Source organism: Caloenas nicobarica, chromosome 10 (assembly GCF_036013445.1).
Source record: "Caloenas nicobarica isolate bCalNic1 chromosome 10, bCalNic1.hap1, whole genome shotgun sequence".
Classification (NCBI taxonomy): domain Eukaryota; kingdom Metazoa; phylum Chordata; class Aves; order Columbiformes; family Columbidae; genus Caloenas; species Caloenas nicobarica.
The window spans coordinates 8,503,479-8,558,459 of record NC_088254.1 but is presented as its reverse complement, the minus strand read 5'-3'; the positions used below and the strand labels follow the sequence as shown (position 1 = coordinate 8,558,459).

The 54,981-nt window shown below is 39.8% G+C and overlaps 1 protein-coding gene across 2 annotated transcripts; it reads left to right on the top strand.

The window, feature by feature from the left end:
- The first annotated feature begins 14,182 nt into the window (after positions 1 to 14,182).
- On the top strand, positions 14,183 to 53,993 carry CHRFAM7A (CHRNA7 (exons 5-10) and FAM7A (exons A-E) fusion). Of its 2 annotated transcripts, XM_065641504.1 has the most exons (10): positions 14,183 to 14,600; positions 15,620 to 15,759; positions 34,749 to 34,793; positions 38,770 to 38,879; positions 44,085 to 44,164; positions 45,356 to 45,523; positions 45,916 to 46,110; positions 47,445 to 47,531; positions 48,207 to 48,316; positions 50,374 to 53,993. In XM_065641504.1, the coding sequence occupies exons 1-10, from the start codon at positions 14,546 to 14,548 to the stop codon at positions 50,890 to 50,892; spliced, it is 1,509 nt and encodes a 502-aa protein (XP_065497576.1). In that variant the 5' UTR covers positions 14,183 to 14,545; the 3' UTR covers positions 50,893 to 53,993. The 2 variants fall into 2 exon arrangements, with proteins under 2 accessions (XP_065497576.1, XP_065497577.1); XM_065641505.1 differs by lacking the exons at positions 14,183 to 14,600; positions 15,620 to 15,759; positions 34,749 to 34,793; positions 38,770 to 38,879 and adding an exon at positions 41,764 to 41,776.
- Positions 53,994 to 54,981: the final 988 nt, after the last annotated feature.

Genomic DNA, 54,981 nt, shown 5'->3' with positions numbered 1-54,981 from the left:
AACCAACCAAAAACCAAACCCAGCCAAAACCAGACCACTTCCTCTCGTGAAGTTCCAAAATCTTTCTTTTGTCAGCTACTCAGCATGCGGGAGGCTTAAACCACTTGCAGTGTGCAGACCATAGTATTCAGTGAGCTGTTGTCTGAATGACATAGCAAGTGTCAAAGGATAAACTAATTAAACAATTTTAAGTTGGGTGCATGCCTTTGACATTAGTGTGTGAGAACACAGTAGAACTATAGTGTGCTGCAGCGAAGTACCTAATTGTGTTATTTAGACATGTATTCCCGTAATGGAAACGTCAAATGAGAGACACATGAGAAATCGATGAAGCTCTCCTATGTGCACAGGACAGATTCCTCCTGTGATACTCCCCACCGTGTAAGAAATTCAGAGGTGAATTTGAAAGAAAAGAATGGAAATTCAGTGCAAGTCTTCTATTGAATTGGCCACAGGGTGTCACTGTTGCTCTTGGCAAGCAAAAGACGACGCTCCCTCTATCTGTGTGATCCATAAATGCTGCAGTACGACTGAGATGCGTCTGGAAGTATTTAAAAATATCATGCATTCTGACAACGAATAAACAAATCAACCACCAAAAAACCCTCACAACATTCTAAAGACATCACTGTGTAAAATGTCAAGAAAGCCAGATACTTAGTTAAGCAAAATTCTCTGAGGGTGATTGCGATGGTCCTTCAGACAATGTGCGAGGAATGCTGAGTGGGGACCAGAGCTTGCTGTTACCTTTTGTCAGCAGAACTTGGGTCAACACAAAGCATTTAAAGAAAAAAAAAAAAAAAAAAAAAAGGTTCCTCTCCCAGCACTGCCTCCCCCTCCAAGACTGACTCTGGCTGAAAGACCACAGGATAACCTGAACAGTTACTACCAAACGAAGCTCTGGGCCTAGGAGAAAAAGCTGCTTTTAATCCATGCAAGGATTATCTCAACAAATAATATAGTGGAATAGCCTCAAACATTGCAAAATATGTGGGAGAGCCATAACTTTTGCTGGCATAGGTAGTGAAAAAAATGTTTTGATCTTAGCAGAGCATCAGTGATGTATACTGAACTAGGATCTCCTTTAAGAAGAAAACTGAAGTAGTAATTGTCATAAAACAAGAAGCCTGAACTATATGAGAGGATGAATAGGAACTGCTGGTGAGAGAAGAGAAAGGAGATTTGCTTCTTGCAGAGCGACGGGAACGATAATAACACGCATCACGCACTGCTGCACATCCTCCAAACAGTTACTTTCATTAAACCTGACTTCAGTTTCTGCTAAGAGTCATTTTCAAATGCCATCAGTACATGGGCTTCCATTATACACAGCTGAGTTAAAACAGCCTATAAATGAAGACAGATTTTACTGACTTTGCCATCTCATTCTTGTGCTACCATCTCCTGATGGTATCAGGACTGTAAGGTAGGCATCCACTTTGCTAGGTGGCCTTTGTCATCTTGCTGCCTCCACTGAGAATAATTTAAAGGGTTCATTAATAGCATATTGGAATATACATCTGCATGTATAACACTGAATTTCCATGTGTGCCATGTTCTTTTCTTCTTTACTAGCCTTGAGAACTGTAATTTCAGTACATTGCAAGTATCTTATCATACATAAACTATGAAATTCTAGGAAGGTATAGCACCTCAAAGTAGAGCTTTTAAAATGCAAATAACTGAAAACAACAGAAGTTAAAACAGATTTTATGCTACCACCATGCTTTGAAAAGATAAATGCTAACCTGTTTGCTACTATAAATAATAAAGCTTATTTACTTCACAAAGATCTTATGGGGATTGATCACTTTGTATCTTATACAAGTTTGAATATGTGAAGCGCTGTGACCCAATTCCACATATGCTTTCCTTTGAGAGATTAATCTCCCTAAAACGAATGTGGCAGCTCACAGCATACCGTAAACTGCTTGCTTACCTCTTTGCACGTATAATGTTTCATGTTGCAAACTGAAAGGGATTGCTGGTCTCTGTTATGGTCTCCTAGTATCTTGCCACATTAGCAAAATCTCAACCATAACTGGAAACCCAAAATGTTAAGCAATCATGGACTAATGAGACAAAAAATGAATACTGTAATATCACAATTTGTAGTAATGTATTTTGATTATCCAGAGTGAGGGGAGACTAGAAAAATCCAAATAATACTGGCACCAGGAGACAGAGCACAGTGGTAGGATACTGGATCTCCTGACTGATTTTGGGCTAGTTTGGAACCATTATCTATAGCTCTGTGCCCTTTATTTCAGTGAACTACCTAGTGGTAAGTTGATTAATTACATTCTTTAGGTTGCCCTGTGGCTGTAGTAACTCTCACACTACATTAAATTAAAAAAAAAAAAAAAAGAAAAAAAAGAAAAAGTAAGATTGAGTACTATTCTGTCCCAGAGGCCCTCCTGCCACCTGATGTCACTGTTCTTGTCAGGTAGAGGCAGGCAGGCTGCATGTCTGCGAGAACTGACGGCTCTGGAAAGGATTTCAGCAGGTAGGAAGCACTTAGGGAAGTCATACAAATTATTTTGGTAAGTCAAAAGATAATGCCTTATGGAGGGTAGTTGTTAAGACAAATCTATCAACCAAGACAAAACAGATATTCAGTTAACTGTCATTCTCCCTGTGGCCTGCTGGGGATGGGCTGGGGCTGCCTGACACACAAATGGGCAGAACTGCACATGGCAAACACAGCCCAGGGAAAAGCCCTCCTCCACCTGCACTGCTGCAGCTGCGTTCCCAGTAAAGCATCATGAAGTAGGAGAAACGCCATGAATAAGAAGATAGTTGTCTGACACACAAGACCTAAGCCCAAGCAGAGACCAAAGAACCTCATACATTTCGTGACGACTGCGAAGCTTCTCCTGCTTGTCATTGGCCCTGAAAAGAGTCCTTATCAAGCTGATGGCGAAACAACTGAGGATTCGAGGTGAGATTTAAACAATGAGGGCAAGAATGGAATCATCTATGCTACAGCAAGGTAATCATCTGTGTTCACATCTGGCAAAGACAATGCAATATTATGGTATTAAAAAAAGAACAGCAAGATTTTCACTGAGATATTTTAATCATTCAGAAGTTTAAGAAGGAGATATAAATAAAATGCACAGCTATGCCCATTTGAGAGCCTTTCATGAGCAGCAGAGAAACCAGGAAAGGCCTGTTGGAACAGCGGCACAGGGTCTGGCTCTCAGGGTCTTCTCAGCCCAAGGCTACGCAGCATGATTAATTACAAATGACAAACAAGCTCAATTGTTAGCTATACTCTTGCTCACAGAAGCACGCATTGGTTAATACTGAAATGTCTACACATATTCATATGTAGCATCTAAAATACATCTTATATTTTGCATGTAAATAGACTTGCAGCTTCATGCATGATGAACCTGGTTTTCACATAAGACATATTTTAAATGCTTGGTTCCTGTGGGATGCGTCAGACACCTTTCTGTGACCGACTCTGTTTCAATTATACTATTAGTCAATGCCCCATAATCGCAGAACAGTTTGTCCTCATCCTATGACTTCTTATGGCAATCTACTACCAGCAAACCACTATCTTTGTGTGAGGTACAAAAAAAAGAAAAGAAGTACACATGGAGCATTCATGGAGTTAGTGCAAGAGAGAAAAAGAGAAAGTGTGAACACCACAAGTAATGCAATGGTCTAGTTCTTGCAAACTGACCAATTCAAGCTTCTAGTTTAGTACCCATAGAAAACAAAACCATTGCAAGATAGTGTTCCGGACAAGTAACAGCCTTTCTTTCTGTGCTGGCGTTTCCCCTTCATTCAAGGCAATTGAATTAATATGTTAATGGAGTGTGGTTATCCATCATCTTTAATTACTCACTACTGAGCCTGATGGTTTAAAATTCCCAGAAGCTGAAGGTCCCTTTGTAAACACATATTCTTCCTGCACATTAGTTGCGTCTAAGCACACCAATACTATTTTGTTGTATAATAAAATAATTATCAGTTTTACAACATTCTTGTTAGAAAGGGATTACAACAATTCAAGTTGGAGGAAACGGCATACCATTAATTTAAGTAATCTCTCAAGATTACACAGCAAAGCTACGACACAGTAAGTAGGTAACAGTTGTTAGTAGTTTCCACTTACCAGTGTTAACCTTCCTCAAGCATCAAACTTGCAGTTATACCATAACAGTAAATAAACGCTATTTATACAAAGCTTGCACTTTGAATGTTTTATGAATGAGTATGTGGGAAGTGCTGTGAAATATCAACTGATGGTTAATATTTAAATTGCTGCTCCTTTACACTTTAGTCGTTTCATTGCTGCTATTTGCAAAGAATTTCAAAGCTCAGAAATCAGTGATTCACTTTAACAATTTTTATAAATAGCACTATGTTAAAAAAAAAAAAAGTATGACAAGGAAATCCTCTGCCTCCCAGGGAAATAATTGTTTTCAAAGACAGAAATTGTTTATTTTATCTATCAAAAGAACAGGTTCTTTGGTCTGTCTTACAAATTATTCAGAAAGCAAAATGCTTCTGTCCTGGTTGCCTAAACCTTGCAGAAGTCCTTCAGAAATGTCACAAAAATAATTCTGGGTAGGATAATCTCCAGTTTGAAATAACACAAAAGGTGTTACTGCCTTAGCAATAGCACTGTTTACTTTAACTAGTGATATGTCACACACATATACATGCCTTGTAATGAAGACTAATTCCACCAGTAATACAAGCATCAATTTAAATGACCGTACTCTTTTTTCTTAATTAGTTTTGAATTCTTTTCTATAAGGCTCTCCAGACAGATAGGAAGCAGACACCTTTGGCACACATGGAGAGAGAGAAACACAACACTTAAGCTCTGCATGGATTCCCAGTATTTCCTCACCACTCTGCCTGGGGTGGCTCTGTACCCACATACTGCTCTTCACAGAGCCCACCCCACATCTTCCACAGGTACCTCCCAGCACCTGAATCGACCTGGGGACCTTGCACAGGTGGTACCGCAGCTTTCTATAAATCTGGGTTCCTTTTTTTAGCTCCTGGTCATTAAAACCATGGACTTTCAGTTCAATTACGTAGCTCAACGTACATTGAAAGATGCAGTTAAGCCCTATAGGCCTAAGAAAGCAGAGATTCAGAAGCAGAGCTCTGCTGAGTATTTCACCACACTTCAATTTTATTTGAATTTAATGTATTTTTCCTAAAGAAAGACTCTCTAGAATTATGTGACTCTAGCAAGACATTCAAAGAGAAAAATTCAAAACTTACCTGGCTGTCACCTTCTTCTAACTTGCTTTGCATCTCAGCCTCATCAGCTGGACAGGGATATTCTTGTTTTCCTCATGGTCTATGCAGTCCCTGTTGAAGAAATCAAATGCATTGAAAATATTTCTATAATCCCCACTGAATTATGAATTACAGAAGAACATTTCTCAAATAATTAACCTGAATGTGTGCTAGCACCAACAATAAGATGCTCTATGAATCCCAAGACTTCATTAAAAATAAAAAAGAAAAAGCCCCAAAACCAGCAGTTCTACAATTACTCACTTTCTTAACAAACCAAACGTCATATTAAAATTTCATCCAAAATTCAGTTAATCCTGCCACTAGAGGTAACCCACATTGGTTAAGCAGATATCAGTTCAATTGAAAAAGAGAAAAAAAAAATATAAGTATATAAAGAGAGAGAGAGCGCTAATACTATAATAAAGCCAGTGCTCTCAAGAGAACACATCTGTCTCTCCTGCTCCTGTCCGTGATCCTAAAATCAGTCAGTCTTTCTCAGGTGGGAACCCTCTCAGCACGCTGCTCCTTCTCACCTGGGCACTCCCGCATTCACACAACAATCCTATTTCCTCCACCTGGAAGGAATCCTGCCACTTCCTCCTAAAAACTAGAAAAACGATACAACAAAACTGGAATTTGGGGCTGAACCTGGCAAAGCAATGCACAAAACTGCTACACGGGGATAAAGAAGCGGCAGAAAACCCAGAGCAGCTCAGAGCCCCTTAGAGGGCGGATTTGGTGCAGTGACTCAACTTGAAACCAGGTCTGCAGTGAGGAAACACCTGTCACAGGCAAAGCGCCGCTCCGTGACCTGTTGGGATCACGCTGAGGAGTTCCAGCCCTGGCACAGCTCGCCTCCAGCCAGCAGCACAACTCCGCACCGCTGCGTGGCCACACACCACACGCCAGCTCATCTCCCTTCGGCGAGGGAAACCTGGGGAGATCGTGTTCTTCTGACACCATTAATTGGGGATTTCTGGGCTCTGACATTCAGAACTTTCAAAGTCAATAATTTAAATGAGTTTGTTATACAATATGTAAACTTTAAATATTAAAATTTTCTAAAATTTCTGTGTTGTTTTTTTTTTTTTTTAAATTCCTGAGAATAAAAAAAACGCAGCTGCCTGCTTAGAAAACCTGCTCTTAGGCATATAAACTCACTGGGTTCCCAAAAGACTTAAGCTCCCAGGTGATCAGAGTCTCTTTAAAAAGTATGACATAGGCTTTAAATCACTGAAATGCTTTTGATAATGGTGCTATTATTAACATATTCTATCTTCTGATCATCATAATGTGAAACCATTGAAATGTTTGGGTTATATATATCAGTACCACAGACAATGCATCAGCAAACTGATAAATTAAATTATTATTTAAAATATTTAAGCCATCTCAGCTACTTACAAGCTATCCTTGCAACCTGGCATTAGCAATATCATTGTTGCCTCTGACCTGCCACATTGCATTATCTTCATAATTAAGTGGGAATCCAGAACAATTTTGACCATGATAAAAAGATAGCCTTGAATTACAGTCACTAAAGAGACCCGTGACATTCTTATTTAGGCATCCCAGAGGATTTATTAGGAGCAATAGCTTCAACTAAAAATCAAGGTTCACTTACGTCAATTAGCAAAAGTGGGAACACTGTCTTAGTTAGGTAGACATTCTATGTATAGAGCAAAAATAGACAAATCTCTGAAAGTTTAATTTCATTAAAAGAAGTCTGGGTATCCAAACATCTCTAGGTAAAGAAATAAACTTGAAATATGAAATCAGAACGTTTTTAATAAGCTCCCGTAAATTTCTTGCTTTATTTGCCTGACTCAGGTAACCATGACAATTTTTCTCATGATCTAACGACATACCAAATGGATCAAAATCAATAGAGCTACAAAATGAGAGACTTGGCCTCTTATATCTGCACTAGCAAGATATGCAGGAGAAGAAAGTCCTACAGCTGTGTGAAACAAGATTATTTCTGAAGACGACATTTCAAGTATGTCCATCTAACTGGTAGACAAATTCTAGATCGGGTTTTTAGTTTATTTTTATAATATCTTTTACTTTACAATTAGTCATTAAAACAACCAGTGGTCTAAAATTCCTCCTGCAAAACAAAGGAAATACCTGAAAGCTTATCCAAGCTTGAAAAATCCTCCAACTTAACTAAAATCACTGCAAAAACCAGGCAGTTCCTTCCTCTCTCTGCTTTATGGCCCCACACTCCCCTATTTCATCCTGTCATATTAAAAGGAAGATTTACAAAAAATTGTCCATAATAACTATATGAACTAACTGCAGTCTTTTAAATCTAGTTCAAGAAAAACATGCTGAAAGCAATTTGCATTCACTCATGACTAACAAAACCCTTTTGATGTTACTGAAAAACAGGGAAATTTTATTTTGAGAACCAACTATCACTAAAATCAAAGGCAGGTTTATTACTGAAAAGTCTCTCCTCAGTGCATGTATCTGTTTTCGCTGGTACCACACAGCTTGCTCATAAAACGGTGACTTCAGATATCTATGCTGGGACCATTAGTCAGTCATGTATTCTGTCATGTTCTTCAGTGCTGAGGAGATGAATCACATATGGCTAAGGACTATATTTTCTACGTTTTACTTAAATATCTGATTGTAAAATATCCATTCATTTGCATATACCACCCCCACGCTGGTGATAACCCAACTCTCTGGCACTAGCTGTTCAGCAAGGCCTAATTCTAGTCGAGAGCCGGGTAGTGGGGGCTGATAGGCAGGGCTTTAGGCTTGATTTTTCACTTCCATTGACAACAGCCAGAACTGCTCGTGCACACGCCTCTGCTTCATGATTTATGCTGCTGACACTCAGTACGCCCACTTACAGTCCCTGGCTTTGCAGTCGATGGGATGAGTAGGTTGGCTGGCTTTTCAAACCAGGAATGAGTAGGGAAAAGTCCCACTCGCTTTGCCACAAACAATAACATCGCAAGTCCAGCTGGAAGAGGGACCCGCGACTCCCCGAGACGTGTCCGTGCCAGCCAGCCCAGAGCCAGCAGGCACATCTGCCGCGGCGGGGGAGGCAGAGCCGGCTGCTCGCTGCCGTGCGCCCATGCGGAAAAACCCAGCCTGCGCTCCCCAGCTCAGCAAAACCACCACCGGCCTTCGACACGCAGCACCTAAGGCTGTGTTTCTCTGTCTAAGGGACCCAGAAAAAACAGATCACGTCTAGCGGTTTGAATTATTTGTAGTGAATTTTCCATCGAAACACGTATTTAAAGTGGTTTCAGCTCCTCCCACGGCTCTTCATCGGTGAAGCAATCTGGTAGCTGATTCAAGAGTTCCTTTGAGTCCAGGGAGGAATCTCATTCTAAAAATCTCCCTGTCTCTGAGGGTTCCATGGCCTCCAAATATGCTGTGTTGTGACAACAAAAACGATTCATTTTTTGTTTCCCGTCTCTGAATGCCACCATTTGCGACACTTTCCTTGAAGGAGCTGTCACCAGCTGTTTGGAGACAAACAGCATTTTTCACGCAGCCATGACCGGCTGCTGTTCCACAGAGCCAAGAGCGATAAATTCCGCTCGTCTCCAGTGCCTCACCACAGCATTTGTCCCTCTGTAGCCTGTGGTGGATACCAGTGCACTGTGGTAGTATAAGGGATGCAATTACAGAGAAAGGACAAGATCCTATTTAAAACAGAAAATGATACATGATGTTTGTTGTTCCACATGCTTGAAAAATATCACCTTCACCAGTGATTAGTTAAAATAAATCATACATGGACTGGACTGATTTACTTTAGGAGTGACACTGCGACTTTGCAAGAGAAGCTGGGAGGGAATATTAGGGAATGCTGGTTTTATGCAATGTAAGAAATACAGTTGTACATTTGGAATCCATGCATTCCAAGACAAAATGCAGAGACAAAAACTTATTTCTCCCCTCAGCCATATTAAAGCTGTATGCATTTGATGAACTGAGACTTAACCATTAGAATTCTAGAAGACAAAATTCAGTATTCTGTAGCAGAAAAGTGCACCATGACTACTTTTCTTTTTAGAAATCTTATCTGCAGAAATTTGGCTTTGTAAGACTGACTTGTGTCATATCCCCTGCCTCAACTACAACTCCAAAGTTTAAAGGAATTCACTCTCAGTTTTGAAACAACATTATTCAGCATTGCCAGGAAAAAAAAAAGTTAGGTTTCAAACATTTCTGTCTTTGAAAGGATTAGAACTTAGTTTTATGGTCAAAGGCCTTATTAGCACAGCCTTTACAGATCAAATGACCATTTTTGTGGAATTCATGTTAGTTATTTGAATTGTAGCAGATGGTAATTTTTTCAGCAAAGAAAAATTTCTAGTGTGTTGCTTTAGGACAAGATAAATAAGGTTGATCTTCAGATGCTTACAGCGAGGATCTGTTAAAGCTGCAGGCCTAAAATGCAGATTCCTTGTCAAATTTAATTAGCTTCTGTGACAGTAAACGATGTAGTTATTTAAAATTAACCAGGGTGAAGAAAAGCAGTTTTGCCAACTTTCTGTTGTTCACACTCATGCAAAAAGATGGCAAAGTGACTCTGTAATGCTGTGAATTCTGTGTCAGTGAGAAACGAACGCCAAGCCTTGGAATTACAAAATGACTCAGAAGGACCTGACAGAGGCTGAAATGAGAGGAACAAATAATTTCTTACACAAAAAGCCAAGTGGAAATGTGCTCAACATGACGTCAATGAAAACCCATGACACTTTTTGACAAAGAAAAGCACCTGTAGACTAGATATGCTGAGAAATCTCTGCAGTTTTTTCATTTGAGATATTTCATTCACAATACCACAGGGGTGTTGCCACTGCTGTTTAGTAACTTATGCCCACACTTTAATGTGAGTGTATGCTAACAGTAATAAAAGACAGGAATGAATTTTGAAAGATGTCGGCATTATAGAAATTACCATGGCCCTATTTGTTAGTTACGCAAATTCATTACGCAAACTTTACAAATCCTTATTCTTCACAGCGGAGCACTGTTCAGAAATGCTCTCTCTGTACTTTTTACAAAGTGGGAGAGCAGCAGCTTTGTTGTTTTTAAATAACAGAATCATTTGTGCGCTTCTTGATCCTTCCCAACAAAAGACCATTTGGAGAATGGATCACTTTCTGGAAATCACATACTAGTGCAGGAGCTAAGAATTTGGGAAGAGATTATGTTTGTGAACCTCTGTTCAAGACTGGATGTATAGAATATGAAGTTTAATTGCAAAACTAACCAAATTTCAGATCACTAATTTGTCCTTCAATAGAAAACTCAACATCAAAACTACCTGCTAACTCTTGGCAATGAAGAAGCGATATATTGTTTCAGGACATTTTACAGAAAAAAATCAATGCCAACACACACACATTCTCCATCACTAAGACTACTAGTTGTGCAAAATAAACAACAGAGAATAACTAATAACATGAGATGCAATTACTAAGGCTAGCTAAAAATAATTTTTAAAAAAGGTAACAATTAAAAAGGTAATTAAATTCTAATAACATGCAAATAATTGTGCGTATGTCTCATCTAACATATACCGTACGTTGCCATTTAAAATACTAGCCTATGCTACCTTCTTCTCCAAAACGAAGGAAAAGCAGATTTTTTTTGCTGATATGGAAGTCCCAGGTCATTGCAGTTGCACAATATTTAGATCGAAGTCAGAAAGTGCTGCAGTCACTTTAGCTGCCTATAGTATAAGATGGTAACTTCTTCACTATCAGCCTAATGTCAGGGCTATTTTATCATCTGTCACATTAGTCAGGTGCACGCTTTTGCTCATCTGTAAATCTCTGCAAAGAAAAAAAGAGGATATTCCTCACACTCCAGGATATTATAACCCCTGGACAACTGCAACACCTTCTAATGACTGCACGAGTCATTCTGAATGTTCTTCAGCCCTTGGTTCTTTTAACTGACCTATGTGTAAGATTAGCCTTGTAAATGAAACTAGGAAGATACTCTTTGGGTATAAACAAACATCTTATAATTACGATGATGGTGCTCTCTATAGACACATTAACTCAGAACCCTGTAGCTGTTTCTCTAATAGCTCTGCGCCTCACTCAGATTATCAAAATAGATCTGAAATACTACTCGGGCGAGGACTTTTGCCTTTTTTACAAGGCTATATTTATGTCTTCGCTTACCAGATAAAGGAACAACAGACGGCACACTGGTATTAAATACATACTATTACCACAAACAGTTTCTTATGCCTGACCTTCATGTGAAAATGTGTGATCTGTGCATACTGTTATCTCTGGGAATATACTGGGTACTCACGAACAGAGACACAATTGGCCGTGTCTGATTATGTCCGATGTATATGAGAAACTAAGGGCTTGTTTATATTCTGGCAAACACTCAACTGTGGGAGTTGAACTGGGAGACCCACAATAGTTTCTGTGGACTGCAATTGTAAAATGAACTTGCATTCATCATTGTGACTAGCAAATTATTAGCTGGGGATGGGAAACAGCTCCCTCCAAATCACTTGGCTGAACAGCACACAACAGGAAGAAGAATTAAAGCTCAGACAACAGTGGGTCTTATTTCTGGTGGGCACTGGAGGCAAAGAAAATAGCCTGTACAGCTCACTTTTAAGTTGTAAACAGTAGACAAATATAACTTTTGCCATAAATGAAAGCTTCAGTATAGGGTTTGTTAATGTTTCTTTGCTAGTATCTAGCCAATCAACCGATATAAATATTTGTGAAATTAAATTTTATTAGCCAGGATGTCTACAGAAAGCAAACATAAGCCTTTCTTGCCCTTTGTGTGCATTCACACCAGAATCTCTGACTAAAAAGGTAAACCCTTTAGATGGAATGCACCTGAATGAACACAGTTTAATCAAGCAGTTGGACTGCTGATACCTATTAAAGAATATAAAAACAGGGGAATTTCTGAAGTGCCTAGAAAATTCAATTTGCTAACATCAAAAACAAATGAGACTACCACAAACAAAGAATAAACCAAGATTTATCAAAGAAATAGTTACAAATTATGCTTTCAGTGCTTATGCTACTGGAATTTGGGGTTTTAGCACCATCCCCTGAAGGGTTTGCCTTTTGAGTCCTGTAACAGAGCCTTGGGGACCTTGGGCTGTGCACGCTTCTGACCTGGCCGCCACCACTGGGTGAGCTAGTTGTCTACAAGGCAATGTGCACAGCAGAAAAATGAGCCAACAGTAGAGGTCAGCCATGACCTGTAGATTTTCTCTCCAGATTTCTTGCCTGAACAATTGATGCTGTTTACTGTACACCCAGAAAGATCTGGGGCACCTCTGCCAAAACAGCAGTGGATAACAGGAGCAGGAGGAAAGAAAATGAGTTTCCTTCCCAAAATGAGACAAGGCACAAATCTGGGTACCATAATAAGAGCATTGCCATGGGAGGGTTGAAGTATTAATACAAATGGAAAATAACACAGGGTTTCTCTGTGAATAACACACAGCTCCCCCAGCAACTTGCTCCTGTCTGCTAGCTGATCCAAAAAGGTCAAGATCTCACAGAAAAAAACAAACAAACAAACCGAAACACATAGAAAAGAAATAATAAGCTCAACCTATTTTAAAAAAAAAAAAAAAAAGAGTACCTGAGAACTTTGACAGTGTATGTCCCTACATCAGTTGTGGCTTTGCTTTTGGAGAGTTATCATTGCCACTTGCTGGTTTCTACCACCTCTCGATAAAGTTATTTGGATGTTGGTTCATTTGCAAAGGGGAGTGTTTCGGTCCTCCTGTATGTTAATGCTGGAACACATGATGTACCAATGTCCTGGACTACTCGGTTTGCCCCTAGTTTCCTCTGGTCCTGTGCTCAACGTTTAAAAATACTTAAACAGTGGCTACATAAATTAGGTCAGTGCTTTAGCCAAAACAGATCACCAGGATTTTTAAAGTTGAGAATTAACATGGGCTAATAAACTGCTGTTTGCTGGGTTATTTGATAAACAAGCATTTAGTCACCCCTTGCAAATGAGGACACTCTTCTATACCACTCTTCCTCAAATGCAGCTACCTAAGACATTAATTTAAGGCAGCAACTGGATTTGAAAAGCAGGGATTTGGAAAGAAATATCCCATGCATGGTCTCAAAAATGTACTTCAAAGATGCAAATGGGAAACAATCAACAAAACGCAATGAATTTTTTAGGCTTGCTTTCCAACTGCACTGCACTTACATCTACACCAGGCAGGAGCTCAGGCATCATTTTACTCAGTCATGTATTTGTCAAGCACTAAACACAGCACCCCTCAGCTATGGTTGTTTCTCCCATATCCAGACAAAACATCTAGCACCTGAGCCCTCAGCTCTGCAGCTCCGCTGGGGATTTAACAGCCATGTGTGCAACATCATTCTGCCCATCTCCCTCTTCCCCCAAAGGTGACTGAAGCCAAATTCCTGGCTAAGGCCAGCAGGGACTGGCCCTGCCCTGGACCCCCACCCTGGGCACTCTGCTGCCCTGCGGGCTAATTCCTGCCTTCCACAGCAGCAGCCGCTGCTAATGGCAAAAAAGACTGGCCAAGGCCTTGGGCTGAGGGGGAGAAGGGAGCTGGGAGGGCAGCTCCGTGCCGCTCAGGGACCTGATGCCCTTTGGCTTTTGGGCAAGCGCGGGCAGGGTGTCTTCCCCGCGGCCCCGGGCACGGCCGCTGCCCTGCGGGGAGCCGGGCTGAACTCTGCCCCGCCCGGAGCCGCCTCCGCTCTCCGTGACTCGGTCCTGCGGCCGGGGGAGCCCAGGCTGCTGCGGGAGGGCGCCAGCTGGCAGGGCTCGGGGACAGGCCCGCGGAGCGGGGAGGGCTGCGGGGTGCGGCTGCCCAGCAGGGGAGGGGGCCGCTCCCGCTCTCCTCCCTATAATGCCGGGGCCGCTTTGCCCAGCGCACCGCATCGCTCCGGCTGCGGTGACAGCCAGCGAGCGGCTTCACCTCCTCCCCTCCGGCCCGGGGCCGCTCAAGGATTAGGGAAGAGACGAAAATCCACCAGGCGGAGAGGGAGGACGCGGAGGCGGACCGTCAGCATTCCTCCGCTCCGCCTGAGCCGGCAGCGCCGTAGGGCAAGCTCCGGTGCGGGCGCAGGAAGGGGCCGAGCTGCCGCAGGTCCCCGGGGCACCGTCGGCTCCCAGCGGCCCCGACCCGCGTCTCGGCCCGCGCCCCAGCCCTGCCCGGGGCCGGCAGGACTCGTCGGCGGGAGAAGCCGCCGCTGCCGTCACCGTCCCCGGCCGCGGCGGGTGCCCCGGGATGGGCCTGCAGGAGCTGGCGCTCTGGCTGCTGGCGGCGGCGGGGATCGTGCGCGGTGAGTGACTGCGCTCCCCGGGCGGGCAGGGCGGGCGGGGGCAGCTGCCCGGGAGCCCCCGCTCCGTCCCGGGCCGCTCGGTGGGCTTGCCAGCGCTGGGAGCTGCCGGCGAGGGACGCAGCGATGGGGATGGGGGAGCGAACTCCGGCAAGGAGCTTAAATGGTAGCTGCTTCAGGGCTGGGTCCGTGGCTTTCTGTGGAGGGAATTCAGGGCTAGAAGATAAGAAGGGAGAGGAAAATCCGTCTGGAGTGGGGACAGGGAGGGCTCGCATCCAGGGGACCTGTTCCTACCCTGACCCAGATTTCCTTTCCTTCTGACACTGCTCTGCTCCATCCATGTGGACCTGCTCTCGCTCCCTCCATAGAAAAATGGCAGAATAAAGACCCTCCCTGGATTCGAAGTGTAAAGAGGACAGAAGTCCCTGATTATAATCATATATATTAATGTAGTGCCTATCATCTCTGCCAGGAACCCTGTACCCCTACTTTCTTTGTAGTTGCATGAACAGAGAACAAAGCAGAGCGCACTTGCCCCAAAGAGTTCTCAGTCTGAAGCAGTCTCTCAGATTCAGTCTAACCTGTGGCCATTTTTCTACCGTTGCCTTGCTGATGCCCTCTGCCATATCTCTGTTCTGCTTTCCTAGTTACAGCTGTACCAGGACAGGTGTCAAAATACAGGCAGTGTATTTTCCTCTTAATCACTTCTTGCTGCTGCACCAAAGGGTGCATATGTTGACAAAGCATCATTAGCATTTAGAATTTATCACTCCTGGCCAGCCAAGAAATGATCGAAGAGGGAATTCCCCTTACAGGCTGGTCTGGAAGGGAAATGATACATTTGTGATAAGATTTTGCTGTAGTAGCTAATGGACTATATGAATTACAGTGGCATTTCCTGGGAATGCAGCAGGTAAAATAATAGATACAGAATATCTGATAGCAGGAAAAGAACTTGTGTTCTAGCTTTATGTTCTGCTGTAGAATCCTAATTATTTATCTATTTATTCCTATGCCTGAAGAGTCCCTGCAAGGAGAGTTCCAACGGAAGCTTTATAAGGAGCTGCTGAAAAATTACAACCCTCTGGAGCGACCAGTTGCAAATGATTCCCAGCCGCTCACTGTCTATTTCACTCTCAGCCTCATGCAGATCATGGATGTGGTGAGTCTGTAACCTTCTAGGAAACTAGCTATTTTAGAGAGTGGATTTTTCATTCCCAGAACGGAGATTTGTGATAGCGAAGGAAGACAGCAAGATATTGGAAAGCACAAATAATTCACAACACAATGCCAGGTTTTGACTGCCTTTTGAAAGAAGTAAACTTAAAAATAAATTTTGCCTCTTTCTTACATCTGTCAGTATTTCCCAACCTTCTTAGCAGGATGAAATATTTAAAGTGAAGCTCGAACTGCATACTTTGCCTTTTGAATCCCTAACTGTACTTAGAACCAACAAGAAGTGTAGTCTGTGGGGGGATACGCAAAACCAAAGTTCTTGATTTCTGGTGGTCACTGAAGAACTACTCATTTTGGAGATGGAGGAGAACTGAGAGGAAGGGAGTGTCCTGGCCAAAATCCAAGTGATATTATTTCTTACCTTATTTAGACAACAATCCTACATTCTATATGCTTAAATTTTAGCTGCTGTATTTGCAACCACGGTTGTTTGGTACATCAATAGACACTCCTGTGCAGTGCTTGGCAGGCTTGTAAAATGCACCGTAGGATCTTTTGGGTTCAAATATGAGTGATTTAAGCTTCACTCTGTCACCGTGGCACAGAGATCAAACTCTACACCTAAGTGGGTTTACAGTATTCATTTTTACTGAATTCAACTACCTATGGCCACTAACAAGTTAATTACTTAAAACTAGCAGTTAACCTCAAAATGGCATTATCTTTCCATCAGATGCTTAAGGTATGAGGTACAACAAATTTTTTTTTTTTTTAAAATATGGGATTATTCATGACAAATGGCTTACTTTCTGTTCCCTCACAAGCTGTCGATTGCCAAAATCCAGACACTCACTGTTTGTTTAATATCTAAAGGTCAGCACACACACACAGAACTCTGCAGGTTTCAATGCTCACAGTTTCTATGCACATTTTTGCAACTTTCAGATTTATTAGACCTAAGGTAAAAACTAGGCTGTGTATTTCCAGTGTGATTTTTACTATTTGCTACAGTGAGAGTAGGCAGTTGTAGTCAGTGAGCTGTTTCAGTGTCAGTGCCACTAAAGCCAACAGGCAAAAGATGTCAGTTCTATCCTTGTGTATGGCACCTGAGTTTTAATATATGTGATACCAATGAACAGAACGGAAGCTATATGGAGTTGTATATTCTTTGAATGATGGCAAGGGAAAAATATGTGTTATGCAGAGTGCAACACCTTCAAAAGGTGCTGGCAGATGGATGCAGACTGCAGCTGTACCACACGGGCATTGGAGAGCTAGGAGAGGACAGCCAGGCATCACACCAGAACTTGGGTGTGAGATAGGAGCCTGTACCACAGGGCTGATAGAACAGATGACACTAACATCCCACTAACTGTATGTAGGCATGCCGTTGTTATTTATGATGTTTATTATGGATGGGCCTAGAGATCTTGAAAAAAGGGGATCTCCTCACACTGAACACTCTGCAGACAGAAGTAGTAGGTGACTGTTGGCAAGAAGAGTCAGTCTAAATAGACAAATAAGCAAGAATGCCTTTGGACAATCAGAGACAACCGAAAGGGCGTAAAAGCAAGGAACAATGCAAAAGGAATAAATGATACTCTGTTAATAAGGGAGATATTAATTTCATGATTCATCTCCTCATTGTATTCCTTTAGAATGTGTCAAGGTAACACAAAGAAAGAAGCATTAGAAAGGGCAGTGGGAGTCATGAGGACAAGGCAGGTCAGAGGAAATTAAGAAAGCTGAAGAGAATGAAGGGCACCATGGGACAGGCAGTGCTTCAAAGGTCTGAATGCCTGAAGGTCCCCACCGGGGCTCCTGCTGCAGCTATTCTCACTGGCTCAAACCTTCATGGGTCTCTTGCCATGGAGGACAGGGCAGAAATAACCACTTGGTTCTCTTGGCCCTGTATCATCTGTGTGATGGAGCTTTGGTCTAGCTCCTCTTTCCAGTGCATCAAGCCACTTAGTGGCTTCTGCCGCAGCTCCTACTGGCTCTAGTCCCCAGCTGTAGTTACACATTCTGTGCATCTCTGACTTTAGTTAGATTTTTATCTTTGGTAGTAACAGGCCAATATGTTCAGGAAAGCTTAGCCAGTCTGTTCAAGGCCTGTTCAAACTGAGCACCTGAACAAAACTCCACATTTGAATTTATCTCTAGAACTCAGCACAGTACATGGTGCTTCGACTGAATCTTAAACCAGGCTTTAATAAAACCCCTTACCAACTATGAACTTAGTTTAAAAGGCCTTCTTCTGTAGCTCCCTTTTGGGAAATGACCTCCTGCCACATATGTGCCTTCTCATGGCTACTGGAGGATCTCCTGCTTTGGTAGAAGTCAGCACAGTCCCCTTCATAGGATTTTTGTACAACTGTGTGTTCAGGAAACAGTTCTCTAGAGCTTAATTTAGTTTGATAACCAGGATAAAAACCCTGATGCTGTGGGGGTTTTGGTTAGGACTACATACAATTCATTTCAGAATTATTTCAGAACAGGAGGGCCCAAAAAACCACTTTGATCCTAAACAGAACAGGGCTGTGAATAGATTGATTGATTTTTTTTTTTTTTTTTTCCCCTGGCTTTCAGAAACTGCACGTTTGGTGTCTTCTATATAGACACATTTGGCCTGAGTATGTTAAGCTAACATGGTTTTAAGAATTAACCACCCTGGGAAAGGTTTGTTGTATGGCCAAACCTTCCTAGTGATGACACAGCTTACAAAAGCCTTCTTTATGGCTCTCTCTTCTTTACGCCTTCTTAACGGCTCTCTGTTCCCCACACTCCTGACATGGACATACCGTGTTCTTGACTACTGGATGAACAGTTGGCTGTTGGAGACACAAATGCCTGAAGGCCAGCAGGCAGTCAACTTCACACAGTTACTTTCTTCCAGAGTTGTCAAGTGTAATTAAAAACCATACAAACTGAAGAGCAAATATCCACACATCACTAGCCAATCTGTGCATGGTGAATGACTGGCAGTCTTGGGTAATACAATTCAAAAGGGAGTTTGCGATCCTATGTGCCTTTCAAAACACCCCTTCATAATCAGCAAGAAGCCATAGTTTTTGTGCTGGCAATTTAGTTACAGATCATTCTGCTTGCTATAAAACTGACTGCATTTCTTTCTCAGAGATCTGGGATTGACAGGCAAAGAAAGAAACCAACCATGAAGGAAATTAAGCTTCACACTATAAAACAAATGTGTTTTCTTCATTGTCAACAAGAAGCAAATGCTGGTGGGAATGACAGCTACTTGCAATAACAATTACTGGTTTAACAAGCTAGAAACAAAGCATGTCACCATCACATTTTCCTGTAGTTTATGTATTCACTTTAATGGCTTCTCAGCTGATACAAGCTGTACTGGGAGCCAGACTATCCAGAGCAGATCTGTCAAATCCCTGGCAGAACAGACTGAAGCAGGCTGGATCCTGGCTACTGCTCTACCTTACTTGAGGTCTCCGCCATTCTGCTCTGACAGAAGGAAAATCTTAACAGACAAATACTAAGGGTATTTGCATACCTTAGTGGCAGGAGAGAAAGGGGGCTTAGTGGATGGTCATAGTTGGTCAAGGTCATAGCTTCAGTACAGTGTCAAAAAAATAAGGGACATGATGTAGAGAAGCTACATATTTTCCTCTACAACTCACCTCATGGAAACCCCACTACCTGCACAAAAAGCTAGTCTTTGGCCTATGCCTGTCTGGTATTTCAGTGTTGTCATGGAGCACGAGCCTAACTTACACTTAGGAAAAACTTCCAGCATAGGCATTTGTGAGAAACAGAATCTTGAAATACGCTGATGTTATACAATTTCAACACTGGATACAATGACAGCCACCACTTTTTAAAATACTATGTGGAGGCAAACACCTTCTAAAATTCTTGTTTTCTCTTGTGACATCCATCCCAATAGTAGCATCAGAGTAGAATATTCAGCTGCCATGTACTGGTTCAGAGCAAACCCCACGAACAACCACAGCAGCAGTGCTGCTCCTGCTCTGCTGCATCTCCTGCAGAATAGTGAGTGGCATAGAAAAACAAATTAAGTGGTCATGCAGGTATTAATTTTGTGCCTAGCCTGACATTTTTACAATAGACATATTTGTATCTACTGTAAGTTAACAAAATTAAGAGAAATGTATCTGAGGGAATTCCATCCTCAAAAGTCAGAAGATGAAACTTTAGAAATAATGCAAAATGATCATACATTCGCACTGGTTAGAGACACAGACATGAAAAACTGCAGTGCATTGAGAGATACATTGATGGCTCAAACTCCGTTTTGACTGCTATCTAAACAAGTAGAAAAATCCTACAATCTTATTTTAGTTTGGAAGGGGCCTCCAGGGGTCATCTAGTCCACCCTCCTGCTCCAAATATTTTTAAATAGATCACATTACTCAGGACTGTGTCCAGCCACAGATGGAGATTCCCTGGGCAACCTGTTTCAGGATTCAACTATCAGCCTGGTAGAATTGTTTTCCTAACATCTAAGCAGAACCTCCTATGTTCCAACTTGGGAGCAACACTAAAAAACACTTCTAGAAAAACAAGGCACTTTTCCTTCTTCAACAAAATTGAGTACAGGGCATAAGATACTTTTGGCAAAACATACCAGATTTCTTAATTATTTGCAGCAAGGTACATATTTTGACATTACAAAAACCTTTTTGAATAACATTCTTAGCAAAAAACTACAGGATAAGGCCTTGGTAAACCTACCCTTTGGCTTGCCTGGTGCCTCTGGGACTGAGGAGTTAGCTGTACCCATTTTTGAGTAGTCGTTTTCTAGATGAGCTGTACTTAGTTTCGACTTAGATTAGCTGAAACTGCTCACAAACCTCTACCAGTGGTTCTTCTTCAATTAAAATGTGTCATATACTTAGAAAAAAACCAAGCTAGCTCCACCTCTATCTGAGCCAAATTGCTAAACTTGGGAAGATGCTGGATCAATACTATCCTAGCTTGTGACTGCTGTAGTGAGACTTATGGTGACAAACATTTTGGTGGGTATGAATCTGTCCATTTTGGTCAACTCGGATTTTTTTTTGTTTTACTAGCAGAAGAATCAACATTTAATAATTTATTTAAGAAAGTTGAATTTAGTTAGTTATCTACTTGAATATTCAAGTTCTTACTTGCGTTGCATAACACCATTTAGTCAGAAATCTTCCATGGCTCCTCCAGACATTTATTAGCTAATTAAATCATTTACTACACAACAGTTTTTGCTTATTTACCAGTTTCTTGGGTTTATTTTTTTAATTACTAGTTAGAGAAAAGGAAAGTGCTGAATAGTTGTTGGTATGTGGTGAGCAGCAGCAGGATCTCAAGAGAAATCCTGTTCCTTTAGGCTTTTCAACTTGCTAATGCAGACCAAAGGAAATATGAAAGCATGCAAACTTTTTAATGTTTATTTGAACTCAGTCAGTTTGCTCATCCTACATGGCCTTTGGTTACTTCTATGACTTAGATTTATATATTCAATGGCTTTTGTCCTTGTTTCATTTTACATAGTGTGATACAGGTGACTTCAATGACTTACATACAGTGCTTAGCAGCAAAGCCTCTGCGTAAGAATCTGCAGCCTCAGTATTTGCAATCAAATACCCTCAACCCACCGGGCAAGAGAGTAATGTGAAATATCTTGACATTTTTGAAAAGGAAATTATGCTTGTAGTCAAAGAAGCAGAACAGCTTCTGTAAGGAAACAGACTATAAACCAAACATCTCCCCTGCCATAAAAAAAAAAAAAAAAAAAAGAAAAAAAAAATCTGGAAAGACGAATAAACGAAATCAAGAGGCTCATTGAGAAATGGTGCTAAAGAAGTTCCTAAGCTGTTTATCAAACCTCAGCAGCCTCTTTGCAAACAATGGTTATGGCAGAAGCTCATCAAACCTGCATTATTATTTTAAGTTTTAGCATCCACTTGTGTACATTAGAAAAAGTCTCTCCCAGCTTTATTTTCCTCTCACTTTGCTGCTCAATCTTTATTCCCTCCATGCTAAAGGGAGAAACTATTTTCACTTTCATCTTGCGGCCATTTCTATTCTACCATGTTTTTTTTTCCTGAGAGTTTAGAGAACTAGAACTGTGCTGAGATATGCTTTCTGTTCATACCTATGAAAGTTACTGGATTATAACAGAAATAAGAGTATTCTGCTTCCCCATGAAATATGAAAAAGAGATATTTTCAAATAAGAGTCTAAAATATTCTGATAATTGATCTATTTAAACAAGCAGACAACACCTCTCCCTATCCTGCTATGGTGAGATACTGATATACTATGAGAAACTGCAGCCTTCTTTCTGTCATATTTGTCCTGTGCTTCTAAATGTTTTCTGTATCTTCTGGCTTTTTTGGCTATTTTTTCCTTCAGCATCTTTCTTTTAGCTAGTCTTCTCAAGCAGTATTAGATCTGGAAAGATACTTTAAACACAGTCTATATTCTGTAGGATGGAATGGAAAGCAAGGAATTTAATTTAAGGCAGTTTGCAGAAAGGAAAAAAGAACTGACTAAAGACTATAAAAAAACCTCCTGATAATAAGTAACAGGAGGACATTAGAGATGTTCATTTTATGTGAACAACAGAGCTTCTGTTCTCATTTCTGGTTCCACAAGAGAGATCTTTGGAATTGTAATACAAGTCAGCTGGGGGTTTTCTGGGTTTTTGGGCTTTTTTTTTTTTAATATGAGTAAAGCAAAGCAGTTTCTCTAACATTTTTCTTATCCTTTGTTACACAAATAATCAGCATGAATCATAAAAGCTCAGTACTTAATTTCTTCGTTTTCTAACTACATTGGTACGGCTGCACCAATAACTTAAAAAGTGAGTAGACACCTACTGGTATGCCACTTGTGATGAAGAAGGTTTGCATCCTTACTGGGAAAAGTATGATTAAGGTTCTAGAAAATAAACTCTTTTGTGACGGATTGCTGTAGAGTATGGGCATCAGAGCATAAAGCTTTCACATTTTACACAGGACCTCTTACTAGAACAACAGATTTTGCAATCACCATCTAGTAATTATTACTAGTCCTCAGAGATCAGCTAATAAAACAAAATTACAGCACAAGACATCATTTCTGGGAGTCAGGTCTGGCTAGCTAATACTTGTTCTTATGCAAAGCTTTTAATTTGCAGACATTTGGGGATTGAAATGTCTGTAATACTCAGAATGGTTCATTTTTTAAAAAAAACTATATATCGTTAAAATGACATTATTTCTGCCATTCAAGTACTAGACAATACATCATGTCCCTACTTAATACCCAAGTTCATATCTATTTCTTTTCTGGGAAGGCTTCTAGGAATGCTGTGGGCTGCATTATCGGGGGCTATGGCCCTTGAACAATCCAGCAGGTAGCATTCTCTTTGTATTCTGTTTCGTTTTAGGGCTGTATTCTTGGATGTGCAGATACAGTGCCTGCTTTTCCCTCAGAAATGCACACACTAGAAAAAGTTTTCAGTAATTTACAAATCTAATAGTGCTGACAGTGGTTGAACAAAGTCAATAGACCAATCCATTGTCAACTGATTGCACGCAAACACTATCTATGAATGGCATATTAACATAGAAACATTCAAATGTTAATTACTTCAAATTTAGATGATACAGATGTGAATTCTTCAATTTCTCCTGAACTCCTCACTCTGTTCGCCTGAATAGACTACTAAACAATCCAACGGTTCCCAATCTAAATATATCCCTGAGTTACAAAAAAAAGGAGAAGATGTCACAATGGGTTGGCAGCAGGCAGCATATATGTACAAGCACTTATACAGAAAAAGAATTTTTTTAAAGTTCACTTAGAATTTTAATTACTTAAATAATTCAGTTTTAATGTGTTAACTAATTTATTTTGAATTTTTATTTTATTCAAAATTAAAAGTATTCTTTTTCAAAAAAAACCAGAAGTCTGAACTAAACTTATATTTGGATTTAACCTTCACTTATGCTTGCATGTCCATGCCTGTTATCTAAACTAGAATTCAATTTGTAAAATGCAAAGGCTGTTAACATTGGCTTCAAGAACAGCTAACTGGGAAGTGCTAAAGGCATGGCACGAGGCCATGTTGCTGCTCATTGTCAGCAACATGAGAATATGATATTTATCCAGTTCACCTCTGGTAGTGGTGAAGCCATATTTGCATGGCCTATAATCACGTCTCCGTATTGCTTTTATGATCCTGATAATGGAGTAGCCTGAAGGGAAGACAATCAATGACCATGTGCAGAGTTGTTGGATCCACACACGTTTAATTATACAGCGCTACTACTTTGGACTTTTATCGGCTTGTTTTCTGTGTTCAGCCGCGAGTATTAACATATTTCTGTGGTTGGCATCCCCATAATGACTCTCAATAACTACACAATTCTGCCAGTTAAGTATCTGAGAGCAAAGAAGCAGGCCTTTTACCCTCTGCCATCAATGCTACTAAATGCAAGAATGAAGACAGTAAAAATAACGAGCACTGCTAAGCCTGACTGAACCACTCACTGAGCTCAAGAAATTCAAATAAGCATTTTTTATGGATTTTGTAGCGTTCACTCCAGGTCTAACTCCACCAGACAGAAGTGTTCATTTCATAGGAGAGAGTTTGCTCTTTTGTGTTGCAGAAAACAGCAGCCTGAAGGACTGTGTAGGTGTTCTGACATTTCAGTCATGACGCTTGTTGCATTTGTGCAGAAAGAGACACACAGTTGATTTTCATCTCTCTATTTCTCTCAGCCAAGCTCATGGGTTCTCAGTACCTTTCTCAATGATTCTTCACAGGCATTAAAGAGAAGAGGGAACCGTATGGATTTTTAGGGAAAGTTGAAAATAAAGACCCTGTAAAAGAGGACTCTCAAACCTGTCCCTCAGAGAATGTAGATTAAGGAATAACTAGAATTTCTGTAATGCTGATTCATCCTCTCTTCCTGAGTTATTAAGGTGCCTTTGTAAAACTTCTGTGTCAAGAGCTGCAGAGGCGTTCAGCAGGATAAGCAGTGTATTTGTGCTATACCCTTCTCCAGGGAATTTTTTAATTGCCATGGTGATGTCTATGCTGTATCCTAGATTAAACTGAGACCCCAAGACATCGAGGATAATGGATTATGTTACATATCACAGGAATTTTGGAACTACTCCTTCTTGTTTAATTTGCCTACACTTGGAAAGATGGAGATGAGACAGTATAGTTAGAGAGTCTGTCTGGGATGAGTAATGGCACTTTTCTAACTGATCCTCTGAAGCCAGCTTTAACCATGTCCATGTGTAGTGGACAGAGCTATTCCTTGTGGTTGTGTCCTAGTCAGATGTTGGCTCTGGTGTTCCCCAAAGGTTCTGCAGTTTCAGCTGTGAACTGATGCTAAAACATGGACAACATGCTCTGCACAGGCGTGGAAACTTCTGTTGCTGTTATTTGCAAAAAATAGGATAGAAGAGTGCCAGCAGCAGGCTAAATATACATGCTATAACAGCATTTCCATATGACTTGTGACCATTTTGAGGAAAAAGACTTAATAAAAAGTCAAATATGACTTAAAGGTGGGTAGCAAGAACAAAATCAGAGTCAAATCCTTTGATATAATGCTGTTCTGGCATTACATCTGAGCGTAACAACGTGGCTGTTCAACTTCTACATTTTGCAGCTAAGCTCTAGGCAAACAAATCAAGTTCAAAAGCTTTGATTCCTTCTTGTTTTAACGCTGTCTAAGGAGTGGGACTATAGAGGCTCCACTATTCCCTCTTAGCCTGTGGAATGGTTGGTAGTTCCCAGATCCCAGCACGCGTTCGGAGCTGGGATGCCTGTGTCAGACTGACACTGAAAATCAGCACCTAGAGCCAGTATTTAACTCGGGGTTCAGTCCTCTCAGTGGGAGTCTGCTGTGGAATACAATGGAGTCAAGAATTGTTTGTACATAAAGCAACAGAACACAGTTGTTACTTTGCATGCTTGCAATAAATGTAACTGCACTTTAAGGTCTATGCTATATTTAATAATTGAGCTGAGTGAAACCTGCAGTGAATCATGGGAATTCATAAGCTAACTTGAAAAAATGCAACGTCCCCCTCTTGCTCTTCAAAATAATATTTTTTTCCACACAAGATGTGCTTAAGTATGTTATTAGCTATGCTGTATTCTGCTCATTTCACACACCCAGTTTCTTGCCTGTCTTTGCAAAGATGAATGTGTTCAAATCTAAATACAATCTCTTGTTAACAATGATGTACTGAAAAAAAAGAAAAAATACTGCTATTACAATTATGTCCCCATGGTAACAGAAATGGTACATCATGAGGCTCTTACACATATTATAATCTCGCTTGTTTTCTGTGTAATTCAGTGAAAATACATCTCAAGCCCACAGCCAGGACAAAGCCCTATTACAGTCAATGGCAAGCACGACTGTCAGATCTTGTCAGAGTGTATATGGAACAGAAACACATTCCCCCATTTTAAGGAGGCTCTTTGCGCAGATGCTCTGCCCACAGTTAAGATGGCTCTTCTGTGGTCTTTCTCCAGCAGTTTTTCTGCTGTGTAAGATTTGCATCCACCTGAGAAGATCTGTTTCCGTTTTGAGCAAACTCTGCCTTTCTTTTAAAGTAAGATAAAGTAGTTGGGGAGAGAGCAAATGCTTCTTGCAAAAGCATGTGAGATTAGTCGGTGTGGAGAAACCAGAATTTCTCCTGAGTTAAGTTAAGCAGTCAGACTCCTCATCTCGCGCTCCAAACTCAACCCAGGTAAAATTCAAATGAGATTTTTCTAATTTTTATTTTTAAGAAAAAAATTAAGATATTCAAAAGGCCAAAAATGAGCATCTAGTCTAGAAACTCTTAAACTTTCACAGAACTATAAGCAGCTATAAGCAGAAGCATACTTGTCTGTTGTATTCAGCTTTACTTCCTTGCTCTTTTGTTTCTCGCCTTGTGCACTTGACCAGTGCCCAGGTCAGGTGCACTGTTCAACATCCATGCAGAACACATCTGAAAATCCCCATTTTGTTAGACTTACACGTAGGTCAAGTTCTAAAGTCATTAACTTTGAATTGTAACTGGGGTAAGCTCATAGCAAACCTTGTACTAAATATGTGCTGGCTCAAGTGTTACAGACCAGAACTGTAGCTAGTCTGGTGCTCAGGGCATCTTTCCACCATTCACACCAGGACATTTCCTTTCCTCCTCTCCCATTCCCTTCTGCCCAGCTGCTGGGTGCCATTTCCCACCAGTATTGCCCAGTGATTTGCAGACCATTCTACAGGTTTCCACATGAAACCAGGAGCTCACTATAATGGCCTTCACCATGGCTAACGTTTGCACCTCTGCAAACCCTACCCCAGGGCCCCCTGCTTGTTTTCCTTTGTGGTAACACTGTGCTGTTTCTGCTCTGTTCCTCAGCTCGTCTCTTCTGCTTGTCCTTGTTACCGCAAACGAACATCTGGAACTAATGTCAGCAGATGTGGCAGTCTAAGCTGCTACACATTGAGCTGTATAACTGTGTGCAAAGACTGCACTGCTAAGGATATTTATAACAGTGCTGAAATCTGTAATGCTGTGTAACAGTTCCGTAGCAGTACTGTGAAGTACTCAGTTGGCACCACTGCATTGTTATTTGTAGTTAGGCACCATTTTCCTTGTGTTTAATTTGGTGAAAATAACATGATTATAGATTAGAAGGACAAAGTCATTTTTTAAAAATAATTTGTTGCTTTTCTACTCAATCACCTTTATAATAATTCGTTAAAAAAATCCCAAAGGATAATAAGTAGTCTGAACAATTTCACATGTTTCTGATAGAAGGGACACACTTACAGACTACCAATACAGGAAAATGCTCTACAAATACTAAGTATCATATGCTATAAGAGTGATACCCAAAAGTTACACCCAGTATACCACAGCTGGCTAGCTTTGAGCACTGCTGGCACTGTCTTACTCCACAGCACAGTTAATAAAGAAAATGGCATTACACATCTATACATAGCCTAGCCTGGATGTGTGCATTTCAAAGGAAGATGACATAAGTAGATATTGCCTTGTAATATATCTTCCATATCCTGAACTTTAAACATTACACTCTCATTAAGTAAACATTTATGAAGATACATCATATTTGGAAGGTGAGAAGCTGCACAGAATTGAAGTAATAACAAGATGAGGTCTTGGCTGCCACAGAGCACTATCAGCTAAAGAGAGGAAGCTCGAACTGGAATGTTTGGTTTATCCAGCATTATTTCTAGTAAGTGTGGCCCACTCCTTAATTTGCAGAAGAGAGAGTTCTAGTAAATACGGCCAGAGGAATCACTGAATGTAGGTCATAGTTCTAAAAGAAAACAAGAACAATAAGTATATAGAATGAGAATGGAGAGTCAGATCGTAATCCCACCTGTGTCATGCGGGAAACTTCACTAGATTAACAGTGGCCCCTTTCTAAAAATATTTATAAATTTATTTATAAAATTGAGCCAATATATATAATAGTCATTAGCTGGAACATTTTGCATGGATGATTCAGCTCTTACACAAATACCCTTCAGTTGCATTCTCCTTTTTGGCTGTACATTCTAGTGTAGGTTCTTGTTCAGCTCTGCTTTACCGTTCACATGATGTGAAGAGGCTGATTTTTTAATTTAAATAGGAAACAGAGGAACTGTCACAGCATCTGGGATTGGTACTGCTACTCTGTCCTTCAAGATAATGGAAAGTGCTTAGGACAGCAGGTAGCATTGGGAATATGCCAAAGATTTGCCCTGCATTGTTCCTGGCTAGAGATTTAGGGGATTCAATACACTTTACTCACTGTATCACAAATGAAACGGGGGCTGGAGGGGAATGAGGAGGATGTGTCCCTACAGGCAAACTCTGTTTCTGATATAACTCTAAAAACTTCAGTTAGTCCCAGAATAGCCATTTATTGCCTTGCGCTTCTTTGCATTTAGTGGCCAAAGTCAGCCCTCTTAAAAAATAAAAACGGACGGCGGCAGCAACCTGTGCCAGTCTGTGTTACCTCCAGCAGCAAAACTCCCCTTTCCCCAGTCAGGAACAAATCTACAGAGCAGTTCTTTATTTCACAAAGACCTTCAGCATGTAGAGAGTACAAAAAGCAATTACTATGCCATCCATCACAAGTCTAATAAACCTAAGAGCTCAATAGAAAAGAAGTTCTCTTTTCAAATTTCACTTCAATTAACTACTTACATTTTGGTTTGCCTCAAGATTTTAATTCTTTGATTTAAAAAAGCTAGAAAAAATTAAATCAGGAAGCACACAAAGTAAGGAAGATGTTTTGAGGCTGGATTTCAGAGCTTGAACTGCAAAACTCACCTTAATGCTACAGGAAATATTTTGCTAAATCCTGAGCACAGCTGCAATACCTTATCCTTCAAGGTCTGAAAGAGCCAGAGAGGGTCTGAGTTGGAAGGTGAGAAAGTCACAGTCAGGTATCATCCCAGCAGCGAACGTGCCGCAAGGCTGAATTTGGCTTTGAAGTGGAAAGTGGAAGAGAAGAAAGGGCGATGTCCTAAATGACTTAAGCTTTCACTAAGGTCACTTGCAGCATGGAGCGGCTGAGCATAAAGTAATGAAGACCAACTTTCGGGAGGTTTTTCGCACCAACAGAATTAGGGCAAGTTAGCAGCTGCCGTAAGGAGAGCTGGCCTAAGGCAAGCACAAGCCCACGGCCAAGTCAGGCAGAACTGGCACACCACGCTGACTGGGCTGTGTAGTACAACACATTGCTTAAGCTCTGTTTAAACAGTTTGCAACAGCTGCTGTAATTTTGAAGGAGTGCGGCTTCCCAGCAGTAGGCTGTACCACTACAAGATGAAGTCACAGATGTCAGAGCTCTGTTTTTATATCAAAATCTCACTGATAGGGCAAAAGTCAGAACACCAAATGCAACTGTGTGTTTAATTTTGAAGTGGTCTTGAGAAAAATGCAGCAAAACAGTGAAAACAGACTTATGCTTTCCACTTCTGACTTTTTATCGAGTAGTTTTGCACTTTTTGCATCTACTTTCAAGAAAACAGAATCACTGTGTCCTGTTCCTGGTGTTGACCCTCACATGCTGGATCATGGAATATTATTATTTATGCACTGGTAATGCCTGTTTATACAGCATTTTCTGCATAATTGGAAATATGTGCTCTAGGCACATATTACTGTGTTGAAAGGTATATCGCTGACTACTGGAGAAGTGAAAGGTAACTGCACTAACCTATTCCTTTTGTGGTAAGAGGGAAGTCAAGTGGGGAAGAACCACCAGGAGTTCAAATCTCTTTCATCTCACCAATCCTGTACACTGCCTTTTTCTTCATCTTTATGTTACCTAAAAACCCTGTTTCACATTGCCAACTCTGTCTAGCTTTTTATTCCTACGCTGCTCCCCCCTCCCCCCCAAGATTCCTTAATTCCATCGAAATTTGCATTTTAATTAATCTTGCCATTTGGCAGGTGCAATGTAGGTGATGCCTTAGGCATTAGGGTAATGAATATGCACCCATTACGGGGCAGCCAGACTCTGCACCCTCTACTACATTTTTCAGGATCAAGACTTGCTGCATCTTCAGCCCCCACCAATGGACGACCAGAGGTAGTCCTTGGCGGGCAGATGCAGTTTTCATTTCAGTGTCCTTGCAGAAGATGTCTTTTTTAGGTAACTGATTTTTATCCTCACCCCTGAGATGGAAAAATTCCATTTTGTCTGCACCACTATGAGCCACCGTTAATAGAAAAGTTTAGCACTAACCTTGGCACATGGGGAGAGGGTAATTGCAATGTTGACTTAGTGCTATGAAGAACGTGAAGCCTCTGTGGTGTTTTCAGATGCAGTCCAGGAGGGTGAAGCTGGACCACATGCTGCTCTGGCCTCTCCTGGAGGTTGGCCACGCAGGGTGTTGGTGTGCACCAGCACGACAGGCAGGAATGGAGAAGTCTAGCCCCTTCACTACTCTCCATAAGGTTCTAGGAGCTCAGATGCATCTTATAACTATGGCTGCCCAAAGTATGGCCATAGCATCAATCTTTTGTCACCTGGTGTTTTTATGAGTTCTTAACTCACCCTCCAGCCCATTCTCTCAGTACTAATCCTGTAAGAATTTGGGCTTTTTTGCTTTATACAGTTCAGTGAGCTCAGTGCATGACCTTTAAAACGAAGATGAAGAAAACCCCAAGCTGTGTGAAGCAAAAGTTAAACATAACAGGGTTTTAAATGACGTGGAGAAAAAAACGTCATTAGGTGCTAGCAATTTCACATTGTGGATCAGAAGATGTTGAGAATATTTAATGAGTAAGTGCTGAGACAATGAAATAAGAGCTAATGAACTGATTAACCTGGTGGTTTCGGTAGCAGAATATTCAAGCAAACAAAAGTGAAAATCTATATAGGAAGTGCCTTACATGTCTCTCACTGGCTGCCAGCCCATTTTTAACTTCAGACTGTAATTACTAACTTCAGTCTTGCTATGAGGTACCAATCAGGAACCTAGCAGTATTGCTATAACAAGGGATGTCTTAAAATGTTTCTACGAACTCTGTTATTAAGGTTCATAGTAATTGAAGCCTAGTTCAAAGAGGTATTACTTTTTCTGTAATTGGGGTGAGACTCAACCATATAAACATAAAGAATCTGGATTTGAAGTGCAAGTATTACAGCTGATAGATTTTAGTCAGGACATCACTTTATGCAAGTCTCCTGGGAGGTATGTCTCTCTTGCTAGGTGCTACATGCCAGTCTATAGGCATGCAGGCTTATTTTACTTCTTTTTCTCCTTGCTTTTTGTTGCATATATTTTCTAGTGGGGATACTACATGCACTGACATCCCTCTGAAAATCAGAAAATAATGTTCCTTACAAAGTCTGTAATGTCCAGGCTAACACATTTCACAAAGCACTGCCAATTTTCTTCTCTGCTTTTATATATTCTGTTGAACCCAGGGTAAGGGAAGGATAACGTGAGGATCTGGTATTCTTTCTCCAAAGGTGATCAGTCTGATAGACTTTTTAAATTGAAAAGACAGACAAAACCAGAGATGGGAACTGGAAGAATGCAAACAGTACAATTCCCTTCAATAACTTCCAGAAATTGTTAACTCTACCTTCAAAAAATGGAGGACTATTTGAGTCTTCCTGATGTCAGCTACTATCCCTTCATTAAGTGCACTGCCATAAAATAATGTGATAAGCAGGCCAGTAGCAATTTGCCATCTGCCCTCACACATCATGACTACAGTTCTGAACCAAGCAGACTAAAGGAGCCTCCCACTCACCTCCCACTGCACGAATGGAACGCAGCTCCTCATTAACTCTGCTGCTTGGCCAGCACTATCTGACCGGCAAGCAACCTAAAGTAGCTGGTATGGGAAAAAACCCACAACAATCCAAACAACATAATATAGTTTCTGGTCTCATTCTCTGACTAATTTTCCCAGCATCTCAGAATATATTGTGAAGTCCTTTTTCTCTGCTCTGCTATAGTAGAAGGGGTTTGTAATAGGAGCTGCCTTGCTTTTGTGTTCAACCTTTTTTTCTGTAGGTAAGTGTTTACAAAATATTGCAGAGTGACAAAAACTGGTGAAGTTCTTCAAAGCGTTTCAAGCCCACCCGTGATTTTATGGTGAAGTACTGCACAGCTCTGATGATAAACAGTGTTAATGTAGTTTGCTGTAAAGCTTTTAAAACAGTGGCTGGAAAAGCCTGCAGGATGTGTCCTGCCCCACCCTTCACCAGCTTCACTTGGGACCACAGAGAGGGCAAACCCTCTAAAATCAGAATCTTTCCTCTAGTGATGGCTGAATCAATCCAATAATGACCAAAATGCTGGAAGTCTTTTGCTCCAACCCCACCATTTATAAACCAAGTCTCAGCATGCAGGAAAGTTTTTATAACTGAAGAGCAATGATGAGATTTACGATTCAAACATTGATGGCACCTTAAATATAGTGACCCAAGGGGGAGTTATTTTGTTCAAAAATACTCTTTCAGGTTCGAAATGCTTGAAATACCAGTAAGAAACACCAGGAAAACAGCATGGTCCATCTTTGCTTAGGGCTTGTCTTTACTGTACAAGTTACTTTGAGTTAATACTCATGGGATCCCCTCTTTGAGCCAGGTTTGAGTGAAAGAACCCACTCTTGGCTTTCAGAAAACATCTGCAGAGTCTCCTGCAGGCAAAGCTGTGGCAGCTCTGCCATGTGCCCAGCTGCCCGGCAAGTGCGGCCGGCAGCCAAACCATTCTGTCAGCAGCACAGCTGGATTAAAAGTCCACCGTCCCCCTCAGCTCTGCCAGCTCGACTGCTCCATGGTGGCTCTCTAGCCTCGTTCTGTCTGCTGGTTGATAGTAGACCTCCTTTCTGGCACTCCTAAAATAGTTCATCTGACTCTCCCATGGGCTCAGGGCTTCAAAATAACCCCCCACGGCATATCATTAGCTTAAGCATCAGCAGCACTCCAGCGTTAGTAACATCTTTTCCTACTACTGAAAAGGGAGTTTTGAAACATCTAAGGCTGGGGCCATTCTTGCATAGAAAGAGATCATACTGGGAATAAAATGTGAGTTTAACTCAGAATTTAACCATGCAGAAGTACATGCCATTCAGTTAATAGTCCTGAAACAAGCTTCCCACAACATAATGGATTCCAAATCGCTCTGCACCTTTGAGTAGCCAGTTCTGCCTGTGCAAAGCAGCACAACCACTGTCTGCCCTGCAGAGAAACCACACAGCAGAGGAGCTCTCAGCTTTGCTTGGGTGCAGCAGGTGGGACACTGCGTTATAGGAACCTGTCACGTTCATCTGGGACAGCACACAGAGCTTTGAGAAGATGCTATCAAACTTTTAATAATAAGGTATCACTTGTGTGATTTACATTTGACCTAAAAATGGCTAGGATTAATAGAAATTTATTTAGGTTTTACATGTCCTTAATTTGCAACACTTGTCTATAGACTTTAGTTCATGGTGATATGAGTGATTTCTTAAGGATCATTTCTTCATTCATGAATTAAATATCCCATGCAAACTAGTTTTGTTGTGCTGTATCACTATAAGCAGGTTGTTGAGAGAGGCATCGAATTAATGTTTGTTTGGCTAGAGAATAACAGCTACTATTGCAAATTAATTACTGCTTTGCCTGGCTGCATCTTCAGCAATGCCTTCAGCATGCTAATTCAACGCAGCTTAATAACATATTCCTGAAACCAAAGGGTTAGAGAGACCTGTTTTCCCAGGATGCCATTTAAATTAGTTGTTCACTTGAGAGTTTTGAAAAAGTAAGGTTCATTGAGGTGATGAAGCAGAAAATAGAGAGGAAAAGTGCTGAATAACTACCTATGATCTGTGCTTCTTTATATTTTTTACTTTTCATTTAAGGGGAGGTAGGAATGTGCATTTGAGGGCAGACTTTATTCATGCACTATACCAATCTTTTCCTAAAATCTTTTTGTCTGTATGTTGTACATTTAGTTGTGATTATACATGACCTAGTAACACTGGCACACATTTACTGATGCTGTTCCTCAAAAAGCTTCACTTGCTTTAGAAATACCATTGTCCCTTGCACTGTGTTTGATTTTACATGCTGTGTAACTTTTTTTTTTCCTATTGTGCTGCTCTAAAATGGCTTCAATTAAAGGTCTCTCAGGACTTTTGTTTGGTTACAAGTCCACCAAACAACAGCAAAAGAATAAAGAGTATTGACCTTTAGTAAAGAGTATTATGAAATAAATAAAGCCCAGGGGAGAGTCTGGCAGGATACTCTCAGGAAACAGTCCGATTGACTGTGGTAATACAAAATACATTAAAAAGTACCTCTGAAAACTTCTGTTGCAGTAAGTTCGAGGCAACGATTCCCTTTGCTTTAAAAGGTACCTTAGCACAACTGGCTGTTTCAAAATAATAAAATATATTTACCAGTATTGTTTTAACTGTATGGTTTTAAGATGTGGTTTGTTTTTTATTTCTTCCTCTCCTTCCTCTCAGGATGAAAAGAATCAAGTATTAACAACAAACATCTGGCTACAAATGGTGAGTTCTGAAACAAAGCATATTTTTTTTCCCCCTTTGGTCCTCGAGTTTAATCTGGTGAGGGGTTTGAATTTTAGGAAACTTTCAAGCTTTTGTTTTATATCATGCTACATAGTGGACAAAGCTAAACTGAATGGAAAGCTCTGAAGCTGATATTTAGGTCTTGATGTTGTTTCAGGTATTTCTGAGAACTTTTAATAATTTGAGTCACTACATCTAAGTAAGTTACTAACTCATTGTAGTTGATTTAGTCGTGCTAAACTCTTGATTGTCATAAGATACCGGTGTCCTAAGAGTCCCCGGTAGAGTAACTGGAGGTGCAAGTGCCTTATCATCCATTTCGACAAATCCGTTATGTTGTTGTAAATCATTTGATTGTGAAAGAGAACTATACATGCAAGAAATGCATTTCATCTGTAACAGCTGTTCTGATTAGCACTCTGAAAATGGAAACATTGCTCCAAAGAGGTTCATTATCTCCTGAGAGCTGCTGCCATTGTCCCAACTGAATGTCCCTGCCATCCTACTTCCTTTGCTGTCTATCTCCTTAAGAAATGCAAGAGGATTTTAATTAAAATGGCCATGCTACTTCCGTGGTTTTTGAAATGTTGTTTTTTAAACATAGGATGTCATCAGAAGTTAACTGTGAACATGAGAGGGTTTTTTATGTTACTTCTCCATACTTAACCATAATTACTGCTACCACTAGATAGCACAGCAGAGAACTTTGCCCCCACTAACTCATGGCAGGTGTTGCTGGGCAGGAGTAAGTTTGGCTCACTTTTTAAGAAATGGAGCAGTTAATAGAATATTCAAGAGAAGGAGTATTTTGAATTTCTTTTCTCTGTAAAGTTAACTAGTGAGAGAGCTGCAAAACTAGGACTTAAAGTTAACAAGATACTTCTTACCATGCTGGATACTGTGGGCTCCTGATGCTTCCACAAAACATTTCTACCATCATTTTGAGCTTTACAAAGACGGGGTGATAAGGGGAGCTTTCTCCATGCTATAGCAGCTGGGATGAGAATTTGCCATTAGTTTAATTCTCATCTGTATTACAGAAACTGAACCGTTTGTGTTAAGTAAAGGTTTACAGAAGTTACATTATTCAAGACAAGCCTGCTGCTTCCATAGAAACTTTACACTTTTCAGTCTCTTTAACCAGCTCATTCAATTTAAATGTATTTTTTCTTCTATTGTAACATTTTTATACAGCACCTCTCTTGTACTGTGGTAGGCATTAGAAACAAATGAAAGACTATTTTGGTGACCTACAAAGGATAGCTTGGCTATTCCATTTATTCACAAAGAAAAGTTGACATGAAAGAAGCATTCAGCTCATGTTATTTTACAGGTTTATTGTACAGTAAGATTAAAACTGTCAGATATAATATGTTTTTGGCTTTGAGCTACAATTACAACAACTGCTATGATTTCTTACCAGGAAACAGATGACAATTCATACTCAAGAATCTATCAGTTATTTTCCTTCTCTTTTATACCTCAGCATCCTTATCCTTTTCAAGATTTTTTTTCCCTAAAGAAATTCCTGATTCTTTTATATATTCTGTATTCTTTTGATTTATTCACCTTAGCACATACTGTATGTGGAGCATGTTAAAACTGTAATGATCAGATCACTTGATTACTACAAAAATGTAGCCACTTTTCATGACCCCTGTACATATTTAAAAAAATAAAAAAGAAATGCGTTTGTGTATTAACTGTCTATTAACGGTATACTAGACAGATTCAAAGCATGCTTAAGGCAATCATATGTCATTTTATTATGCTACATGGTCTGAAGTAATTTCTTCCCTGAATATCCCTCTCCACTCCCTTTCTTGATATATAATCTAATCATCACTGAAATACGTAAATATAAAAACTAACCTGGGAGAAAGGGGAATATAAATCTCGTATTTATATGTGCAGACTCTTTGATCCTGACCACCATCTCCATGGCAATGCTGTTCAGTATCAAAATCTTAAACTTGATCTAAGTTACAGCAGGAGCCTTGCCTAGTCACACAGATTAATACTAACCCAAGTACCCTGAGCTGTTGGTTATTTTAATCCACATCAAATGTACTTCATCTACAGTGGAGATTGTAGCTCTAAAGTCAAAATGAGGCAGCTTGTGTCCAGCTGGATGGGAAGCACTTTGTACACATGGCTAAACAGGGCAGCCACAGAATCTGCTTAACATTATCTCTAATACAGACTTAAATTTACTGTAAAAATTGATGTAAAATTTCTGAAAAAAAAAATGAGAGGCAGTTGATCAGCTTATAGAAGCTGTGTAGAGATGAGCATGAGAAATACACATAGTTTAATTAGAGAACCATGAATGGAACAGGCAGTGAAAAGAAAAAAATATTAACAGAGCCAATCAGATATTCTAATTTAAGATTTCTGTAAAAAACTATTATCTGTAAAGCAAAAGGAAAAAACAATGCAAAATTCAGATCAATTGTCCAAGTGACAAGATGCTACAAATTCATAGTAAAAAATGAACAAGATAAATATGGAAGAACAGGCCAAGAAATTGTATAGTAAAAGCTTTACAAAAGATGTGTGATGAATGCTATTAGAATGCAGCAAAACGGTCATTTACAGTGTTCTAGAGGTACAAGAAGGAATTTGAATACCTGCAGTGTGAGGCTAACTGGGGACTTGGTCGGTGTATCAAACTGGAACTTGCCTTTGACAGTAATGCAAGGAATTACATAGAACGATTTGATGGGAATACCCCACCAGAATGACCAATAGCATTACCTCCATAATACCCACCAGAAATGTTTTCTGATGTTAATGTCTGCCAAAGATTTTGGCAAAGGCCACTAGATTGCTAAGTATTGTACATTTACTCACCCATTTCAAAGTTTACATTTAAAAGACTAATATTTGGCATTGCAACAGCACTGTAAATCTGGGGAGGTTTTCACTAAGTTATGCAATGCCTACAGCTATGTGAAATTAGTATAAATAACATAATATGGGGATGGAGAGAGGCACGATATAATGAAGCATAGAAATTACAAGATAATATAAATTTTGTGAAACATAATTAACTCTGTTTCTTACTTATACCTTTTGTGCACAACAATAACCACCCTTGTATCCTGATAAGTCACCTGCTTCGTAAGGGGTGAAGGGCGAGCTCAGTTTCAGGACAATCTAGTAGCTCATGCTGGTGTTTCCACGAGCGCGGGAGGTGACCAGCTGCCTGCAGTTTGGGCGGTGCTTTTGCTTATGACTGTGCACGGCCACGTGTTTCACTGACAGTACCTGGCATTTAGCAACGCTAAATACCGATCAAAGCCCTGTTGTTTTCAGTGCCCACACTGGCAGCAAAGGCCGGGCTGAAAGGCACAGGGGTGGCCCCGGGGCGGACATCTCGGTGCGGCCAGTGCCAGCCGGGGAGGATACATGTGGGACAGTGCCCTGCTGCCGAGCCTCTGTTCCCGAGGTTGCCCAAATTCAGGCCACAGGAGCCGCTAAGACCTTCTAAGCTACTATTAACCATTCTGCCATTTCAGCTGTTTTCCCTGTCAGTAGAGACTGTTGGCTGCTCCACCTCATGTCTGTAATCAAATTATTACAACCTGAGAATTTCCAACAACAGAAAACAAAGTTGCCTATGAAGATAAGCATAATTGAAGTTAATATATGAATTGTAAAAGAAAATCTGTTCTATCCCAAACTGGCACCTGAGACAGCATGAACAATAAAATACAAGCACCTCAAATCTTCTTTTAAAGGCTGTTATGTGCACTGCTGTGTGAACTGAAAATGAGATTTTTATAAGCTTTTCATTGAGCTCTAGGTGGCCTAATTCACCCTTTCCAGACATTTCACTGCCTGAAGCTAAATAGTGTCTCTCTAACAAGAGAACACCTATTGTTTCAGGCTATCCAGTCCCTAGAGAACTACAGTAAAGCATGAGATGACCCGTCCTTTCTGTCTGTCTTAGTACTGGACAGATCATTATCTACAGTGGAACGTGTCTGAATACCCAGGAGTGAAGAATGTCCGTTTTCCTGATGGACTGATTTGGAAGCCAGATATTCTTCTCTATAACAGGTAGACACACTTTTTTTTTTTTTTTTTCCTTGGGAGGAAGGAGAGAAGGCTTTAAAATACTTTTCTAAAACTTCCTAGGTTTTTAGAATACTGGAAAATTACCAGTCTCCTGTTTACACAACAGAAAGTTGTATTTACAAATACTTCGTATAAACAACAACATCCTCCCTACCACCAATTCCAGTTAGGTTTTGTGAGATGATTAGAAAATGAAACTTTTTTGCCTGTGTTTAATGGCACAGGTAGCAATGATTTCCTTGTAAATTATTTGTTTGGTCTAAATGTTTACTGGTGAATTCAAATCTGACTTTTGGCTGCTTGCCTAGTTTTAGCTTGGGTTTCACCAGAGGCAGGACAGGTAAATGCCAGTGAGTATGTTTGCATTTTCCCATGTCCAGTTTTGGTGTCACTCTGTCTTCCTGCTACAAAAGCAGCTAGAATATTTGCTGCTCTCATCTTCAAACTACCTGTTCTGAGCTGGGCTTATTTCAGGGACAGACAGGTTGCCATCAATCCACTGCAGAACCTTTGGCTGACATTGAGAGCTTCTTTGGCTGCACCATTATATGGTAGTTCCTATTGTGGAATTTATTTAGTTTAAAAAGAAGTAGTGAGAGCTGTCTGCTCTTTAACAACCTCCCTTTTTCTGCAGCTGTGGGCCCGTGTGCTGTTCCCCAGGTATTGGAAAGACCTTACATCTGCTTTGTACATCTTGCACTGGCTCTTTTGTGGTAGCCAGGGTACGTTGTTATTTTTTTGCCCATGCAGACCGCATGAACCTTTTGTCTTCCTGAAGGCTTTTTTTCCTCTGCTTCTCTGCCATATGACTCCTAAGAAGACAGCCCCGCTGCGTTTATCGACCTGACTCCCCCTCCCCACAGGAGCTGCTTTTTGTCACAACAAGCCCTAGAGAAGAGCTGTACTCAATGTGTCAGCTGCAGTTATGCTCCCTTTTGCCATTTGGTGATCACTTTTATGATCAGTGTCACTGTCACAGGTGTTGTTGAATTGTCATGATGTGGTAACAGCAGCCAGTGACAGCATTGTCAGCCCCTTAGTGCCTCTCCCCAGGGCCTGCGTTCCTGCGTTGCTCACACATGCTGCAGTGCTCCTCTGAAAGGTACAATTAACACTAAATGATTCGAGGTGATCTCCACTAGAGTTCACCATACTTATGGTAGCTGCCTGTCAAGATTACTTCTTGTTTAGGTTTAAGCATGGCAATTAGCACTTCAGTTGTCCACACACCAACCTAAAAAACCTTTCAAAAGCTCTGTACACAAAATGGAGCAGCATCCAACTTGGACAGGTGTTTTTGCAACATTAACCTTGCTTAATGTATTTTTGAATGCAAATTTGTTCTCTTGAGCATTTATTCCTAGCTAACTCGATTCCGTAAACAATAGCATTCTTGGGAGAATCCAACAAATCACACATTCCTTTCTATTTTTCTGCTGAATAACACAGTGTGTATGCCATGAAATCGGTAGTCTACAACAGCAGCTCAGAGGTTTCCAAAAGAATAAATTATGACAAAATTCTTGCTCTCTTACATGACATACCTGAGAGACACTTTCAGTGTGTCTGAGGATTTATGCTTGATTTAAGCAAGTAAACCCAAAATAAAAGGGTATTTTTATTTAGAAATTAGTAATATTAATACATACATGCTAACTGTAGGTGAAGGGCATTATAGAATGTGAAGGGTAACTTAATAACCTGAAAAAACGAAAATACTAGCCTTCTGTTAATACAGGTTTTTGAATCTTGTGATTGTAACCATGGCACAGTCATAAAGTAATTATGCTACAGCGTTTCTATTTCAAACACATATTTAATTAAAAATCTCAATCAGAGTTTAGTCAGAGAGCAAAGCTATTTAAAACAAATTCTTAGTCCTGAATGAAATTGGACTGGGAATGTTATGATGTTCTCTTATAGTGTCATGTTATTTTGAGATAGATGCTTTCAGTTTCTATACACTGCATTAGTAACATGCATCTGCAGTTACAAAGAAATTAATGAATTCATTTTTCATTTTAACGAATGCATGCTTCACTATGTCTTGAGCCCTTACGCATTTTGTCGCAGCCTTGTATACAGAAACTAGTGGCAGCTGTATTAAGTTTTAGAACCAGTCTATTGTGAAGAGAGCAGAGCCAGTTCATCTGTAGTTCTTCTAAGGGAAGAAAATCTTGGCCTGTGTACAAGTTCTAGGATTGAGTTAGTGTCATGTGTGGCTCTCTTCCACTTTGTTACTAAAAGTCCTCATTTCTGGTGGTATTATTTTCCAAACACCTATATAGTGTCCAGTACTTCATGGAATAACAACAATTCTGGTAGTTATGTCTCATTTAGCAGTTTCATTTTTCCAGTTTCATAAACCTGAGATTCTCCAGATTGGTCCCAGTGGGATTATATCTGCTATGTACAGCTTTGTCATCTCAATGTACTGCAGTCAGTATCTGCTTTCGAGTGGTTATATCCTGAAGAAGAAATATAACGGAAATGGTTTTCTATCATTACATTTGAGCACAAAGTCTCATCGAGCAAAGGCATAGCTACTTGCTGGATTCCCAACTGAAGCACTGTATTTCAAAAACAATAAGCAGCACACCGTAGAAAAACACATGCTCCTTTTTCAGAAAAAATCATTTGATATTTGAGTCTAAGTACCTCTTGATATTCCTGGAAGAATGTGTTTTCTGAAAGGCAAAATCACATGGCAAAGAAACCTAGGTTCCTTGGTCACTCATGTCCTTTTGAAACTTATTTTTGCCAATTACCAGAAAGAGCTGAAAGGTCTTAGAAGCAGCCCCGATGCTGAACTGCCCTCCGCTCGCGGGGAAGAGAACAGACAGAATCTAGCCTAGGAGTCATTAATTTATCCTGTACAGGTAATTTGTGTGACATGGATATTTTTACACCCTAGATTTGACTACTTGTTTGAGTCTCACCATGTAGCCCTTATTAATTTCAAGTCAAAGGCATTACTTGTCTATGTCTAATATAGAAACCTGTTGCAGGACTTTAAGTCTGTTTTTCCAAGGAAATGAGACTTATGCCTGTGTGTGCGCACACCTGTGTGAATATATGTGCTTGTGTATGATCTCGCTGCTTCTTTCCCCAATATCCTCTAAATCCATTTCTGCCAAACTTAGCAGTGCAATCAGTAGAGATCCTAGCAGTACCAGTTTCTTACAAATGTCATGAAAACAGGCAGCCAGGATGAGGAGGGAGAACCATTAGTGCTCCAGCTGGAGGAGGAGCTGCACCCTGAGTGCAGAGGGTCCAGCCGTGAGCTCCACGGCCTCGGCTCAACTGCCTGCTCCCCTCAAAGTCCTACAATCCGTTCATGCGACATACACAGTATTTAGACTTTTCTGCTTGTCTTCAGAGTTCAGATTAAATAGTTGCAAAGATTTTCAACTCTGTGAGCCTTCTGCTCACCACAGGAAAAAAGTGCAACTGCAGGTGGGAAAGTAATTACTTGGATTTAGTTTTTTCTTGTCTGCATATTTCACAGACCGGTCCAGATATTATTTAAATGTAATTTCTTACAATACATAAGGTGAAAATAAAATGCAAAGTAATGATGATTAAAATAAAGATTGCTTCATTTTAGCTTCTGAGATACAAAATTTGCATCAGAATAGATCAAATATTAAAGTCCTCTTTTAAAAAAAATATTTCAGTACAGGTTTTCCTGCTGGAAAAATATACCACTATTATACTTCATTTTCTGCCAGAATTTTGAATATTTCACTTTCTCTCCATCTCAGATTCTTACCATATTTTTCTGATGATGTTTTAGAAGGTTTTTAGAAAATTATGAAATGCTAAACCACTAATAGGTGGAGACATCAGAGACTTTTCATGCTCAAACCATCCTAGAGACAACGTAGGTTTTTAGATCAACAAAAGCACAGACCGCAGCAAGAAGCCAGACCCTGAAGCTCATGCGACCTGCTTTGTCCTGCCCCAGGGCAGCTGGCACTGGATTTGCCTTGTGCACCAACCCGTCGCCACAAGGTGACTGTTGGGAAACTACAAACACCACAACAAAGTGCAGCAGCCTGTGTCGCATTCTGCTGATCCCCTGCACAAATGGAAGCCCGAGAAAGGAGCCTGTGTCTACAATCAGGGCCAACAGCCATCAGACATGACTTCAACTCGGCAGTTCCTGAAATAATTTTGAGATGCAAAGATCACTCACTGCTAGTAGCTTGCCAGTACATTCTGTGCAATTTAGTCTAGGCACCAACTTAAACAGCTACGTCAATTTCTTGAATACCTAGGCCCCGAAATTTAAAGGAGGTATAAATCGGAATCTGCAATACCCTATCACAAAATCCTGCAGTAGTAAACAGGAACTGTAAAATAGAGCACAATACTATATGAGTATATATCCATAGCAATGCTAAGTAATCTAAACATCTTCAACAGAGTGATTTAAGTCAGCAAACTTACCAAACTTTTCATAGGAAAGAGTCTTTATTTCATCATCTAAATGTTTGAAAATAGGTTGTTTCCCATCTAGAAGTTCTTAACATTTTAGTGCCTAGTAAATTCCTGGTTCATAGTGTCAGATATTTAGTTGAGATATTCCTTGGCACTAGCTGTCAGTTCGTAATTGGAAGCACTCTCCAAGTAACATGATGAACGGCTAGCACCACTACCCTGACACCTCTAGTAGGGTTTCTTTTTTTTGCTGAAATCAGTTCATGGGTTCTGAAGTAGATAATGAAGGCTAGAGCTGCATTAAACAGTCTTACGTATGGCATGTATTATAGTAATAACATTCAGCCGTGCAAATAGGTAGGATGAGCACTGAAGTATCCATCTCCTCAGAATTCCTTAGCTGCTGTTAATGTAGACAGCAAGAGAACAGATTTCCCTGTACAGTTGCTTGAGAAGTTTGTGAAAAGTGCTTACTTTCCAAATGGAAATAAATGGAACCACAGCACTGTAAGGACCGCAGCGGGACAGGTGAGCAGCGAGAGCCAGGTGGCTCACCCTCACAGCTGCTCATCAGGAACAAACCCAACAGTATCAGGCCAGTTACTCCAAGGCCACAGAAAACTGGTGACAGGAGAAAAGCTGTCAAGTTTTGGGGGAGAAATAATCCTTTTCTGAAGAGCGGATTTGTCTCACATATTCTTAGCCAAAGAGCATATAACCCATTTTGTTTCTCCCCTATTCTAGTGCTGATGAAAGATTTGATGCAACATTTCACACTAATGTTTTAGTCAATTCTTCAGGACATTGCCAATATCTGCCGCCAGGTAGGCTGTTTGCATGTCATAAATTTTGATAACTCAGACTACTTATATATCTGGTGAGGTTTCAAATTTGACATCAATTGTCTGATTTTTTAAATTTAACTAGCTATTCTAATCTTACTGATTTAAGCCTAGATGCATCATGAATTACATGGTTAACACTTCTGTAAGAAAACCACCATGATAATTTTTTAATTGCAATTATGTAAATTCTTCTCTAATGCACTATTTCAGAAGTGCAGAAGTATAAAAGAAGATAAAAATAAAAACTCTTAATATAAAAAAGATATTGTTTATTAAAGCCATGGCAAAGCTTAATTTAAAAAAAATCATTAATTTGGCTGTTTCTTCTACTAATATATGAACTTTATAGTAAGATGCTTAGTAACATCTTGGATGTATCTTCTATTGGAAGTTATTCACTGGATGCTTCAAAGTAATTTTTAGTCTGAAAGGAAAGTTGTGTTTGACATTCATGTGATATCAGGAATACATCACTGACTCTCTGGATGTATAGCAGTTGAATACTGTTTCTGTTCCCAAACTCAATTAGCATAATTCTTAGAACTAACTCTTCCTAGAATCTGAATTTTAGAAACTACAGCAACAGAGCCAAGTGCGTTCCAGACAAATTAGGTTTTCCATCTAGGATCCCCAGAGGATTTCAAGGGTCTGCCTGTTCTTTTGATTTAAGATGCTCCATTTGATGGGGGGGTTTCAGTTCAATTCTGAAAGCTGCTAAATGACAGGGCCTGACTCAACAAGTGAAAAATAAGAAGCTAGCTTTCCCGAATAAATCAAGATAATGTAAAAGATAGACAATAATCTTTCAGGATTTCTTATTTTATTCAGTAAAAGAAATAGAAGAAACAGACTGCATATTCTGCTTCATTTTTTTCTGAAATATAGTATCTAGAAAATCTGAGCTCTTCTCTAAGCATTCTCCCAGTATGTGACAAAATGGAAATGCAGTTCAAAAATAGTTTATAACATCAGTACATTAATAGTGCAGTTCTTTCCCTTTTCTGTGACTGACTTTTGCTATTTACAAGTGAAGACACAACTGAGATTAAGTATGCTTTACAAGTAACAAAACGAGGGCACAATGTAGAACAAGGTCTGGTTACAAAATGAACGTAAAATTATGTGGAACAAGCATTTAAATTAAGTGGTGGTATTTAAAATCCAACCTAGGCATATTTAAAAGCTCGTGCTACATAGATGTGCGCTGGTTTCCATTTGATGTTCAGAAGTGTAACCTCAAGTTTGGATCCTGGACTTACGGAGGCTGGTCCTTGGACTTACAAATGCAAGAAGCAGATATATCTGGCTATATTTCAAATGGAGAGTGGGATTTAGTAGGTAAGCTCTTGATTTCTTATTTACACTGTGAACTTGCAACCTTGTCTCCACTACTGAAATGAATGGAATAATGATTGGGAAATGAAGACAGAAATTAAATTACTAAATGACCTAGCTAGTGACATTTGAAACTCTGAGAACAGATGTAAGGTGAAAAATCAACATAAAAAGTAGGTCACAACATCGCTGCTTGAATTCAGTAAGTATCTTTTATCTGATTTTCCTTTATTATCTGACAAAAATGACTTAATTGGGAATTAAGCTTAAAGAAGTAATTTTACCTATAGTAAAACTTAGGAAGCTACATTTATCCTTTTTTAAAAATAATCACTACATAACATACAGTTTATTCACATTAATTTATGCTTTTCTTCCTTCTCCCTCCTCCACAGGAGTTCCTGGGAAGAGAACTGAGAGTTTTTATGAATGCTGTAAAGAACCTTACCCAGATGTAACATTCACAGTAACTATGCGACGTAGGACTCTCTATTATGGACTCAATCTTCTTATTCCCTGTGTACTGATATCAGCACTTGCTTTGTTAGTTTTTCTGCTTCCTGCAGACTCAGGAGAAAAGATCTCACTAGGTAAATCCGTAATAGGATATTTTAAGTATGACTGAACCAAAAGAAGTCGTCCTTTTTAAAGTTTTTTGAACAGTCTTAGTAGGCAAGGAGGAATAGCTTGTGTGCCCTTTTCTGGCTCATCAGCTATTTTTACTGTTTGATGCTGAAGCCATGTGATGTTTAAGCCTTGCTCTCAGCCTAGGCTACGCTGAAGTTGTGAAATGGAGAAATTCCAGCCAACCGAGCAGAAGCATGACAATTCCTGCCAGCCTGCCTTAGGAAGCAGGGCTTCATTTTTTGATGTTTCTCTGCTGATGAGAAATCCCATATTCACTGAGTAAAGCTTAAGTTTACAAATATGCATTTGAACACTTTAACATGGAATTCTTCTTAATATTTCATTTTAATAGTGAGTTGTATTAAGAGCCTAAGGTGCCTTCTCAGAAATATTGATTCTAACTGCTACTATTCTAATTTTTATAGCAAATTTTAACTACGGTATTGGTTTGTGAAACAAATCCGATGTCTTTAAGTACTTGGTCCTTAAGATGGAGGTTAAATATGTAATGAAACTTTTTGCCTCAGACAAAACTGTAGATACACTGGCTTCTACTAAGTGAAAATAGCTGTTAAAAGGTAGAAGCAGAGCTGACATTTCTCCAGAACATGGTTTAATTGAGTAGTAGCCTCTCTAATCAAGGAGTCCCTCTTCATATTTTAAGATTAATTCTTTGTTCCTAAATCTTTTTCCACCTTACAATGACTCCTTATTGTTTGAGACCAGTCTGGAGAAAAAAGCTAAGCCTTGTTCCAGAAAGATGGGAACTTGTCACTGAGCAGCAGAAGTCAAACTCCAAAAATCAACAGTCAAGACAGCTTGGGCATAGCCATGTGCAGGACCCAACAGCTAATATCAGAAGATATCAAAGTCTGTCCAGGAGAGCAAATCTCTTTTTCAGGAATATTATGCATTACACCACCTGTAGCTTCCATGTCAATTAATCAATTGTCGTATGCTCAAATACTCAAAATCACACCAGGTTTCTAAAGCAAACAAGCAGCAAGAATTACTTTGATTTACCTCAGCTAATTAGCGAATGGTGATAAAAGCTGAACAGCTACAAGGGCCTAAAAATATATACATCTGTGCAAGCATTGGTACTAGTTTGGCAGCACTGCTACCTTGAACTTGAGCTAATACAGGAAAGGACAGGAGCACCACTAACATGCTGGTACAAGGGTAAAAGTGGGAATGTATCTTGCAAAGAGCCCTCCTTCAGGTTCATTTTCTGCTTCTTACTGCCTTGTAATCAAAACCTACTGATCTAATTTCATACTTAATGTTTATCTTTCAGGTATAACAGTCTTATTGTCTCTCACTGTCTTCATGCTGCTTGTGGCTGAAATTATGCCAGCAACATCTGACTCTGTGCCCTTAATCGGTAAGCTAACTACAGCTTTTATTCACTTGTATCGCTTTTATTCACTTGTATCTTTTGTCAAATGAGGGGCAGTGACTTTGCCAGAAGTAAGGCAAATTACTACCTATGCAATGGCCTACTGCAACTGAATTCGAAAAATGTTGCCAATTGATGAGAAGCTCTGATGGGTTGATTCCCTATACAACTTTCATGCTTTCTGCTCTGAACAAAACAGAAAACATATGTATGTTTTGGGAAAGCATAAGGGAGTCAGTTAGCCATGGAAGAAGCTGTTGCAGTTTTGACACAACTGACCAGACATTAGGAATACAAAGCTAAACATGATTAAATCTTCCCACTGTAACTGCTCAAACAAAGATAAACTTTTCAAAAGAAGTACTAGCCAGTCCCCACAATACTGGTGAAAGAAAATTAGGAGGACAATTTTTTTCAAGGTTGCTTAGAAAAGGCAGGTGCTCAGTTCCACGAAGACAATTACTAAAGACTGGTCTCCTCTCAAATAACTGCTGCTCTGTCTGCTTTTGAGAAATGTTTCACAAATACCTAAAGTAGCACATGTATCACTACACTGGAAAAAGAACTTAACACCATGTATGCATGTATATGAATATCTCTTATAGCTACAAAGCAATATTGGCCAAAGTATATTGCTGTAATTATCTGTTTATTTTGCAGCTCAGTATTTTGCCAGCACTATGATTATCGTTGGTCTTTCTGTTGTTGTCACTGTTATTGTTCTACAATATCATCATCATGATCCAGATGGGGGGAAAATGCCTAAATGGGTAAGGTCTGATTTTCATTCACTATCCATTGCATAAACGTCCAGTTCAGGGATGTGACAGAGTAGCTAGTGACCCATGTCTACTTCTTACTGTTAAAAACATCAAAATCCTTCCTAAAGGCTTTATTTTGAAAAGTAGTTTCACCAGAAATGAGATGGTCAGATACCTTTCATGTGGTTTGATTCTCAGAGAGCATCTACTTGCTTTTGTATTCAGAATCTCCTTCACAACAGCTAGAAGTAGCTCAGGATTTTGCTAAAACCTAAATATATGTGAAGGTGATATTTTAATAAGCCGCAGATGTCAGAAGTGAAACAAGTAGAAGGAAAGAATAAGGTGCTGATGGAGATTATAAATGCATGAAATACAGTAGCCTCAAGGTTCAACTGTGCAACTGCTACATATTTAGCTGCTGTGGATACAGAAACATCAAGACCCTAAAAAATACTTGTTAAAGATGGCTGCTAAAGTGGAAAAGGAGCTTGCTCTGAAAATCCTCATTTTTACACCTCTCATCAAAAACATCCGTAAAGTGCGAAGAAAAATTAAAGTCTTTTCCTAAGCACATATGACTTTCTTTATACTTCTGTGAGTGGTTGTTTTTACAGAGAACATTACACTGATATTGGATTACAAAATATGGATGAGTATCATCAGCTAACTGGCCACTCTTCCTGACTTCACCCAGCTCATGGCAGCATCAGGCATTACTGAAGATGGAAAGACCTTTCTCCCTTTTTTTCTTCTCTCCAGAACAATGAGTTATTATTATCCTGATTAGGCAAAAAAAAATGTACACACAGCAATGCCCTGCAGTCAAGAGATAATGAGATATTCCCTGGCCTATTCTGGGTTAGTGACTTTAAAATAAATTTCAATGAATAAAAGATATATCTTTAGACGTGTTTGATGACCTAAAGGGGACAAATGTTTAGTACTGAGCCAGACATCCTCAGGAAATAGTGTACTTGAGGTGGAGGAGTGAGCTTTAGTGTTGAGAAGCTGAAGTCCATGAAACATTATTTGGATACTGGTGGATTTTGGATCAGGCCATCAGTTAATGGAATATTATCCTTCTTGGTAAAGCCTCATAGTGTAAATAGAGTAACAGGGCAAGATCTGTCTCTGGTTGGGATGTTTGCCTGGATATAATATCTACTCTGAGTGGCAATCCGCAGTCAGAATAAATGGACCAAATCTAATATTAATTACAGTATAAGATTTTCACATTATATGAGACAATAATATTTAATTAGTTCTTTGGAAAAGAAACCTGGAATGAGCTCTTAAAATCTGACTGAAATAAATTACAGAAGCTTGAATCTGAACTGAACAGTCTCTGCCTTGCCTGCACTTTCTGTAAGGCTGGATTAAGGCAACGTAGAAAACAATAAAATGATACAAACTGATTAAATTTGCAAAGTATTTTTTTAAAATAAAAATATTTTTTCCATCTTTTCTCCATGCTATATCCAGATCTGTTTTCTAAACTCTGTAATCAGGTGTCAAGAAAGCAACGTGAAAACAGAGCTCAAACATTATAGAGCTTGGTGGTTCAGTCCAGTCCAGTATGGCATCTGTTTTAGCAGCCCCCTCCAAACAGAAATGTCATATGAATTTAATACTAGAGCACAAATATGAGTGGAAGAATTGTAATTTACTGTAATTTATTTATACGAATACTATTATAAAGTAACTCTTCTTCAGTAAGTGTTTGTGGGGTTTCGTGTTTTATTTTGCTTTTTAATTCATGGTTTCTAGTAAGGATGGAAAAGGCTGCCATATTGCAGTTCAAGTGCAAGGAAGAATCAACACTATGGAGACTCCCATCAGAGGAGGGGGGACTCCCAATAGTGATCAACAGCACTGCTAGAATAAGAAAGCAGCCTCAGTGATTGGCAAATTAATCAGCTGGAAAACTCTGGCACCATTTTCCAGAACTCCTGTGCAGACTAAGCAGGGGCCATGGACCAGACAGTCACCCAGGCTGCAAAAATCCCAATACTAAAGACAGTGGCTGTGTGAAGATGTGCTTATTCTCAAAAATTTTCTTTCAGACAAGAATTATCCTTCTCAACTGGTGTGCTTGGTTTCTGCGGATGAAAAGACCAGGGGAAGATAAAGTGCGTCCTGCCTGTCAACATAAACAGCGTCGATGCAGCCTGTCAAGCATGGAGATGAACACTGTGAGTGGACAGCAATCCAGTAACGGGAATATGCTATACATTGGGTTTAGGGGGCTGGAAGGGGTTCACTGTACACCTACCACTGATTCAGGAGTGATCTGTGGGAGGATGACCTGCTCACCAACAGATGAAGAAAACCTGCTGCACAGTGGGCACCCCTCTGAAGGTGACCCAGATTTGGCAAAAATTTTGGAAGAGGTCAGGTACATTGCAAACCGGTTCAGAGACCAGGATGAAGTGGAAGCCATTTGCAATGAATGGAAGTTTGCAGCCTCTGTAGTGGATCGGCTCTGCTTGATGGCTTTTTCAGTCTTCACAATCATTTGTACAATTGGTATTTTAATGTCAGCACCAAACTTTGTAGAGGCTGTGTCTAAAGATTTTGCCTAACTCCTAACTACAATCTGATTCTCTGAAGTATGATATGTAGCAAATAAGAGTACGTTTTCTGTTTGATCGCTTGTTTTTAATGAGTATGCTGCTTCTCGTTGTCCGCTTTCTTTTGCCCCCCTCTCTGGTCCTGAGTTCCTTTCAGAAAAGCAGCACCATTTCAGAGGGGAAGCCAAGGATTTCCCCCAGGCTGCCTGTACGCAGCTCCTCTGAGCTCTCTTCCGTGGGAGGTGCAAAGCGGCTGCGAGCCCCTTCAGAATGACACAGTATCGCACCACCGTCTCTTACACATTTTTGAACCACCTATTACAAAACAGGTAGGCAATGCCAGGAATGGTCACTTCTTCCAGACTTCGTTATAAAAGGTAGAAGGTGGTCCATCTTAACTATTTGAAAAAGTGACTGTAAACACATTTAGGAGAGGATGAAATCTAATAGATGGAAACTCCAACAGCAGAGAGAAAAGGGAGAAAGAGGTTGCTTTTCAGTTACTGCTTTTTACCGAGTTATGGTATGCAGCTCTCCAGCTCACTCAAAGCCAGTCAGACCCATAAACTTCCTCCATGCATTTTACATAGAGCATATGGGCCTTTATAGCATTCTGAATTTGTCTGAGACACCAGAAACCTGAAAGTTAAGGTCATACATCACGTAACTTGTCCTTTTATATCTTTCTAGATTTGACCTAGAAGTTTGGTCTGAATTCTTAAACAGGCTTCACAGTAATTTTTGCAGGGTTTACTACTTCTTTCTTCTCCCCAGAAAGACATTCTTTCAACCCATGACCTTTTAACCATCAAAAAGAAAATGAAGGGTTTATGATGCCTTTATCCTCACTTGTTAAAAAAAAAAAAAATTACACACACTCGTCTCTTTACTGTTGAACAGATTCCTGTGTGGAAAAAGTAACTCAGTGTCTTGTACAGGCTTAAACTTAAATGAACAATCTAAAGCAGAAAATAAGTCATTAAATCCTGAGATTAAGGTTTTAATTTAAAAATTAAATGTTGTATGCTTAGCTCTTTATAGACCTCCTTCTGTTGAGTCACCATAGCATGTCTTTACAAGAAAACTTGACCTTCTCTGCTCAGTTTATCATCTGAAGAGCACTAATGAATAATAAAGCTTTCTTTGGTTTGATATAAACTATGAACTGTATAAATATATATTTATATATACACACTGCATATATGTCCAAGGAAAGGTTAAGACTTAAATACAAATTATCTTGTCTACACAGACATTTGCAAAGACAAACCTAATAGTTCATCACTTCATTATTTCTGATTCTGAAATTCTCCCGTCGAAATCTGCTTAGTTTTCACATGACTTCGATATCTCAATGAAAAGAGCCGAGCTGAGAATACCAGAAACTTTGTGTCTATGAAGCAGCTGAGAATCAGCCTGTTGCTGACACGAAGTATTCCTGAGCAGTGATGTAAGTGGTAAAAGATGTGAGGGAGTATTACTTTAGCATTGACTGCTTGCTTTATCCTACAGAATCCCAAATTTTTGGCTGAGGTCCTCAGAGACACAAATGGAGGCCTGTTGTTGTACCATGTTTTTACTATGAAATAAACTCAAGGCCTCAGTTTCTCTCTTAGGATGGGTTAAAATAAAGTGACTGAAATGCTCATCCTCCCTAGGTAACTATTTCCTTTTCAGAGTCTGCTCCTCTAAAAGCAAGAGAATCGAATTTAATGTAAACCAAGCCCAGAGTCACACAGGTACAGTCCATCACCTGAGTGAATACCTTGGTCGAGCACCTTCATGCCCGGGAAAAGGGCAGGAGGAGTGAAAGGAAGGCAGGATATTTCTCACAGTTTGTGAACTCTGTCTTCCTCAAGGTTCATTCAGAATCTCACATTGCAAAGACATGAGCAAAGCATTCCGATCCTTCTTGAAAGCTCATCTTGAAACTGTGCCTCAGAGTTATCTGTGAAGAAGCTATATTTTCAGGAAGAATTATTAAGAATTAGCCATGCAATAATTCCTGCAAATAGTTTCTAGTTCATAGATTGCATATGAATAGGAAACTATGAGTCCAAAATTGGAAATGTGAGTTTTGTTCATTTGTGAATAACTACACATACCATGTGGCATGTGTTGCTCTTCCAAGTATTGTTTCTAGACTAGGCTTCCTGATGCGAATGTTGATTTGCATTGGTATTTTTTCCTTCTGCAAGTATCCTTAAGTAGCTACGTAGAATTTAGTCTTTGTAAAGTTTTGGAGTCCTGTTGGAGAAGAATTTTTCAAGAAGACGTGAAGACTCTGGGGACTGCCTCGTGCAATGGGACACAACTATTGCAATCATAATACAAGATGCATGTAACAGGAAGCATGAGAGTACCCCTCTTTCCACCTGAATCCATTTACAGTATCTGTAGAAATCATCTTGCTAAATACAGAGTTCTCTACAGAAGGATGGAAAAAGCAATTCACAATTTGACAGTAAACTTCATTATCAATGACAGACACACCTACGCTTAAAAATCGGAGACTGGTATTTGGCCTTTAGAGGAGTCCTGCCAAAGCCTAACACGGAGTTTGTAATACTGTCGTAGTTTGTAATACTGTCAGTGAATACCAGCTGTGAGACACCAGCACCATGCCTACACTACTGCCTTTATCCTGGGCAGGACTTATGAAAAGGCACCAAAGGGACAAGTGAATCCTAATTTTCCCACTGTTAACACAACCTGTAAACATTTTGTAATAAGATTATTACAAATTTTAAAAGCAGCAGTGACAACTTCTCAGTTACATTATTTTGCATATAAGTTAAATTTTCCTGTAACTGAGCTGAGTAAATTTGCTATGTTTCTTGTCAAATTGTGTGCGTCCTAAATATATGTGTGTATCCACTAAACAATATTTTGATCTAAATGCTGAGAAAAATATTTATTTACAATTCTGAGCATAGAGATGGAAATTAATTACTGTATACAGTATGTGTATATAATATTGGTGGTAAGGATTTGTTATCATCTTAAGAGTCCAGAGAGAGGATAAGCAAGTGGTTCGCCACAACTAAGCTATGACTTGTCTGAAAAATTCAAAAGCTCACTCTAGAGCTCAGCTGTCAGGTACAATACTATGTGTGAACAATGTATATTACTTTTTCTGTTTTTATATTGAATTGTATTAAATATTTAAAAGATTTTTTAATATTTAACAAATTTTATTTAAGTGTTAATTCAAAAAAAGTTCCAAATATAAAATTTAAATAAAGATGAATTATTTAAACAGTATTTAAAACATTAAATTATTTTATACAGGAATTGATAATACTATGTAAGACTTTTTGAAGGTTTCTTTAAATTCTCTTTACATTCTCGTTAGCTGCAGGATTTAATCTGACCTCACCTGTGACAATTCAACTTTTCACCTTCTCTAACAGGAAAAGAAGGTAAACCAACGTCCCAGATTTTCTTTCCTTTTGTTATACTATTTTTTACATCAAGAAACATTGCATAAAGGGCATTAGAAAGAGATGTTACATCTGTCAGGTACTGATTGTCATATAAGTAATTCAATACCTTTTCAGTCCAGTACAAATAAAAGATTTAGATCAAGAGACTTTTGATTCTTTCTCATTTTGCTAAGATGGAAATAAACTCAAGTGGTAGAAAACATGAATAGCCATAAAAGAAAAAAAAAAATGTCTTTGGATATTTCAATCTGGGATGAAAAAGGTCTTTGATAATTAAAAATACATTAATATCCTCCTAGTACACCAGTCCCATGCCAAACATATATTACTTCAGTCTTACATAAACGATCTAAGTTAACTGAGTAGGATGGAAATACCATACAAGTTTTGGACTGGCCTCAATGACAATATTAATTTACTTCTTGAAGTTTAGCACAGAAAACAGAAACAAGAGAGAAAAAATAAAAGCATTCCAGCTGAATAAACTGTTGGTTTTGCCAGCTGCAAGCATTGTTTGTTGACTACTGCTGAAAATATATCTAATCAGCAGAATATCCCCCAAATGGAGGAAAAACCCCACGTCAGTAGATTTCGCAGACAGATGAGTTGTGCTGCCCACACGCTGAAACAGCTTCCTGAAAAGCCTTCTCTCTCT

What these genes read in the sequence shown, in the direction of transcription:
- CHRFAM7A (XM_065641504.1), top strand. Translation starts at nt 14,546, where the DNA reads ATGGGCCTGCAGGAGCTGGCGCTCTGGCTGCTGGCGGCGGCGGGGATC. An exon ending in GGCGGCGGGGATCGTGCGCG is followed by an intron (nt 14,601 to 15,619) that starts GTGAGTGACTGC and finishes CTATGCCTGAAG; the next exon opens with AGTCCCTGCAAGGAGAGTTC. An exon ending in TGACTCTGTGCCCTTAATCG is followed by an intron (nt 47,532 to 48,206) that starts GTAAGCTAACTA and finishes TTTATTTTGCAG; the next exon opens with CTCAGTATTTTGCCAGCACT.